Below are 72,089 nucleotides of genomic sequence, written 5' to 3'. Positions count from 1 at the left end.
TCGTATGTACAACACAACACAATACTATACAATTATTTAAACAGCAGTGTCCAATACAATTATAGTGATTTAAAAAAAAAAAAAAAAAAAAAAAAAAATATATATATATATATATATATATTAAATATAATAATATATATTATAATAATATAAAAATATAAAATACAATAACAATATGATCATTTCTGGAGCAGCCTTCAGGATCATTAACATGCTGTTGTTAGACTCGATGGATAACATTAACAATCTGCTAGCTGCAAATAATCATGTGCAGTTCCAAATGATTATTAACAGACAAAAAGAAAACATATTACTGATATGTTAAGATTTGAAAATCTAGTTGGTATTGGGGATGGTGAGTAGCCTTCAGTAACAGTAATAAATCACACAGTAATACTACATTCATGTCATTGTAAAAATCATAACAATATATTTAGTAATCCAAAGTATTCAGAATACATTACTCTCATTGAGTAACGTTTCAGAATATGTTACAAAATACATTTTGGGCCATGTATTCTGTAATCTGTAGTGGGATACATTTTAAAAGTACCCTTCCCAACACGAGCCACAAGGTGTTCAGAATAACCTTTATTGAACATAAATGCAATGACCTCAATAAATTCCCTGAATCAAAGGTCTACGGTGGCTTTGAAAGATTATTTGAGTCACCGGCCATTGTGTGCCTTTTTTTTTTTTAACAAGAAAGCAGACTTCTTTACAGCCTCACAATGTTGTAGCCCTTGAAGAGCTGTGTAATCCTGTTAGACACCACAACAGCCCATCATATGAAATATGAAAAAAGAAACATGTTTTCATATTTTAAGTTAAGGGGTGGATGTATGCACCCTCTTTGCTGGATTACTGTTGTCTACAATGTTTTACATTGCAAATGAGTCATTCATATTAGTGTTGGCTCGCACTCAAAGGGAGGGTGCAATGGTCTTATCCAGCCACTGTAGGGATTGATTAGCATTGCTTAGAGAGTGAGTCTTGGCAGCATCAGACATCACCATGCAAATGTGACTGAATAGCTAATGTATCATGGGGAGGAAGTTTGTTTGTCTCATGTTGAGGATTTCTGAAGGGAATGCATTTCCAGGACAGCAAACACTGATGGCCCTCATCTCTTCTGCTTCAGGAAGAAAGAATACACCTCTCTAGCTGTGTGTGGCAGTGCAACACAAATGAAATATGCATGGCGTTTCAGTGTCTGAGCTGATAGTTTGGCATGTGAGCCAGTCATGTGTGACATCAGCTTCCATGAATGACAGGAGAAGATTTTTTTGTTTGTTTGGTTTTTCCCTTCATTTTCATTTGCTTTTGCTGCATCATTATGATAATGTTGGTGTGCCTCTAGGCACCCATCACAGAGGTTGCTTGTCGTTTTAGTGGAACAGGATTTGCCGTGGAGTCGTGCCAGTTTGTGTCTGAATGCTCACCAGCTGCCGTCACGGTGAGTTAGCAGGGCCTCTAGGGCGAGGGATCTTACAGTTCATGTAAGTAAAAGACACAATGTGTCTGTGAAGGTTCCTCAGTCATCCAGGTCATCGTATTCTGAGGAGCTTGGAAAGAAAAGCATCTGGACTTATTTAAGTTTCACTGCTCATCCGAGAATCACATGATATGGTGGGGCTAGGTTACACAGTGAATTCACCCGAAACCTTGGCTGATTGTGGCCCACACCCGTTTTCACACCTTGACTTGTGTGGTTAGGTAGAGGTCGGGTGGGCTGCCCCGGGCTCTGTGGGGCCGGGCGGCGCTGCTGTTCTGGGCCCCGGTCTGGATGGGCCTGGGCCCCCTTTCCCTGGCGGGTTGCAGAGTATAGGGGTGCCTACTGGGGTCAGCGGGGGAGCTGGCCCCAGGGAGGGGTCACTTGCGCCTCCCTTCCTTCCCTCCCCATCTCCAGCTGCCTCCCTCTTCCCGCTCCACCACAACCACCCACACATGCAGGGCCTTGGGGTAAAGATGTGTCACCAGGGTGCAGGGGAGGCATCCCCCCCCTCTGTCCCCTTCTGGCTGCCTCTGCCTCAATTTTATCCCACAACTTAGACATTCACATTACTCACACTCTCATTACACATACATATAGGATCTTGGGGGTGGGCACGCTACACGGACTCCAAATTACCATCAGGGGGTACACCTCACCCCTGGCGTCGTTGCCCACCTCTCAATTTTAAATACACGTAGACATTGAGGGCTAGCAGGAGGGGCTGTGCGCTTACCTGCTGCTCTCTGGCAGGTAGCTCCATGCCCTCCTGGGTTTTAATTGCACCTTAGAACACACATGCATCAACACTACAATGAGCGGGTGGAGGGAGGTTTGGAGTCTTCTCTCACCCCCGTTCTCTGCGACCTGCTGGAGCGGGGGGGCTAGGAGGAGGAGTTGGCCGTCCGACTGCGGTCTGGAGTGTGGGGCCTCCCTGCTGCTGCGGAGTCGGGGCGGTCTGCCTCTCCCCACCGCAGGGAAAAGGGTAACACCACCTGGGTCTGGGTGCAGTTTCCCCCTCCAGGGGCAAGGGTACCTAGACCCGGTTCGTAGAGTACGCTTGGGGAGTGTGATCGTGTGTACAGCGTCTCTTCATGTCTGTCTCCACGTTGGTTGAGTGTGGAGTAAGTGCATATGAGAGCATGAGGGTGGGAATGGATGTTTGTATATGTGTGTGCCTGTATGTCTGTGTCTATATGTCAGGTTGGTATCAGACGCCACCTCTCTGGGGACATCTCAGGCCCTCCAAGGTTTGGAGGCCTATCTCCCCCCACCACCACTCCCCCTGCCAATGGCGGACTCCCTCAGACATCGGTGCGTTGGTGGTTCTTTGTGTCTGGGGGTGGGCGTCCAGGTACACACCGGCTCACTCCTGGTGGCTACTTGTCGGGGCCTGGGGCTCGCTCGGGCCACTTCGGGCCACTCTCGGCCTGGGGCTCGGTCACTCAGGCACAGCTGGATGCCGGCGGAGCTCACGGGCGCGTCACTGCAACCCCCCCTGGCTTCTGCTCCGCGGCTGCTGAGTGAGCCCTCATCTGGGACTCTCCTCAGCTCTTTCTGGGACAGTGGCGCGGCTGCCCCTCTGTTGGTCTTCCTTGGTCTCTTGTGTTCTGAGGGCCTCTGGATGTCTGGAGTTTTGATCTCCTCCATACCTGCTTCATGCCCTGGAGGACGGGGCTGTGGCCCCCCCACACCCTCTAGCAGATCGTTACATGAAGGAACCTTTTAAAAACAAGCGCTCATGCTCACAGGTGTACACACGGGTGATCACACCCACAAACTACACCCTTTTTCTTCACATCTCAATGACCATAATCTCTATGAACAATTTCAATCTGGTTTCCGCTCCAATCATAGCACAGAAACTGCTCTGTTAAGGATTACCAATGACCTTCTGATGGCAGCTGATTCTGGTCTCCTATCAATTCTCATCCTTCTTGATCTTAGTGCGGCGTTTGATACCATTTCTCACAATATTCTCCTGAACCGGTTAGCTTCCATTGGTATTAGTCATACCCCACTTACCTGGTTTACCTCCTATCTCTCAGACCACACTCAGTTTATCCAACTTAAATCCCATTCTTCAGCTCTCTATCCTGTTTCTGCTGGTGTGCCCCAGGGTTCAGTATTGGGGCCTCTTTTATTCATTATTTATATGCTTCCTCTTGGTTATATATTCCGAAAATATAATATAAATTTTCACTGTTATGCCGATGACACCCAGCTCTACTTTTCTTCTAAACCCAATTCATCCCTCCCACCTACCTCCCTCTCAGACTGTCTTATTGAGATTAGATCCTGGTTCTCCTCCAATTTCCTCAAACTTAACAGTAATAAAACTGAAGTTTTACTTGTTGGTACACCATCTATCTTAACCAAATCCCACAGCTTTTCCATTAACGTTGAAAATTCTCCCACCCTTCCCTCCCCTCAGGTTAAGAGTTTGGGTGTCATACTTGATAATACTCTTTCATTCCAGTCTCACATTAATTACATAACACGGTCTGCTTACTTCCATTTACGTAATATTCACCGACTCCGTCCCTTCCTTACTCCCCATGCTGCTGCCATCCTTGTCCATAGTCTTATTACATCCCGTATTGATTACTAAAATTCCCTCCTATTTGGTCTCCCTAAAAGGTCCCTTCATAAACTCCAACTTCTTCAAAATTCTGCAGCTCGGGTCATAACTTGCACTCCGTTAAGTGCTCATATTACCCCAGTTCTTCAGCAGCTTCACTGGTTGCCCATAGAAGCCAGGATAAATTTTAAAATCTTACTTCTTGCATACAAGTGTATCCATAAATCTGCTCCTTCATATTTGTGTGACCTGCTCCATATCACCACTGTTTCCCGCACTCTCAGATCATCATCTGCTATTCATCTTACTGTTCCGTCCTCACACCTTATCACTGTGGGAACAAGCTTTCAGTCGCTCTGCCCGGCTCTGGAACTCTCCCTCATGCACTAGAATAACTCCCCTCCTTTTAAGAAACGCTCACACATCTGTTTAACGGGCTACGCTTAATGCTGATTTTTCCTGTTGTCACGCTCTGTTTTGTAATTAACTTATTTTATAATGTTGTTCCTTTTAATTATTTTTGTAGGTACCTGGGTTTCTGAAAGGCGCCCTCAAATAAAATGTATTATTATTATTATAATTATTTTTGGCTCCTACCTCAAAGCTCACTGTGTTCTGTCGATCTTACGTGCTGCACAATAATGTTTAATATTTAGTATTTACTGTTATATTCACATATTTCATATGTATATGTATGTACATATATCAAACTACTTCTCCATTCTTCAGGCATCCTCTCACTTTCAAAAGTCCACTGTTCTCTTCTCTCTTCAACATTTCCACACCACCACACATCTGGAAGAGCTGGCTTTCCACTCTTCATGCTCTTCATAGCTGCTCTACCTACTGACTTTGTAATTCATCTGCACTTCCTGATTCGCTAACTTTCCTCCCTCTGTTCTCCTCTCTCTCATTTTTCTATCTCTTTATCCATCAGCTCCTCAAAGTAATGTTTTCATATTTTAAAATGTTTTTTTTTTCAACCATCCATGCATCTATCAAATGGAAGCTATTCCAATAAAAAAGCAGGGTACATCCTGCATAGCTCCTTAGTCTGTCGCAGGGCTAAGATGTACAAACAAGCATTAATGCTCACATTAATACTTAAGGCCAATTGGACAATTTTGAACAGTCTATTAAAAAAAGTCTTATTTTGTATTTCTTATGCAAATGTCCTAAGTCAGGCTAGTCATATCTATATTTAAAACCTTCTTAGTAGAAGAAACAAAGTAATACAATTATGTAATATTGTAGTAATGTAATAAAATGTAAATTAAATTCAAAATATTAAACTGCTGCTTTGAGATGCTAAAAAGAGAAAGAAACAATGAAAATGAGTATATTTAAGGTCTCGCTGCACTACCCATCAGATGGTGGCAAACAAACTATGATACTGATATATGTTTGTATGTTCAGGTTTTTGCCCATTTTCCCTGACCCCTACTGTTTAATCTACAGATCCTGATACACTTCACAGTGTGCAGTCTGGGGAACTATGCAAGCACTTTTTCTTATACAGTAACTTAACTGTGACCTCTGAATCAGCAGTACTGAAAAGTGCTTGTGAACACATTATCACTTCTTTCTAATCCTGCATTATGGCAAACTTCAGTGGAGGACTATATTTGTTATTTAGTCTCACACTTTGTGTTTTATTTACTCCAGTGGACACCACGCTCCTCTGTGACCGGCACTCTTACAAACAGTGTAGTGAATGCATGCATTTTGCTACAACTACAGGTGTGAAATGCCAAATCTTGATTTAGGCACCTTATGAGCTGTCAAAACAACAGCCCCAAAATGTCACAAGTGATCCAACAAAGTGATGCCTTCTCATGCTTAGGGGCTCTGTCACCAGGAGCGGATTCCAACATTCAACACTAGTATGAATTTGAAATTAGCCTATAGATGGAAATAACTGTAATTCATATTCCTTACATCTTTATTTTTTATAATTATTGTCATATTTTTGAAACATGTGAACACTCAACCATCATTTTATCTTGTAAAATTCTTTTAACAGTCAAGCAGTCAACAACAGACTGTTCTCTCTGTTGAGGTCAGGAAAGCGATTCCGCTCCCTGAAGACCAACACAGAGAGACTGAGGAGGAGCTTCTTCCCGCAGGCGATACGGTCTCTCAATCACACCACCACACAGTACTGACCCACACATACAGTTCTTACACACACACGGGACTTTCTGGACATTGTTTTCACTTCATTACTTAAATCACGCTGCTGTTATTGTGTATATGCTGCTGTTATTGTGTATATATTTATTTATATTTCTTCATACATTCTTATATAGTTCTATATTGTGTATTTTGTTGTACAGTTATTTTATTTTCAACTTTAATTTATATATTTTATCTTATTCTCCCAGTTAAATTTACCCTTCATTCTAATTTGTGTTGTACAGTTATTTCATTTTTAACCTTAATTTATATTTTATTCCTTCCTAGTTAAATTTACCCTTTTTAATTTTTCATATTTATTTCCTATCTTATTCATAGCCTTTTCCTTTTTTGTTTTCTTTAGGTCACGAGCAGTTGTCCAAGCATTTCACTACATATCGTACTGTGTATGACTGTGTACGTGACAAATAAAATTTGAATTTGAATTAATTTGAAGCAATCCACAGTCCTATCTTTAATCTTGCAATTGTGATATGCTGACAGAATTACAACTCATTTAAGTGCCATTATAACCAGATATGCTGCGCACATACAAATGGAGTGATGTCTGCAAAAAGGTACTGCTTTAACCAAATATAATAATAATAATAATAATAATAATAAAAGGGCCTACCACAGCTTCATCATCCAGAACTATTTCATTCAGCCCATCTCTCTCTGTATATACAGAGAGAGATAAGAGAGATACTGATAGTGATGTGTGAACTATGACTTGAAGTTAGAGCATCATTCAGCCTGTATAATATATATATTTAATACCAGCACATATATATTTTTAAAAGTAATTTGGCTTGATTTAAATGGCTAAATCACCTCCTCAACATGTCTTGAAGTTCTCAAGAGGCCTGGTAATGAACTAATCAGTTGATTCAGGTGTGTTGACCCAGGGTGAGATCTAAAACCTGCAGGACACCGGCTGGAGTTGGACGCCCCTGCACTAATGCAATACTGGGACAGGATCCAGGTACAAGCACAAACTTAGAAACAATAGAAGTATGTATAAAAAGAATGGAAAAGGCTGTTTTTGGTGAGGAAATGAATTACTGATTTGAGAACTACATTAACACTAGTAAGGATGCACCAAAGCAATCAAAGATTCATGTGCTGCAACACCGTCTAAACTGTCACGCTGCTTCTGCTTTTACCAAAGTGAATAATTGTCTTATGTGACCTCTTAAAGTCTGTGAAATGAACATTTTCAGTTGCTTGTTTACAAATTGGAGCTGCTGGGTATCATAATCATTCAGAGTAAAGGTGCATGTGGCAATTATTTATTCATAGGGACCCAGTGACCTTCCTATAATGTGGTGAGTAAACACTGTTTGGCTGCAGCCTGGTATCTGCACAGTATTTTTATCACGCTCCTGTGATATGGAACACCTGTGGACAACTACTGAAGATAAGACTTGTCAAGCATGCTGAGAAGCAGTGCAGCCTCTGCATACCAATGGCTTGAAGGACAAACAACATGTTGAGGTAATTCTGTTCTGAAGGTGTTGATAGAAAATTGTACTTAGTAGTCAGTATAATCTTTTAATAATATAAGTCTGCAAATGATAGAATACTGCATGATGACCTCTTTATGTGTCAGATCGTTGTTTTTAGTTCACTGCGAAACTAGATCCAGTAAGACTTGTCGAATAATCCCAACTTTCAGTGACAAAAAGCTATTACTGCCAAAAGATGGCAGTAATGTAAAGGGTGGATGCACATATCAATTGATGGGCGAGGAGCTTTCTGAGAGCGCTGTCTGGGACGAAAGAAGAGGGATCGCTTTACTTTGGGGTATTTAAATTTATGTTGTCTTGTCATATAAAACTAAAAACGTGCCATGCTCCCTGTGGGTGGTACAGTCTCAGGCTGCTGGGTGAAATCCTCCATGCATGGTAAAGAGCTTGCTTTAGTGATGGTAAATTTGATTCTTTTTACTGAATCGAGTTTTAATGAATCACTCACCAAAGTGAATCGGATTTTTTGAGTCATTTGATTCATTTTCACTCAAACTTAATTTGTTTCTCTTTTATAGAGCAAAAAAGAGCAAAAACATTTCTAAAATTAAGCAATTTCCTATCAAAATTGCTTAATAAACATTTATTTTAATATATTTTTATTTTTCATTTTATTAGTATTTTCCTTAAATGTGTTAAATATATATTTTCTCATCTAAATGTCCACTGAGCTGTGAGCCAGGGGGCGGTAATGCACCTTAACATTGGTTGCCAACCAAGAAGAAGAAGAAGCTGTGAGCCAGGAGGGAGGGGGTGAGTAGCTCAAATGTGCTGTTAGCATGTTAGCAGAGCGATGCTACTGTGAACTGAGGAGCTATTTTCTTGATGTGAGCTTCTACTCAGGGTTTTTTTTTCCAGTTCAGAGCAGAAATTTTTTGTTACGATACTGGATGTTGTGTTACCATGACAGCTGCATGGTAACCTCCTATTAAAAAAACAAGCACACAAACAAAAAATCATTAATTAGATCAATATGAAAAGTGTGATTTATCTTGTTGAGAATCAAAACTATAATTACACTCATACAAAGCAATATAGTACTGCAAGTACAGTACATGCTATTTAGATGACAGTGAATAAAACCAGTTATGTTTATAATAAAAAGACATTTTAGCTAGCAAGGTGAAAGGGTACACTAAATTCTCAGTTTAATGTGAACACCAGTTCATACCCTGACACAACTTCTAAAAAGTAGATTTTGAACATGCCATAGCAGGAAGAGAAAGTGTTATTTAATTACAACAACCGTTCTCACGGGCAGCTCACTTTCTGGGCAGTATTTACTTTGAAGGGAATAGTATTGTGTGTTGTATATATTCATATTTGTTTTTTGATTTTACATACTTTAAGAACTTTGTAGTGCAGTAACAATAATACAGTTTTGGCGTTAACTTGAAGTTACGGCAGAGGTTACTTTTAAATGTTAAATCTAAAAGTGAAATCAGACGTGAAATGCACCATTTATAAAATATAATGTGCTTTTTTTTCATATACACATGTATCATTTCCTAAATGTTGCCAGAACAAACAACGACAGTGGGATTTTAAGTGTAGTTTTAAGATAAAAAGGCAATTTAAGAAACTTTGACCCCAATGAAAGTTTGACCTTATTTGACCTTGAACAGAACTGAGATTACTCAGATGCTTAATATAACTAGGACAAATCAAAAAGTCTGCTAATAAAACAAAGGATATTGTTGCAGTATTCAAAGATGTTTTCGCTGATGAGCTCTCTAATTCATAGGCATCAGAGTCAGCTGATTCATTTTTACAGTTTAAGTAGAAGTCACTGTCACGATTTTAGAAATACCCAATCACTTACTGTATTACTGACACAATCCCCAAATGTCCACATTCCCTCTTCATTCGTCTCCCCTTGTATGTAAATTTGAAGATATATTCTTCATCATTATAGATAGTGGTAATGAGAAACAGGGAAAATAGCATGTACTTGTCACTATTGACTGGAGTGTGTTGATAAATAGCTCCAATTAGCAGTAACCTTCAAGAAGCCACTTGGGGTTTTACCAGTTTTGTTTATGTGGAACAAACTCTTGTGGTTGAGAAACAGAACATTTCAAAACTGCAAAGAACCTAGCTTATCGACATCAATGCATGGTTTGAGAGTTATGATGAACTTAAGAGATTTCTTGTCCACAGAAAACTGCACCGTTGTGTAGTAACAGGGATGTTGGAAGGTATTAATATGTATATCATTATCATATTATTAAATAGTGTTTTTAAAACAGTTGTAAAGTGCCTTAGATTTGAAGAAAACCACACTAACAATAAGACTGCATGTTCCACCACAAGGTCAAACAAACTGTCTTACATTCTTTCCATCACGTACTCACAGTGATAAACTATGGCCAGAGATAATGGGAGAAAAATTACAAGAAAAATAGCTGATAAAAATTAGTTATCAGCAGTTGTTTAACGGAAACTACTGATTCTGCCAACCAAAGTTTAGGCACTAGAACCTCAAGAGCATGATCACCTGTGGTTTTAAAATCAAGAATCAAAATCTGTGTCAGGTTTACTGTAGTATGTGTACACATACCTGCTTTCAATGTACAGAGCAGACAACAACAAAAATACTGACAATATAACACAGACAGCATGACACAGACAATAACAACACTATAGCATATTTAGGGTGCAATGGCACTGAGAGCAAAAATGTTGGAATAAAGTTCAAGATTCTATAAGGCATGGTAAGCTAGTTACTACAGTATGGTAAATGGACCGGTTCTTATATAGCGCTTTTCTACTCTGAGCACTCAAAGTGCAGTATATATATGATTGATCATGAATATGCACAGCGTGTAAAATAAGTATTGAACAAGTCACCATTTTTCTACGCAAATAAATTTCTAAAGGTGCTACTGACAACGAATTCTCACCAGAAGTTGGTAACAACCCATTAAATCCACACATGCAAAGAAATCAAACCATAGATGCCCATAAATTAAGTTATGAGTAATAATGAGAAATGGCACAGGGAAAAAGTAGCTTACTGAAATTTGATACTTTGTACAAACAGTGCTAAGTTTTAGCTCTTGATGAAGACAGCTTCAAGACGCCTCCAGCACGGAGAAACTAGTTGCGGAGGTGTGATTTTGGCCCATTCCTCCACACACTTTGAGTAAAGTCAGGCCTGAGCTATTCTAGCAGCTTTATTTTATTTATCTGAAACCAGTTAACAGCTTACTTTGTTGTTTTTGGGTTCCTTGTCTTGCTGAAAAGTCCACCTTTGTTTCATCTTCATCATCCTGGTAGATGCTTGCAGATATTTATCAAGAATGTCTCGGTGCTTGTTTCTATTCATTCCTACTTCAATTATATGAAACATGCAAGTGCTGTATGATGATAAACAGCCCCACAACATGATGTTCCCACCTCCAAACCTCATTGTTCATATAGTATTTTCGGGTTGATGTGCAGTACCTTTTGAACCTCCAAGCATGGTCTGTATTATGGCATCCAAGGAGTTCCGTTTTGGTCTTGTCTGACCAGACTAAATTCTCCCAGAATTTGACAGGCTTGTTCAAATGTTATTCAGCAACCTTCAACATGCTTTTTTCTTGAATGAATGAATGCCAACATGTACTGTGACATACTGAAGCAGAGCATGATCCCCTCCCTTCAGAAACTGGGCCACAGGACAGTATTCCAACATGATAACAACCCCAAACACACCTCCAAACAGACCAGTGCCTTGCTAAATAAACTGAGGGTAAAGGTACTTGACTGGCCAACCATGTCTCCAGACTTGAACCCTATTGAGCATCTGTGGGCATCCTCAAATGGAAGGTTGAGGAGTGCAAAGTCTCTAACATCCACCAGCTCCATGATGTCATGATCTAGAACTTATTTCTGTTTCAGAGAATCAAATTTTCCTTCTACAGGCTGTGTTACAGCCAAGTCCACATCTGCACCCCTTATATGCACAACCCAAAGCAGTTAATCTCCCCCTGTCCTGTACCATTTTTTCTAAACATATCCTTGCTTGTTAAAGCCACAAAAACCAAAAAAACCAACCCCCACAACTATTAACATGCAGGTTTGACTGTACAGTAGAACAGAGCAACACTATTCACCATTCCCATTAACTGCCATTTCCAGCTATATGAAAATAATAACAACTAATACTTTCTAATAATTTCTCCTCATAACCTACTCCTAGCTTGGTTATTAGTTATTTTAATTTGACTGCTGGTTTTTGATCATTTGTTTTCAAGATTGCTGTGAAAACTCTAGGTCCACGGACCTTTCATTGTTTTAACTGTTGCTGTACAAACACAAGTAACAGACGGCACACTTTGAAAATAATGCCTTTTGAGCATCATGTGATCTTTTTCTTATGCAAGCATTCACAGGAGAAGCCATGTCATTATATGTATACTATAGGGGTGCAACGATATTCGTATCGATATTGAACCGTTCGATACAGTGCTTTCGGTTCGGTACGCATATGTATCGAACAATACAACATTTGTAATTTATTTTATCAATTTTCCTTCTGACGATGCTGTCTGTGTTGAGCGCTCAGTGAATCTGTGTTCGACTACTCCGCCTAGGCTGCACTGTCGAACGCAGATCCACTGAGCGCTCAACACAGACAGCATAGTCAGAAGGAAGAGCGCAGGGCAAGCTAGCGAGACAGAAGTTAAGCTCTACTTGCAACATTCAGATCTGGCGTTTGGAATTATTTTGGTTTTCATGTGACGTATGACCCTGAAGGTAAGCGAGTCATGGACTAAAGTAAAACAGTATGTTGGATGTGCCATGCAATGCTCAATTACATTGGTGTGAACTAGTGTGTTAGCGCAGTTAGCTCGTTAACGTGTTTGCCGTCTAGCCCCATGCATGGAGCGATCGGCGGTAGCTCGTTAACGGAGATTTGCCGTGTTGTGGCGTTAAGGTCATTTCAACGAGATTAACCTGAAAGCACTAGTGGGAACACAACAAATATGACTGCACATTTACGCCGACATCATCCTAGTGCAAAGACAAAAACAACAAGCATGCTACTAACTTTAGCCGAGTCATTTAGACAGCTGTTAGCACATGATTCTCCTTATGCTGCTGAGAATATAGCCCAGAAGAAGCGGATAGTATAGCTTTTATTTTGGAAAGAGCCATTTCTCTGTAATAAACTCTCTTTTCCAAAGATGAGTGATTCCTCAATCAGATACAGGGCTTGCAATATCGCTAGCCCGACGTCCCGGAGCTAGCGATTTTTTTCAGTCGGGCTACCAAAATCTATCTCTTCCCTGCCCGTCGGGCTATTGTAGGAAAAATATATGTCAATGCTTTTGCATTCTTTCAGAAATGTAGCTGGGTAATTATGTCATTGGCATCGGTGAGCCACTGTCAATATGTGACATATTGAAGTCGCGTTTGAATTTGCGCTTGTTTTTTTGCTTTCACTTTGCAATCGTGCGAACTGTGTATAGAGAGCGACAGCACTGATCTGTGAGTGATGATAATTTGTGCACCAATTCCTCTGACATCGTCTTATTAATCGTTAGCTTACTATGCAAACATGACAAGTGAAATCTCCCGCAGCAAGCTTAAACATGTGAGAGGTTGATCGCGCAGAGAATCGCTGAGCTTATGTGAGTGAGCGTGTAAAAGCATTTCAGTTCTGCTGAGCCAAATAAGACAGGTCAGGGTGAAGAAGTGACAGCCAAAGAAAAGCTTACCACAAAACGGAGAAGTTATGACAAATCAGACTATAAGGCAAAAAGAAAGTGCAGCTTTATGGTTTCATGGACAAAAGAATTTCTGTGGCTGCAATATGATGAGCTAAATAACCAGGGCTGCACATAAGTGGTCCGCAGGTGCGCATTCGCTGTCAAAATAAAAAACACGCACAAGGGTTAGGGTTAAATTTAAAAACTGTACTTTTGAGTTAAAATATATATTTATAATTTTAATAAATGACAAATTAAAAATGCATGAACATTTTTTTTGTATCGAAAAAATATCGAACCGTGACACCAAAGTATCGAACCGAACCGAACCGTGAATTTTGTGTATCGTTGCACCCCTAGTATACTACTATACATTAATGTACAGTGTAACATGTTTTCATCTTGACTGTTGTGATATGTTTCTATTCATCACTGTGCATTTAATCATTAGTTATAAATTTATGGTGTCTTTGACCTGTCTTCCTCCCCTTTCCCCCAGTCGCGGCAAATTGCCCCTCCCTAAGACTGGTCCTGCCTTATGTTTCTTCTTGTTAAAAGGGAGCTTTTCTTTCCTACTGTTGCCAAAGGGCTTGCTCATTGGGGATCATATGACTGTTGGGGTTTCGGCTGTTTCCTCAGTATTATTGTAGGGTGTTAACCTTACAATATAAAACACATTAACCCTCTCAAGCTCAAATTAAGTTTTTTGTTGCTAATGTACAACCAAGTCCTGCAGTGGTACTTCTGAGTAAAAAAAAAACTAATGAAATATGTATGTGGGGTAATCAGGTTGTTAGTTTTTAACTGTTGCAAATCGGCAACGTCTGCCTTGAGAGGGTTAAGACTAGGGATGGGTACCGGTATCCGGTGCTATTATGGCACCGGTTCTGATATAAACGGTAGTAACCAGACTGAAAAGCAGCGCACATTTCGGTGCTTTTTTTTTTTTTTTCCTGAGATGTCATACACTTTAGATTCCAACCAATCATTTTACCTTTGCAAGTGTAGTAGGCGGGCCCAGGTACGTACGTTCTTTTAGAGCTGAACTACAGATTAAAAACGCCCAAGGCGAAGTGGTCAAAGTCTGGCTGTACTTCACAGCAAAAGATGCAAACTCAGCAGCCTGCAACAAGTGCTTTAAGCTGATACTGTCAAAGGAGGTAACTCCTCAAATCCGATGAAACACCTGGCGACGCATAGTGTTTTTTTTAAAAGCCGAGAAATGCGCCGTATTTGATAGCTTGCTGCGAGACCTCACACCGAGCACATCTACTGCGGGTGGGTTGCCAGTTATCGGACCCGGAGTTAGCAACATCCCCCAAGAACCCGAAGAGGAGAGTCCTGGCCCCTAGCCCTGCCAGTGTAGCAGAAATGATGAGGATGATGATGCAGCAGCAGCCGTTCTTCTCTGCGTGAGTAGCTTAATGTTGTTCGTGTGTAATTTACGTTGAGTAGGCTAACCATGCTATTACATTAATGCATGTAAGGTGAACTAGCAAACACCGTCGTAGTTACATGCGGCTGTCTTCTTGTTTGATGGCAGATACTCCCTTCACCCTGGCCAAAAAGGCTAAAATGACCAAAGAAAAAGTGGAAAACAGTTAAACATGAGAGGTTTTTGGACAAAGTTTGTGTTTTTTCCATTGTTTAAGCACTGCTTCCAGCCAAGAGTGATACCATATATGCCCCATAGCTGCAGAAAAGGCTAACATTGTTATCTTTTTACAAAAAAACAGTTAAACATGAGAGGTTTTTGGACAAAGTGTGTGCTCTCCATTCTCTAAGCACCGGTTTGAGCACCGTTTAAGCACCGGCACCGTTTCAAAAGTACCGGTTTGGCACTGGTATCGGATAAAACCTAAACGATACCCATCCCTAGTTAAGACAACTGTTATAGGGATTTGGTGCTATGCAAATAAAATTGAATCGAATAGGAGTTGCTGATCACACTGCAGGTGAAACCATCCATATACCTGTGATTAGAGGCTTGTGCTAGTGACAGTGTTACAGTTAATTAAGTTATTATTTTATTATCTATTGTTGTGAGCCAGCAAAACAACATTTAGTCATTTTGCTCACGCTAACAGGGAGCTCTACAGAAATCTGTGTAGCTTTCCTACCACGCAGGATGCAGCTTCACTGATTTTCTTAACAAGGTCTTAAACTGATATTTGGAATGTTCACACATCTAAAGTAATTAATTCCACTAAAGTTGATAATTGCAGAGTTAATTATACTTGTTTACATCTTTGGTGGTAATATCAGGAGGTCCTATGTGTATTCATGAGTCCTTCATTATGGATAGTTTAACACAGAAGTGTGTTTAGTCCTGAGGCACCTGATGGGGCTAAAAGTAGATGACATTAATGCATAATTAATGCTGTTAACAGGGCAATCGCCAAATTGTCAAAACAGGAAAGGCTGGTTCTGCTGAAAAAAGGACATAAATGCGGCGTTAGATTTACTATGTTTAAAACTCTTCTGGGTTAAATTTGTCATATTTCAAACTGTTTGCTGGAAAAATGGTCATTTTATGAAGATTAAAGTTCAAGTCTCTTACCAGCTATATGTTCTGTAACTATGTCATGTGCACATGTTCCACTGAAATCAAACTGCAACTACACAGCAAACATTGGAGTGTTAAAATGTGCTGGAGTAAATGTCTCAGAGTTGATTTTAAACCTCAAAGTGTGATTTAAACTCTTTCTGATTTAAATTGTACTCAATGTTGGAGTTATTTCACAAAATGTATTCCATCAGTGTTGATTTAACTCTTAAAAGAGAAAATTCTAAATACCTTAACTCTGCACAGAGGTTGGTTAAAAATGTTAACTCTGTCATGAGTTAACTTTATAGCTTTAACTCTGTATAGACTTAATTTTGAAGACACTCCCAGTGCGGGCATTTTTCTTCATCGGTTGGAGCCTCATTGAAGAACAGTACTGATTTTGCACCTGCATGCAGTTCTACAGGGTAAGTAGAATTAAGTCAAACTTACTAAGATAGTCAGAAACTGGTGCTATAAAATGTATTTTGTGCATTTAAACAATTTAAACGAAGAAAATATGCTCGCTTTTTATTATTTTGAACCATAACAGGCGCTAGCAATAAAGAGTAAATGCAAACTGTTAATAGCCTTTAACTATGTCAATGTTACAGATCACATTCAAGCTGTTAGTGATGAAAAATACCCAAAGCAAACTGCTCAGGCTGGCATTAATGCCCCTCTATTGTTTGATTTTTTTATTTTGACATCAAAAGAACTGCAAAAATAAAAAAGGCTTCAAACATGCACTGTTTGGAATGACTCAGGGTAGGCTTTATTTTGTCCTCTTAAACTTTCAGTCTTGCATTTTTCTAAAGAATGTTGGTCCAGGTTAAGTATAATCAACAACTGAAGTATGTGAAGCTAAATGAGGATCAAGGACAGTACGACTTTCTGCAATTTAATGTAAAAGGTGTGCAGGGTATTTCTACTTTATCTTGGATAAACAATATGTTCACAATAATATTTAAATGCATATTGTAAGAGCTACTTGGTTGATGCCAAAATATTCAATGACCTTTTTGGACAAGGCAACGTGCTCTTAACAGTATTCTCCGATGATGGTGAGATGCACTATAAAGTATAATTAAGCACTTTACATTCAATTGAATTCAATTCTGCTTCTGAGTTGTCTGGCTCCAACTCAAGCTTCAGCTCACGTGCCTCAACTATAATCTTAGATGAGGTCCCATGCAAGAAATGAAGAATCAACAATACTGCTGCAGTATCTGCTAAACAGGTTGCTACAAAGCTTGACACTTACGCTTTGTTCTTTTCCTCTCAAGTTTGTAGAAAGATTCCTTATTGCCATGTTTTTGCTCAATGTTAATTTTTTTGTTTGTTTTTTCATTTTTAATAGTTAATTGAGACTGTCTTAAGAAGCAAGTCTGGTGGTGACGAAGTAATATAGGAATACCAAGCAACAAACACCATGAAGGATGCCACAAGACGACAGATGGTTAACACACTTGTGGCTCACATGACTGATAATCACGGGTAAGTATTCAGTGTATGTTGTGTTTGTTATACTTGTGCCAAATAAATGCATACTAATTGTCTAAATTCTTTACGTTGCTTGATGATGTTTCACCTATCATCCGAGAAGCTTCTTCAGTTCTAAGAGCAATTGGTGGAGAGTCCCAGAGTTAAACCCTATGGGAGTGTCCGCAAGAGGGTCATGGACCCCCTATTGATCCTCTACCTCAGACCTTCCCAAAGTGTGGGGCCCGCTCCCTAGGGGGGGCGCAGAGCCATTGGAGGGGGGGGGGCGCGGCATGAAAAGGGGAAAAAAAAAAAAACAATGCTTGGACACTGCTAGCACGGGGCACCCACACAAACGCAAAGCAGGAGATGAAGCATCGAATATGTTTCCAAACCAACTTCATTCTAAGCCAAAGACTAGAAAATGTGGCGAAGCAAATCTTCCCTTTGGCTTCACCTGCACAGGTGCTGAGGTAGGTCTCCCTGCAGGGTTGGTCTCCCTGCAGGATTGGTCTTTCCTTCGTCAGGAGCAGCGCTGGGCTGTTTAAATCACAGACAAACAGGATCCCACAGCTGTTTGTTTTTAAACCCATTTTGCACAGAGAGGCATTTTTTGAAACATGTATTGATGCAATGTTGAACATTATTACACAGGAAAAAACAACTACATGTAAAATAATCACACGGTGACGCCTCTGCCTTTGTAAATGGAGGGACAGTAACTGCGTGTAAACCTGCAGACAGTCAGATTAACAGTATTTCGTCTCTATCTGCCATTCTGCAGTTCATCTCCTGTAAACAATAACGTGGCCACAGCGTGACATGGAAAAAGGCACATACCTTTGACGTTGCGTGACCAACTCTGTATTCCTCGTCCACACGTAAACGCAAAAAAGGAGTTTTAAAAAAATCTCAGTTTTCGGTGATTTGAAACGCCGTTTACGTGGACGACACAGCTGCGTGTTCACCAATGCAGTTCAAAAACACCCGTGTAGGTGCGGACGCAGCGTAAAAGAGTTAGTGGTTTATTTTATTACTGCCTGTAATTTATTGCAGATTACTTGTATTTGCTTAATTGTTTACTAAATGTTTGAGGTGTGAAATAAACCACAATGGAGCAAAATATGGGCGTGTGTGGTTGGAGGATGTGTTTGTGCGTGCGTGTGTGCGCGTGCGTGTGTGCACGCGAGGGGGGGGGGGGCGCGATCATTTTTCTGTAAAACAAAGGGGGCCCAGCGAAAAAAGTTTGGGAACCACTGCTCTGCCTAATCACATGAGCCAAGGTGTGAAAACAGGTGTGGGTCACAATCAGCCAGGGTTTTGGGTGAGCTCATTGTGAAACCTGGCCCCACCCTATCATGTGATTTCCTGAGGCCAGGAATTTTGTGTTATACAATATCAAATTGTTTAATGATAGACATAAAATTATCTGATATTTTGTTATGACCTAAATCTGACAAAATATTTTGTGTTTTCACTTATCCAGGAGCACTTCTATGATGCAGGATATATTTGTCTGAAAACTGTCCAAAGAAAGATTCGTCGTGGATCTCCAACACCGTTTACAGTAGTGATGTGACGTTCTGTATCGAGGCTTCAAAGCTTGTGGCGAGTAATGGAGGGGGCGTTTCCGCGATGCGTGTAACGAGGCTTGCTTCATTTATGGGAGGAGCTTAAAATGATGACGTCCGAAGCCTCGCTGCCTGGCTGTACCACGTGACTGGTTCAGGAAGTGGTTCGAACTTTGCCGCGAGATATGACAGCGATATAAACCCCTCAGACTTCATTCAAAATGTAGGTGTTTGATGGAGAGTTGCAGTTAGTGAGAGTTTGGAGGTTTATGAGAGTGAGGAGAGAAAGTCAGGAGAGAATGGAGCCAGCTAAGAAGAGAAGGATATCCTCCCCTGTGTGGGAACATTTTGATCTTATTCCTCCCAACAAGGTATGCAAATTTCTACAGAAGATTTATTTTCATAATACTGATGGTGCAATAAAACTTATGTTAAGCGGCTTTACTTTTGTACAAGGTGAAGTGTTTGCTATGTGCCAGGGAGCTGGGATATAACAACAACACCTCATCCATGCTTAGGCACTACAGAGCTTTGCATGAGAGTAAGGGGGACACCGATTGTGGAGCAAGACCAGGTGAGCCATCAAATGCCATGATAATATAGCATGCAGTAATGTTACTAAATGATATAACAATATTATACAGCTGTAATAAGTGACGTGTGTGATATTTATATTTGTGCTTTGTCTTTATTGTCTTTCCTCAGCAGAGCAATCTCAAATAGATGAAGACCTGGTTAGCATGGTGATTGAGGACTCCCAGCCATTCAGCATTGTGGAGGACAAAGGATGGAAAAGATTTGTTAAATCATTAAATCCTAGCTATGTTCTCCCCACTAAAAAGGCCATAAAAGCAGTGAAAATTAAGTTTTTACAGAATAAAATGTGGGCAGGACTGAGGCTCAAAGCCTCAGTGTGTAGCTGTCCATACCTCAGCTTTACAAAAACACAACTACTGTCCACACCCCAACCTCACAGTAAAGAAAGTGTACTTTATTGGTCCCCGTGGGGAAAATCCCTCTCTGCATTTAACCCATTCACTCAGTGAAGCAGTGGGCAGCCATTGGGCGCCCGGGGAGCAGTGTGTGGGGCCGGTACCTTGCTCAGGGGTACCTCAGGGTAGCTGTTCAGGGGAATCGAACCCCCGACCTTCCGATCATGGGGCCACCACTCTACCTACTGAGCTATCCCTGCCCAGTAAATGATCATTTCCATTTTAAGTATTTCCAAATAATCATTTTCCATACTGCCAGTATAAATATACACAGTATGCTGCATCACTATAATATACATGTTTTACACACTCCTTTTGTTGTTGACATTTACAGGCTGTGTGCGAAAGGCCACACTCTTCAAATTCATGCCAACTAATATTTTTACGTCCAGTAGGTGTCCTACTAGAGGAAATGAAGCTTCAAGACGCTTTGCTTCATGAAGCTTCATCTGCCCATCACTAGTTTACAGACAGTTCTTCAGGTGACCCAAATCTCCAAAGGACTGTGAGTGTTGTACACCAGCTTGATGGGGATGCTTGCAAGGAGGCCATGTCTTTGCTCAAACATACTACAGACAACTCTGTGATTTTCCAGAAGATGAAAGACACATTTCAGCAGCGTCAGAGGCTTATTAATGACCCAAGCAGAAGTGTTGATATCCTATCCACTTTTCCAAGACTCCTGGATATAAAAGGACTGGTAAGTTAGAATTGATTTGTTTTAAATAGAATTTGGAGCTAGCAGTTGTTTCAAATACAATTTTCTTTCTCAAAGGTGGAGCAAGACTTCACTCTCCTGTTCGATGACGACACATCCTCCAGGTTGCTTCAGAAATGGAAAACATTCTTCAGGCCAAATGTCATAAAAGAGGTTAAGAAGCTCACGTCAACACCAGAGTTGCTTCGCTTGGTGCAGTCAGCAGAAGGTCACCCAGAAAATCATCGAGATGATTCTACAAGTGAGTTGTATTTTTTATATATTAAAGGTTAAAGCTGCATTCAGGGGCAAATATGAATTTGTTTCTGGCAGGTTTCGGCTGTGTGCAGGCAGGAGTTGGACCCAAAATGCAGGCTCTCAGACATGAGGGATGAACTCAAAATCACAGCTTTATTGGCTGGCCAGGAAAACGCATGCGACACATAAACTAAACTCACGGGGAAAACACACAGCAAAATACAGCCATGAGGGACAACGCGACACTGACACAGAGAAACACGGGGCTTAAATACACTGGGGAATAACGGGGGAATGAGACACAGAAGGAGAGCACAGCTGGGGGTTATCAGAACTGATAAGACAAGGAAGCAAAGGAGGATACACTCACATGAGACACAGACCTTCAAAGTAAAACAGGAAGTATAACACTGAGACACAGACTGGACACGGTGGAGACAGAGCAACTAAAAAAAAAACAGGGACATAAACCATAAGGCAGATAACTCTAAGAAGCAAAGGCTAGAGATGAAATAATACACAGAGGGAACACAAGGCAAGTTTATTTATAGTAGTGATGGGATTTCCGGCTCTTTTTAGAGATCCGGCTCTTTCGGTTCGGCTCACTAAAAAGAGCCGGCTCTTTCGGCTCCGAACCGGCTCTTCAGGTTGTTTTGTTGCTTTAATTTATTTATTATTAACAATAATATAAAATTATGCACAAAAGGAATTACTAACGTAAAAAAAGTGGTTTTATTTATATATGTTTATATAAATATATGCGGTGGCCCCTAGAGACAAAACACGTACAAACCCCCAAAACCACATTTCTAGCATGAACTGAACTTCCAAAGCAGAGCTACTAGATCACTTAAATACACAATTGAAGCATGTGTGTATTGTTTGTGTATTTATACACAGGCACTCATATATATTCAAATAATTTAAAAAAAAGTTAATCTACCTGTTACTATCACACACCAAATCCGGTCGTTGGTACTTGCTGGCTTGTGTAGCCACAAGATAACAAAAGCTCAACACTGCGCCCAGCATCCTGGAGCACTTCTGTTGTCTTTTGTATGTGTTTTGAGTTTTTATGTGCTTCTGAGTTTTTATGTGCTTCTGAGTTTTTACATGCTTCGGAGTTTGTACGTGTTTTGGAGTTTTTACGTGTTTTGGAGTTTGTACGTGTTTTTACGTGTTTTGGAGCTTGTACATGCTTCAGAGTTCGTACGTGATTTGAAGTTTGTATGTGCTTTGTCTCTAGGGACCACCGTAAATATACTTTTATTTATTCACTCCACATAAAATGTAATAAATAAATCATATAATACAAAAATCAACTATTCACATTTCAACTTTTAACTATTTAAATTATCAGCTGTTTCCTTTTACAAATTTAAAGTGAAAACAACACAAAACACTGCAAACCACAACACAATTAAATATAAATTATAATATGAAAACAAAAAGAACATGCATATTCTCTGTCATATGGGCCTGCATGAATAAACTTTCTGAATCCCTTATCATCTGCAACCGAAAATAGTTGTGGATGATTACTATACCTTTCTAACGTGATGTTGTTGTCCCTGGCTCTCTCTCTCTCCCTCTAGCTCTGTTCCTGTGCTACTGAGTGTAACTACCGCCCCTCCCCCCTCTGCCCAGCGTAAAGCACAAGGCTCGCGTGCAGAGTGAAGCGGGGAAAAAAGTGCAAGAGAGAGGGTGAGAGAAAGAAAGAAAAAAAAAAACCACGTGACGGCTCGCGATAAGGAGCCGGCTCGCGATAAGGAGCCGGCTCGCGATAAGGAGCCGGCTCGCGATAAGGAGCCGGCTCGCGTCGTTCACGTCAAAGAGTCGGCTCTAAGAGCCATTTCGTTCGCGAACGACCCATCACTAATTTATAGAGCACAATTCAACAACAAGGTGATTCAAGGTGCTTTACAGAGACATTAAAAAACAAAAACAAATAAGAAGCATGATTTAAAATTGATTAAAAAAACAGTAGATAAAATCAGTAGTTAAATGTAAGTTTTGAAATTTAAGCTTAAAAGTGTGGATTTGGTGCTTTATTCAAATGCAGCTGAGAACAGGTGAGTCTTCAACCTGGATTTAAATAAACTGAGTGTTTCAGCTGATCTGAGGCTTTCTGGGAGTTTGTTCCAGATATAAGGAGCATAAAAGCTGAATGCAGCTTCTCCGTGTCTGGTTCTGACTCTGGGAACTGATAAAAGACCAGATCCAGATGACCTGAGGGATCTGGAAGGTTCATACTGGGTCAGGAGGTCACTGATGTATTTTGGTCCTAAACCATTCAGAGCTTTATAGACCAGCATCAGAACTTTAAAGTCTATCCTCTGACGGACAGGCAGCCAGTGTAAAGACCTCAGAGCTGGACTGATGTGGTCCACTTTTCTGGTCTTAGTGAGGACTCGAGCAGCAGAGCTCTGAATGAGCTGTAGTTGTCTGACTGATTTTTTTTAGGTAGACCTGTAAAGATGCTGTTACAGTAATCAAGCCTACTAAAGATGAATGCATGGACTAGTTTTTCCAGGTCCTGTTGAGACATCAGATCTTTTATCCTTGAAATATTCTCAAGAAACTAGACTCAAGGGAGTAACTAGTTTCTTTCTAGTTTTTGCTCTTAGAATATAATACAACAAGGTCAGCAACCATACCTCCTCGCTGTCAGGCATCAGAAGAGCAAGACTGACACCTTCTACATCACCATGGATGAGCATCTCATCCATGCCATGCAAGCCCCTCACGTGGGGCATTTGATGAACTTTTAAAAGCACATTTTGTGTTTAATTTGTCCCAAGATAATATAAAGCTGGAGTTGTTATTTGCAGTGCAGTGGAAGAAGACATGTCTGTCTTTTGCCAAACAAGTGATTTACTTTTGGTTGAAGATGACATTTTGTTTATGGAAAACAAGTTGCTTACAGAGTGTTTTGATAACCATCTATATGCATTCAGAGTTGTACATACCGAGGAGAGATGCATAGTGAAAATGTCACATCTAAAGTTTTATAAACCTTTTGATATGCAAAGGTCATACAGTGTTTCAGATTAGACAGTGTACATTGTACCCTCTTAAAAAATTTTTATGACAAAACAAATGTCCATTTGGGAAAATGTATTGTGTGCAATGTAATTCTTTCTCAGAATTTAATTTATTATTATTCAGTCTCTAAAGTGTTATTTTAACTCTGTTTTGAGAGTTAAAACAGTGTTAAATATTTTAACTATTTCAAAAATAGTTATTTCAAAAACACTCTAAAGAGTGTGGAGCTATATAAACCCTGAAAAAGTGCTGAAAATGACTGTGGGAGTTAATCTAACACTGGTCGTTTTGCTGTGTAGTGAGTGCATTTAGGCATGTAAATGTGGTGGATCAAAATTTGATTAGTTTTGGAGTTGTACATCTCTGTTCCCTATATTTCGTGTCATGTCTTTATTATTGTTTTATTTGTTGTCTTGACTGTTTTGCTTTATGTGATATGCAGTGGAAGGAGTGGGGGGAGGGGGGATAAGTAGTGAAAGTTTTGCCTGGGTTGATTGTGCGTCGATCCATTGGTAATGCCTCGGGGCTGCAGTAGGTGGATTTGTCAGTCTCCTCCTTCACTCAGTACAGACGAGAGCTGTGTGTCTGTGCCATTCTTTCACTCTTCTCACTATTTCCTCTGTTTAAGGTAACTGCCATCCACAGAACTGTATAAATGTTAGTGATGGGAATTCCGGCTCTTTTTAGAGAACCGGCTCTTCAGGTTGTTTTGTTGCTTTAATTAATTTATTATCAAAAACAATATAAAATTATGCACAAAATGAATTACTAATGTAAAAAAAAAAAGTGGTTTATTTATATATGTTTATATATAAATATATGTGGTGGCCCCTAGAGACAAAACACGTACAAACTGCAAAACACATTTCTAGCGTTAACTGAACTTCCAAACAGAGCTACTAGATCACTTAAATTACACAATTGAAAGCATGTGTGTATTGTTTGTGTATTTATACACAAGCACTCATATATATATATATATATATATATATTCAAATAATAAAAAAAAAATTGCATTTACCTGTTACTACCACACACCAAATCCGGTCGTTGGTACTTCCTGGCTTGTTCCTTGTCCATCCTGGAGCACTTCCGTTGTGTTTTGGAGTTTGTACGTGCTTTGTCTCTATGGACCGCCGTAAATATACTTTTATTTATTCACTCCACATAAAATGTAATAAATAAATCATATAATACAAAAACCAACTATTCACATTTCAACTTTTAACTATTTAAATTAAATGTTTACATGGCTAATTGTCTTTTTGGAAAAGTGTTTGAACACCCATGGCAGGTTATGAGCAGGGTGCGTCTTATCAGCACCAGGTATAAAGTGCAGCCAGCTGCAGAATTAAAGCGTTTTGTTTGCTTTTCTGTTGGTAGAGGCTCCACAGAGCTGCAGTGATTAGAGTCTTGTTGCTCAATGGTCATTCATCACCCTATTTGGGATGGGGTGGAACCAACACATTGTTGAATCTAGGCCACAAAGAATCAGGGCGGTTCTTAAGGCAGAAGGGGTTCAACATGGTACCAGCAGAATGTCTCTAACAAAGTGTTCAGTGAGTGCATGTCAAAATGTGGGATTTCTTTTTATTCCACATTATTTACTATAAACACCAGCATCCATCATGCCGGCTTTGACTTCAACATCTCTGCTGTAGAGAGTAGAAAAATTAATTTCATATAGTTTAAAAAAACACGTGCAGCAGGTCTCTACACCCTGACGTAGCACAAAATCTATGTGTGAAATTTGTAGCAGCCAGTTTAGCCCTATGCAACTCCTACAGCTTAGCTGAATTTTGTGTGAGGCTGATTAATTCTGTCCTCAATCTAGCAGAGCACAGAACATGCTAACATATCTGACATGAAGAGAGAAAAATGCGATTAGGGCAGCTTGAAAACATTTAGAGAAGAGCTTCTTTTCAAAGTCTATACTTGATTGTTAAAAGTAACATCAAAAGTTTGACAGTTAAACTAATAATACCGCACTGTGCCATCCATCCACCGACTAATGGAATTGTATTTCAACAGGAAAACTAAGATTTGTACTCTTAAAACATTGGTTTCGAGCCTGCGATGAGTATTTATATGCACTGTGGATATGCTGGAGGAGAAACAGTGTTAAAAGTCAAATTAGGAGTCCAGTAACATTTAGCATCTGCTTCCAGAGCTCCTCATAGCCGCTCACAGCCACATTATGGGAGTGGATATGAGCAATTTCTTTTAACTTTGTTTTAAAATCTATTTATGTTTTGTCCTCACACGCACAAAAGATTGTCAGTGAGACACAAACTGCTGACAGTGACGCCATATCATGCCGCCTCAGCAACTTCCAGCCAAATATTACCCATAATTCTCCTCCAAAGTGACTCCCAAAACAGCTGCATATGAAACTGGAAGGTTCAAATTAAAAGTTCATCATTTGTTTTGAATCCCCCAATATGACCGAGGGAAGAGTGCAAGCCGGTGTGTAGTAGTGCAGGAAACTCCCACTCCAGATGGCTGCTGTGTGTGGAACCCTAATGAACACAGCGCCCACGCATGGACCCTGGTATGTAGTTAATGAACGAGGATGCACATGGCCTGGGCGCAGCTCGTATGCTGTCTGGAGGACAGCCACCTGTAGAATGTGATCTGTGCGAGAGGACAATTATACAACAGCATCTGGTCACTGGGAACCAAAGATGCAGAACAGCTGGGATGCCATGAATGGGTACAGATAGAAGTCCTCCATTCACTTAAATCACTGCAGGTTTTACGTGTTTCTCTGCATAATGTCTCAGTTTGACTCACACGTCTGCAGCTCGCTGTTATTTTCATTACTGCCACTGCTGCACTTGCATAAACAGTAAAGGGTGATTAACTCAAGACCTAGAGCAGAGGCAGTGTTACACTTTATGTTGTTACCCTAACACAGAATGCAGTCATGGCTGGCTGTTTGAAGTATTTCAAAGAAACCTAAAAAGACAACTGAGGTTTCGGGTTTTTATTCTAAATTTGCAGAAAGGGACATATTTAGAATTTTGATAAAAGCATCATAAAACTATTTCTATGCCAACTCTACACCAGTAATGGGATAGACTGTTCCAGTCAAAGTCCCATAAGACATGAAAGTCCAATAAATAATAATAATGTGTTAGTCCCCATAGGGAAATTACTCCTCTGCATTTAACCCATTCACCCAGTGAAGCAGTGGGCAGCCACCAATGCAGCGCCCGGGGAGCAGTGTGTAGGGACGGTACCTCAGGGTAGCTGTTCAGTGGAGTCGAACCCCCGACCTTCCGATCATGAGGCAACCACTCTACCTACTGAGCTATCAGGGGCAAAGCTGCAGCTTGTAGTTTCTTAACTGCATAACTGATTAATGCAGTTAAGAAAAGACATGTTTTTTTTTAACGCATTTAGAATTTGGACAAGTTGGACCGTTAGTTGTGTGACATTACAGGAATCACGTGCCACTTTACAACTGTGAGAAACTGAAAACAACCAGTCCCAGCTAAAGTCTTCAGCTAAGAGAATTTCATAAAAATTTAAGGTAGATTTTAATGAAATTCACTCAGTGATATTAATGCCTCAGGGCCACTTTATCACCAATTTAGCCTAAAACAGTGATAAAAATGGTGTTAAAGGCAAAAACAAACTTAGATTACTAGATTACTGATAGATTACTAACAGATAATAGTTTGGCAACCTGGGTGTGCCCTCCTTCTGTCCATATGATAGTTGGGATACCGTCCAGACCAACCACATACCCTGGATAAGCAGAGGAAGATGGATGAATGGATGGCTATTGATAACTACCATGCAAGGCTAGCTAGAACTAGCTGGAATCAGTCAATCAATAAATAAATACAATAAATTAAAACAAATCGCTGTTGTGTGTGCCGGAAAAGTCTAGGACGAAGCCAGCAGACGTCTTTGTCTCTAACTGCTGCATCTGTAACAAAACACACTCAAAAAGCACGAAACCTGAAAGAAAAAACAAAGGGAGTTACTCAAAGAAGAAGCATATATCTTTTCTGTAGTGTAGTGTGTGTGAGTGTGACAGACGTGACATGAGCAGGTGACGGCTGGTCAACAGTGCTGACGTCAGGTGAGGCGATATCAATAACACAGTATAAACTGGCATGAGTTTAAAGCTGTTTGAAGCCAAGAGGAAAAGGTAAAGCTGATGCTAAGCCTGACAGCAGAAGGCTTGTTCCTCCGTGTACACAGCAGTGCAGATGAGTGACAGAGAGCCCCCTGCTATAGCATGATAAGCTGATCTGAGTGCCAGAATTAGGACACTGAGTGCTGTTGGCATGACATATCAAATTACAGCTACTGAGTGGAAGTACTACTGAAGATGATGATGCTCTCTTTTAATCTGAACAGTGGAAAGGTGCAGTAACAAAAATGTGGTATGATACAATAAAAACTAAAATTGGATATGATATTAGATCTGCATGCTCAGTAAGACTTATCTACCGATATCTTTAGTATGCTGACATTTTCTTCATGGAGGTTCATTCTTGACCTTTAGAATTAGAATGCATAACGAAGCTGAAACGTCTAATCTGTCAGCCTTGATGCATATTCTGTTTTCTTTATCAGATATACAGGGAGTGCAGAATTATTAGGCAAGTTGTATTTTTGAGGAATAATGTTATTATTGAACAACAACCATGTTCTCAATGAACCCAAAAAACTCATTAATATCAAAGCTGAATGTTTTTGGAAGTAGTTTTTAGTTTGTTTTTAGTTTGAGCTATTTTAGGGGGATATCTGTGTGTGCAGGTGACTATTACTGTGCAGAATTATTAGGCAACTTAACAAAAAACAAATATATACCCATTTCAATTATTTATTTTTACCAGTGAAACCAATATAACATTTCCACATTCACAAATATACATTTCTGACATTCAAAAACAAAACAAAAACAAATCAGCGACCAATATAGCCACCTTTCTTTGCAAGGACACTCAAAAGCCTGCCATCCATGGATTCTGTCAGTGTTTTGATCTGTTCACCATCAACATTGCGTGCAGCAGCAACCACAGCCTCCCAGACACTGTTCAGAGAGGTGTACTGTTTTCCCTCCTTGTAAATCTCACATTTGATGATGGACCACAGGTTCTCAATGGGGTTCAGATCAGGTGAACAAGGAGGCCATGTCATTAGTTTTTCTTCTTTTATACCCTTTCTTGCCAGCCACGCTGTGGAGTACTTGGACGCGTGTGGTGGAGCATTGTCCTGCATGAAAATCATGTTTTTCTTGAAGGATGCAGACTTCTTCCTGTACCACTGCTTGAAGAAGGTGTCTTCCAGAAACTGGCAGTAGGACTGGGAGTTGAGCTTGACTCCATCCTCAACCCGAAAAGGCCCCACAAGCTCATCTTTGATGATACCAGCCCAAACCAGTACTCCACCTCCACCTTGCTGGCGTCTGAGTGGGACTGGAGCTCTCTGCCCTTTACCAATCCAGCCACGGGCCCATCCATCTGGCCCATCAAGACTCACTCTCATTTCATCAGTCCATAAAACCTTAGAAAAACCAGTCTTGAGATATTTCTTGGCCCAGTCTTGACGTTTCAGCTTGTGTGTCTTGTTCAGTGGTGGTCGTCTTTCAGCCTTTGTTACCTTGGCCATGTCTCTGAGTATTGCACACCTTGTGCTTTTGGGCACTCCAGTGATGTTGCAGCTCTGAAATATGGCCAAACTGGTGGCAAGTGGCATCTTGGCAGCTGCACGCTTGACTTTTCTCAGTTCATGGGCAGTTATTTGGCGCCTTGGTTTTTCCACACGCTTCTTGCGACCCTGTTGACTATTTTGAATGAAACGCTTGATTGTTCGATGATCACGCTTCAGAAGCTTTGCAATTTTGAGACTGCTGCATCCCTCTGCAAGATATACACTATGCAAAAGCAAAAACACTTGATTCATGCAACTTTATAAAGCCGACTGCTTTATATATAAAGCAGTCTGCCAGTAGGTGGCAGACTGCTTTGCAGTTTTGCATTTTTGCATTTGACAGTTTTGCATTTTGCAGCTGTTTTCTGCTTTTTACACAGAAACTACCAGAGGTAATTGCATGGTAATGACTTAGAAAGTACCACATTACTTTCTAGTTCCAAATGTTTTCCCTACTATCACCCCTTTATTACCAAGCTGTAATAGAAGTGCTGCCCTCTAGAGCACAACACACTTTGACACTGCTTTGACTGTTACTGTCCTTTCTTTTACATTTCTATCCATAGTTTATTTTTTCAGTGGTCCTGTGTTTAAAATACAAAATAAAAAAAAATAATAATAAAAAAAACAATATAAAAAAGAAAACTGTCCAAGTACTTAGTGTTAAAAACTATTTTTACTAGATTGGTTAGTCTTCTAACCATGTTTTCATTTTTTTCCTTTATCTGAAGTCTGCTTGCCTGGGTGCATCTGTTAATCTCTACCAAAGACTGATGGGCTATGAGGCTATGCTGATTTACGTCATTTCTCATGACTTTAGGGTTAGAGATTTTTTTTTTACCAGCTGTTAAAGTAAGAATATGGAATATACTGGAGTAATAATGTAGAGTGAGCCAAGTGTAACGATGGTCTTATGAGGAACATGTAATGCAATTGTGCCAAAAAAATGTTTGGAATGTATTGTGCCTTCTTACAGTGTTTGAGACAATCACTCATCTTATCCGTATCTGTTGTTTGCACGTGTCGTATTATGACAGAACCACTGAAGTACAGAGAAAATCAGTCTTTCTTTAGTATTGTGACAGTTACTAATAAAAAAATCCAAAAGATTCGTATTTAAATGTAACAGGTAGTGCTGTCAGTAAGTTAAAATTAACTGACAAGGCTCAGACACAATTTCAAGGACTCAGCTGTAATGGCAAAATTCTAGTTTTCAAAGCTAACATTCAGACTTAGGTGTTAGAACTTCACTGTATGATTTTTGTGTAACCTGTGCATGCTTAGATGCAGTATGTGTATGTGTCAATATGACCTCGTGAAAACTGCTTAGCTTTGCTTAACGAGGTTTCACTATGTTATCTGCTAACTGTTAGGGCGTAGAAGGACGAAAGTCCAAAGACGACCAGTTCCAGGAGCTTCCTGGGAAAACTTAGCGGGAGTCACTCTCTGCCCAGCAACAGCCCGTGAGTCAAAACCCTGTAGTAACTGAAAAATACAGAGAGTTGTGTGTGAGGGTATAACAGGGACACTGCCCCGTGACTGTGAACTGTGATGTTTAATGTGTGTTGGCTCTCCTGCATGCAGTAATTAAAATAGCTTGACCACAGCTGACTGTGTTGCAGACTTTATTAACAGAAAATCCCACAACACAGCTTAAGATATTCAAAGGCAAAAAGCTAACTAGAAATTCGGGAGTAGCAACACAAAGAACTTTCAGGAAAACATGAAATGACTTGAAAATCTGACCACTGGAAAACAAAGAGGAGTTAGTCTTTGGGTGGGCGATTTACCGATCAGACACAAGCATGGCAAAAGACAAAGGGACCTTAATGTCAAATGTACAGGTAAGTAAAGTAAAAGGAGAAAGGTGATTTAAAAAGGAAGCATATGGTGCCTGAAAGGAAAGCTAAAGTCATGTGATGGCTGCAGTTACAGCCACACATATTAGGTAATATCTACCAAACATCACAGTGCAACAATAGAGACTTATACATAGCACTACACTTACACTAGTGATCAAGTTTTGAACACCCCAATATTTCCAATTATTTATTCCAATTCAAATCATTCAAGTCCAATAAATAGCTTGAATGATACAAAGGTAAGTTGTGAAAAAAAGGTAAGGTTAGCCAAAACTGAAGAATAATGTGCATTTCAGAATTATACAAAAAGGCCTTTTTCAGGGACAACATGGTTAACTGTTTAAAGCAGTTCTGGAGCAATGAGATTGATCAAGCCTTGTAAGCTGCTGCTACTAATTCCTACAGCTGTTCCAACCTTTCTGGATTACTGACAGACCCAAAGACACGACTGACTCAGAGGACAAGTTTCTGAGAGTTAACAGCTGTGTGACGGCGGCTCACAGGACAACAGCTTCAAGCAGCTTCACAGTGGTCGTAGTGAGAAAGTCTCAGTTTCAGCTGTGAAGAGAAAACTTCAAGCTGCAGGTTTGACAGGACGAGTTGCAGCAAGAAAGCCCGAATAAGACAAAGAGGCTCGTCTGGGCCATGAAACACCGACACTGGACTACTGAAGACTGGAAGAAGGTTTTATGGGCTGATGGATCAAAATCTGAAACCTTCGGTTCATCACGCAGGATATTTGTACGCCGTCGAGTGGGTGAAAGGATGGTTCCACAGTGTGTGGCATCAACTGTCAAACATGGAGGAGGAAGTGTGATGGTCACTGCAGTTGTGAGTTCTCAGAATTGGCTGTTTGGGCAAAAGAATGAAAACACCAGCAAGTTTGATACCATCGTGGGGAAGCTCGCGGTTCTCCAACGGGAGATTGAGAGACCAGTGTCGGAGTGTTGAAAACAGCTTGAAATTCTCATGAGTTGTCGCAAAAGAAAAATTACCATCATAATCCAGATACCCCTTGGTGCCAGCTGTGGGCTCAAGGCCGGAGCTGAACAACAACACCCTGATAACGACTGTGTTGAGTCTGTTCTTCCCATTCCATGCAAGGCCACCTGGGTTGGCTGGAAGGTTCAAGGTTCAAGGTTCTTTATTTGTCACATGCATGGTTATACAAGTATAACACACAGTGAAATGTAGCCTGACACGCTCCTCGACATGTGCAAAAATTGGGGGGGGTGTAGAGGAAGAACATTATATATATATATATATATATATATATATATATATATATATATATATACAGACATTTAGTATATACACTGGGTGAATGTGCAGTAGTAGCAGCAAGCAGGTGAATTCTGTACATTAATATGAATAGACATCTGACTATTTTACAGGATAGACAATATAAACATATTTAAAATTAAAGGAATTGAAATGTACATTGTTCCTTGGTTTAGAGTGTCTGGAAGAGTCCTGACTCAGTCAATTATAGATGATGTGAGAGGGCGGGTGTGTGTGTTTAGGGCACGGATGGCTTGGGGATAGAAGCTCCTCTTGAGTCTCTCTGTCCTTGCCCGGAAGATGCGGAACCTTCTACCAGATTGCAGAAGTTGGAACAGTTTGTTGCCAGGATGGGACGGGTCCTTCAGTATCTGCGCTGCTCTAGTCCGGCATCTCCTGGTGTAGGTGTCCTGAAGCGGGGGGAGAGCAATCCTGCAGCAGCGTTCTGCTGTACGGATCACTCTCTGGAGAGCTTTTTGGTCCTTCACACAGCTGTTCCCAAACCACAATGTCATGTTCTGTGTGAGGATGCTCTCCACAGCGCCTGTATAGAAAATCCTGAGGATCTTTGGAGAGACCCTGAACTTCCTCAGTTGTCGTAGGTGATACAGGCGCTGCCTAGCCTTTTTGGTCTGGACCTGAATGTGGGCAGCCCATGTCAGGTCTGAGGAGATGTGGACACCAAGATACTTGAAGGACTGCACCCTCTCCACTGGAGCTCCATTGATGATGATGGGCTTGTAGTCTCTGTGCTGACCCCTTCTGAAGTCCACCACCAGCTCCTTGGTCTTGCTGACGTTCAGCTGGAGGTGGTTGTCCTGGCACCACGATGCCAGATTCTTCACTTCATCCATGTAGGCCGCCTCATCGTTGTTGGAGATGGCACCCAACACCACTGTGTCGTCAGCAAACTTCACAATGGTGTTGGAGCCATGGGTGGCCACACAGTCCGAAGTGTAGAGGGAGTAGAGCAGTGGCGAGAGGACACATCCCTGAGGTGCTCCTGTGTTGATGGTGATGCTGTTGGAGAAGCACCTGCCCACCCTCACCACCTGAGTTCTGCCAGTGAGGAAGTCCAACACCCACTCACACAGACGGCTGTTAAGTCCCAGATCCCTCAGCTTTGTGAACAGTCTGCAGGGCACTATTGTGTTAAACGCTGAACTGTAATCAACAAACAGCATTCGCACATAGTTACCCTGTTTCTTGTCCACGTGGCTGAGAGTGGTGTGTAGGACGTGGGCGATGGCATCCTCTGTGGATCTGTTGGATCTGTAGGCGAACTGCAGTGGATCTGTGGTGTCTGGGATGGAGGAGGAGATGATGTTCTTCAGCAGCCTCTCAAACACCTTCATTACTACCGAGGTCAGTGCAACTGGCCGGTAATCGTTCAGGGATGAGGGTTTGCTGTTCTTGGGCACAGGGATGATGGTGGATCTTTTGAAGCATGTGGGGACCACAGACTTCGCCAGGGACTCGTTGAAGATGTAAGTGAACACACCTGCTAGCTGGTCAGCACAGCAGCGCAGCAGACGGCCGGTGATGCCGTCTGGCCCCGCCGCTTTCCTTGTGTTCACTCTCCTCAGTGCCGCTCGGACGTCATGCTCCGCGATGCTGGTCACCGGGCTCTCGCTGATGACGTCACTGTCCTCGGTAGTCAGGCAGTAGATAGCATTAGCTGCCTGGCTAACCTCGAAACGGGCGTAGAACTGATTCAGCTCGTTGGTGAATGCAGAGTCGGCGTTGATCGGCGCAGTGTCCCTGGCTTTGTAGTCCGTAATGGTGCGTAGTCCGTGCCACATACTCTGTGTGTCGCCCTGGTGGAAGCGGGACTCCACACGTTCCCGGTACCTGCGTTTGGCATCTCTCACCGCGCGCCGCACGCCGTATGAGGCCGCTTTGTAGGCGCTCATATCGCCAGTGGCGAGACCCGTGTTGTAGGAGGCGGTCCTGGCGTTTACTGCAGTGCGGATCGATCTGTCCATCCACGGTTTCTGGTTTGGGAATGTGGTGACTCTCGCAGTGGGGATAATCTCCTCTGCTAGCATTTTGACGAAGCATACTGCTACTTCCGTAAACTCGTTGATGTCGACTGCGCATGCTCTGAACATGTCCCAGTCTACGTCGTTGAGTGCGTCCTGTAGCGTAGCTTCTGATTGGGCAGTCCACCGTTTTACCTCCCTCGTGGTTACTTCTTCCCTCCGTATGCTTTGTTTATACTGGGGAATGAGGAAGATGGCGTTGTGGTCAGACTTCCCAAAAGCCGGGTGTGAGACAGCTTTGTAGCCCTGCTTGTATGGCGTGTAGCAGTGATCCAAAATCCGATCCCCTCTCGTTGGACACGAGACATGCTGGTAAAAGTTTGGCATGACTTGTCTGAGATTCGCTTTGTTAAAGTCTCCTGCTACAATGAGGGCTGCTACAATGAGGGAAGACTGTTTACTTAGCCTGGCAGGGCGAAGGACACTGTCTCAGCTGAACTATGAACACGCACACACACACATATATTGATACTGATAAGCACTCACTGACGCATCACCCTCATCACATTGCAGATATTTTTATCATAACTCTGGTTTTACGTGGCCGATCAACACAATTTAAAAACTGGTATAAAGTCCACACTTTGTCCGTCAGTTGTTCCGTCTGTCCTGCTCACGTCTCCAATGGTTGTACACGTTGTCATTAACGTGGCTTCACTCCACATCAGCCGCTTTGCTCGCTAAAGCACCGGTGTCGGCACATAAGGACGCTGTCAGTCAACGACGTTGATTAGCTGCGTATATACGAATGTGAATCGCATCATTGGCTGGACTGTGGTGGCATCGTTCTGGCATCGTTCTGATCCCATACGGGAGCAGCCAGTCACTCACTGACTAACACTGCAGAACTGAATTGTTAAAGTATTTATTTTAATTTCAATTCAGGTTCGATTTTTTTTTTGGGCGCAACGCAGATTTTCTGTGTGCAGAGACGTGCCAGCAGTGCGCAACTGCTCACGCGCAGCTTAGAGGGATCATTGCTTCCTGAAACAAAACAGCTACCACAGCATTCTGCATGCAGCACCCTCTGGTATGAGGCTAGTTATTCTTGGTTCCTACAGCACGATAATGACCCAAAACATCAAGCTGTGCCAGAACTACCTCAGGAAAAAGAACAAGATGGTGAGCTTGAAAACATGGAGTCCAGCACAGCCTCCAGACTGAAACCCCATCGAGCTGGTTTGGGATGAACTGGACAGAAGAGTGAAAGCAACCTACAAGGTCCACATTTATGGGAACTTCTGCTACAGATTTGATTTCTATTGTAGAAAGAAGCCACGGCTGTGTTCAGCTGTTATATCTGTCAGAGGTGGCTCCTGACGAGTCAAAGTTTTGGTTCATTTTGGTCCATAAATTGATTCCATGATTTATTTTTAACTCCAATTGCTTTTTTGTACAATGAGACATTAAACTGCATCATTTTCAATAAAAAAAACTGGACAAATTGCGGTGTTCTAAAACTGTATATTTAGCTTTCTTTAAATAAAGGATTTAATTTACACAGTAATAGAGAATTATTTTTGGTGTAGAATTAATTTATTTATACAATCACATAATACTGTATTCTAAAATAATTGCATTTTAGTTAACACTGTTATATGTATAACTTGAGTTAATCTTTTTCTTTGTTTTCTGAGTTACCTCAATGGCAGATGCTTCTTGGCTGATGAGCTAAGACGGGGGAAAAGGGTGGAGCAAGCCTACATGGAGACCTGTTGTCATACCACAACTCTGGATCATGGGGGAAAATGAGATTTGCTATGTTAGTGTCTTTGTGGGCTGATCAGCCAGTATTTAAGTTTCCCCTTTGTCTCATTTTGAAAGGTCAGCTTGTTTGAGTCAGTGTTGTTTTGGTGCCAGTTTTTGAGTAGAACTCTGTTACTCTGACCTCTTTTATTGGCCAAGATTTAGAGCCTTATTGCCTGACTGTCCTTTACTGCTCAGTCCATCACAAACCATAACAACTACAAGAAAAGATCAGTCGGGAACATTTATTTTTCAGTATGTGCAGTTGCAAAAAACACCAGTCCATTGAGCCAAAGAGATTTTTGGTATTAGCTGTCTTTAACAGAGAATTTATGGAAATGATTTCCACGTAGTTTCCACTGTGAAGCATGGAGTAGGAACTGTGATGTGTGTAGGGCTTTGGCTGATGAGACCAAAGACTATTTCTTTGCTTACTAAGCATGGCCACCAGAACACAGAAGTGCTATTTAAATGTTCAGTGTTGTACTAGAAAACCGTAATAATAAACACTTTTGTCCAATGCTTTATACATTATTGCTTTAAGAGAAAACCAAAAGTGAAAAACATGCTGACTTGTATTGCTACTGGTCAGTGCAGTGACCAGCCTCCGTTTTGTGGAAAAAAATCCCCATAATTTACATCTTTGAAGAACTGGTTCAATTTTAGGGTAAGATTAGATTTAGGTTGTGGTTGATGATTATGGTCAAGATTAATCAGGAATTCTAAATTAGTCATTGGAATATTTTAAGGGAATGGGTACACTTTTTCTGATGTTTGTATAGGACTATTACCTGGGAACTGCTAGGGACATAATGTCCCTGTATGTGGACTCATCCTTACTGTTACTGTTTGCTTAAATGTTGAGGGTCAACAGTGTCTGGGTCAACAAAGCCCTTCACGGCCCGTCATTGCAGGGTGGATGAGTCTGTTTGTTTTTGGGAACGATGACAAAGGAGTGATGATGGATTCTTTTAATGCGTGTGGGACTTCTGCGACTCTTAGAGACTGATTGAAGTTGTCTATGTATACACATCCTAACTGTTCAGCTCAGGCCTTTAGAATATTGGTGACACTTTGTCAGAACCTTATGGGGGTCACCTGCTGTGCTCCCCATGGTGTTGAGCTGGAAACTTGCATAGAAACTGTTCGGGGCAGCATCTCTGAGCTGTCAGTGTTCTTCTTGTAGTTTGTGACAGACTGGACAACCTGCCACGTACTCCATATGTCAAAATTTGTTGCCATATAAATGTTGGTTATCTATCACAGGGAAAACACAGAGAGACAGTAAGGTCTCTTTACAGTATATAAATGTGAATACATTACATTACAACCACAGTCTAACATTTATCGTCGATTTAGAATCCCCAGCTGACCTAACATGCTTACTCCCACACCTGTAAGAGGTGTGGGAGTAAGCCAGAGTACCTGCAGGAAACCCACACAGGGATAAGGAGAACTTGCAAACTCCAAATATAAAGGCCTGAGATGGCCAGCAGGTTTAAACCTAAAACCTTTGCTGTGAGATGACGTTACATTGCTGGAAAATTGGTGTGAGGTTCCTGGTTATACTCATGCAAGTCTATGATGAAAATACAGAGTCTGGCTTTTAGTGTGTTTTACATCGGACACAAAGTACATTTTGTAACAAAGTGCTTAAAGCACTTTAGTTGTGAGTCCATATTGAATTATCTACTGTTGAAATTAAGGCTAACGTGCTGGAGATCCTGGTACTGGGTTCTGGTACTGTATGTTGGCACCTATTTCTGTTCGCACATGTTTATTTTCCTCCTTTTATTTTATCATAACATGACAGCCTTTCAATTTTTTGAAAGTTGCACAATAGATATTACTTGTGCATGGAAAAAAAACATTCTTCCAAGCTACTGAGTTACATTTAAGCAAAGCATGCTTTCAGATAGTTCTGAAAGGTGAAGCCTGGATAATTGTACTTAGTGCAGTTAATGAAAAGCTGCCTGTGAGGAGAACTACAGTCCACTTGTGTTTCAAGACATGTTAATGTTATATCTACAGCATAGAAAAAATGAATGGGTGATGGAAAAAGATGGAAAACAAAGAAAACAGTAGGTAGGTGGGGCATCTCTGTAATAGACTAGAATAGAATAGCTCTTCATTGTCATTGTACATATACAACAAAATTGTGGGTGTTCTTACTGTGCAAGAAATATAAATAACAAAACAGATAAAAAGCACACAGTTAAATTAGGTAGAAAATAAATATACAGTATTTGTTATAATCATAATGAAGTTAAATAACAAAAAATAACAAAGATGTTTGTCACATTACATAATTTGAGGCTTTTTATAAACAATGAAGAATATTTGCATGCATAACAACATTGAAATGTCCTATAAATTGTGCCAAACAGTGCAATAACAAAAATTAAAATGTAGTTAAAACTTTACTAGTAGTGTTATGGTCGCTGTCTTTCTCTCCTTTTGTTTTTTTCCTTGCTCTCTCTCTTTGTTGTTGTGCCTTCCTGTTGGCTAGTCAGCGGTTCTGACTCACCTGCTGTTCATCAGTAATTAGGTTGTCTACTTAAAGCTGGAACTGTCATGGGGACCTGGAGGCTGGTGCAAGGATTTGGACCCAAGAGCATATTCAAACAGGGAAGGCAAACGTTTCAGAGAATTTATTTTACTGCTACATGGAGAACTAGATGACGACACTATGGAGAAGTTCTTGACGAATGGGTCCAAACTGTGGGCAGAGGAAGAGAGAGAGATTAGAAGGCTTTCAGAGGAAACTGGGTGGATGATAAGAGGTGAGTAGTGAAGTGACCTTACTTGCGGGTGAAGCAAAACACAGCTCAGTGGGGGTGGATGGCAAGGTGAGGTCCAGAGTGTGGATGAGAGGAATGATTCCAACTTTTCTCTTTCCGGTGATCTGCGAGAGACGATGGCAGGAGGGTAGGCAGGTAGAGATGGCGAATGGTGCAAAACCGGAGAGGCCTGAATTGCCATCAAATAATAACTGCAGTGGAGATCAGCATCCAGGATCCTAAGCTGTAGGTAGGCGAGGTATGAAGAGAAACGTAGGCAACTAGAAGCACAGAGAAACAAGGTGTATGCTCAAATTTTTTACAGCAAATGAGAGACAAGGAGGCCGTTTACCAACATGTGATTATCATCTGCTTGCGGAGGGGAAAAATGTTAGTTCCACGTACAAACTTTTTCAGCCCCAAAACCGGAAGGAGCTCCAGAGGTTCCTGGGGTTCATCAATTTCTATCCCCTTTACCAAAGATATTTCGGTAAGGGGGTACCCCCCTCAATCAACTCACCTCCCCAAAACTATTTTTCCACTGGTCTCCCTCTGCCCAACAGGCTTTTGATTGGCTCAAGCAGCGTTCTGGTCCAGCTGGACCAGAGTTGACCGTTTAGTGGAGGTCGATGCCTTGGACTCGGGCATGGTAGCTGTTCTCTCGCAACAAGTAGAAGGTAAATTACACCCCTGTGCTTTCTTCTCCCAGCATCTCTCACAGGCAGAATAGATGGTATGTGGAGCCGGACAGGCTACTCGCCTTTCCTTTTCTCTCTCTCTCTACTGCGCTCGCTCTCTACTGCTCTCGCTCTTGGCTGCGCAACTAGGTTAATTGGGAACCCACCTGGATCTTGATTGCAGGGTGGTGTCAGTCCATATAAAGTTAAGCCGGTGTTCTCCTGGTTTATGCCTCCCATCTGTTTGGCAAAAAGCAGCAGTCAATGCAGGCACACTGTAACGGATTGATCAGCAAGCGAGTAGATCCTATGACAGCTACAGGTAGGCTCTTGCTTAACCTCCGATTCCCTCCGAGTACTAGAATCTGTAGTAATATAGTTTTTGTGGCTTGTTGTAGCGCGGGAGTTTCTGTTTTATTCCGGCGTTGCGGAGAGAGGTGCCCGAGTTATCTCCACCAGTGAGAGTCCTGGGGTAAGTCGTTAAAACGACTTTTATTAGTATTCCCAATTACCGGAGGCTACGGTTATATTTATCTGTTGTTTTAGGGTTTGATTGCTGCCTTCACATTGCCGTGGCAAACTGCCCGACCTTAATCGGAAGAGTGAAACGCCTTCCCAGCTGCTGTTGTGAGGGCTCCTCCTCGGTGGAGCCTGCTGTCTTGTCTTGTCTTGTCGTGAAACTTTTTATTAAGTAGGCTTACCTTTTCTGGTTCGCCTGGTTTTATTTTATTTTTATTCTGGATTGTTGCTTGTGCCCACGCCTCTGTGATCGGGCTGGAGCGATCCTCTGCTGGGAACCTTAAACTGCCTCAGTTGCCGATCTCAGCCTGTGGGGAGCCAGACCGGCTTGTGATCGAGGCCTGGACAATTACTACCAGCACGAGTTGTAGTTGACTCGTGGGGCGTCAGCCTTCGTGTGTGTGTGTGATTTTTTTTTTTATTAAAGTTATTAAAGTTGGTTTTATATATTTTTTTTTATGATCTGTAGCGAGCCTGACGCTCAGTGTCCTTTTATTCTTTTAACGTATTTCTCTGTGTTTTACTTCAGTGAACGGAAGACGTGGCAGTGGCCCTGGGACCTCAGGTGGTTCAGGTCATTTTCGCACTTTTGTACAGCACCGGGTGGCCTGTAGTGATTTTCTTCTTGTTAAATTTTCTTTTGGGTCCACGGCTGCTGGTAAGTCCAAGTTCCATGATTGTTTTATTTTTACTTTAGGACACTGTCAACAACGACGCTACATTTTGGTTTCTAATATTTTATTTATTTTTACTATAAATAAAACTGTTTTAATATTGGAGCCAACCTGCCTCAGTGTGCATCCTTGAATCTGTGCGGCCTCTTTTTATTCCTTTTATCTATTTTTCTTAAATATATATTTCCTGGGGGTGAAATTCCCCTAGGTGGCGTTGTCATTTTATTATTTCTTTTATAACCCCGCCGACCACTTGGTCACATATGGGTAAAAATAACGCCATAGATTGGGAGCTTCTGGCCATACATTTGGCTGTGGAGGAGTGGCGACATTGGCTAGAGGGGAGCACCCGGTGCTGGTCTAGACCGACCACAAAATGTTGGCATACCTTCATGCGCCCAAGCGCCTAAATGCCCGGCAAGTCAGGTGGGCCTTATTCTTAACCCGATTTTACCTCACCGTAACTTACAGGCTGGGATCGCGGAATATGAAGCCGGATGCTCTCTCTTGCCAGTTTGTACCAGATGTGGAAGCTGAAGAAAAGAAGAAGCCCATTCTCCCTGCTACATCCATTGTAGGCTTGCTGACATGGGAGATAGAAAGGCTGATCAGGGAAGCCCAACAAGAACCTGACCCCGGTTCGGGGCCTACCGGTCAACTGTACATCTCCACAACAGTTCGAGAAAAAGTCATCCACTTGGCTCACACAGTCAAGTTCAATTATAAACTTAAAGTTTTGGTGGCCGTCTCTTGTTAAGGGTGTTCAGGAGTATGTCACGGCCTGCCCTGTGCGTGCACAGAATAAAGTACCAAGTTCCCCGCCTGCAGGCCTGCTTCAACCACTGCCCATCCCCAAGCGACCATGGTTGCATATCACATTGGATTTTGTCACGGGACTCCCTCCATGATCAGATAACACCACCATCCTCACTATCACTGATGGTTTTTCCAAGGCAGCCCACCTTGTGGCGCTGCCTAAACTGCCCTCTGCGTTGGAAACCACTATGCTCCTCACCCAGCATGTTTTCCGCCTTAATGGAATTTCTCAGGGGGTCCCTGGTTCACGTCTCAGGTGTGGAAGAAGTTGTGTTCTGAACTGGGGGCCAAGTGAGTTTGTCGTCTGGCTTCCATCCCCAGACTAACGGTCAAGTGGAGAGGGCAAATCAGGAGCTGGAAGCCATGCTGCGCTGTGTCGCCTCCTCCAACCAGTCCACCTGGAGTGACAGGCATGGCAGTCCACAAAGGCGGCCCTCCTCAGAACTGCAGAGCAAAATAAGAGACTGGATGATCGCTGCTACGCTCCAGCCCCGGCCTACCACGTCAGCCAAAAGGTGTGGCTCTCCTCCAGGTACATTCCACTGAGAACTGAATCTAAGAAATGAGCTCCCCGGTTCATTGGTCCATTTGCTATTCAATCAATTATTAACCCTGTGACTGTTCGGTTGGCTCTTCCCCGCAACAGTTCAGAATGTGTCCCAGGTAAAACCAGTCCGGACCAGCCTGTTGTTACACCATTATTACACTGTAAATAAATTCACTGTTCTTTATCTGAGGAGTTTTGCATTTGGGTCCACTCATTATTTATGCCTGGACAATTGTAGGTGGCAGGCATTCTGTATATTCTGTAAGTACAGTTACTAGTCTTGAAAAATACTCCAGTAAAAAAATGAAGTACTGATTCAAATTCTTCACTCAAGTAAAATTGAAAAAGTACTGGCTCTGAAATGTACTTGGTGTAAGACAGTAAAGACACTATTTCTGTGCAAAGCTAGCTGAACCGTGTGCTATATTAATTTAATAATAAAATAATATCAGTAGATGGGAATAATTACTTTATTTCATTCTAAACTTTAATAAATATATTCAGCTTGAATCAGTTATGTAGAACATGGACAGAAAATAAAATCAGGATTTTTCTTTTTAAAAAAGGCTCTACTCTCTGTTGCCTACATTGTATAGGGCGACGTTGTCTCTAAACAGGATAATGAGTACGACGGTTTCAGTAGGTGGGAGAACCCTAAAATCTGTTTTAATGGCTCAGCATAGGGAAAAGAAGCAGAACCCACTATAATTTCTTTTGAGAGCTCCAGCAGACTTTCTTAATGTACAGGGTGATTTATACACCTGTTGTTGTCCTGACTGATTTCTATTCTCTACACTGACAGTATACGCTTTATACTTACTTTATACTAGACGGCCACTGTCCACCAGTCACACACACTGTTCTCTACTTAAAATCCATCACAGTACAGCAAACTACCCTGTTTATCCTGCACTAACCTGCAGAACATTTTCATGCAAACTTTAAATAACACAGTTAGTCTGCCTTAGTTTGTTTGGTAACATGTTTCAAAATATGAAAAAACATAATGTGACATGTACAGACCCAATGCCTGATTTAGAAAAGTAATTTATTGTCATAAATATACAACGAAATTATGGAAATTATTGTTTAACAACACAGGGTCATACATGTAAAAGCTTTAAATTTTCAGCTTATCAAATTCCGCTGAATAGTGCTGATCTTAAAATATAACTTTGTTCCTTACCTTCTTCCTCTCCTGTCCTTGTCTTTCTTCATCTCTGAGTAAAGTTAGCTCTCATTCTCTCCCTGTGAAATACAGGACCTCTAGCTAGAAACACACTGTGTGACAAACTGCACACAGACTATTAGTTTTCTGATGTTGTTGAGCAGATAGAAATGCTGCATTTAGAATTAGCTGCCACTTAAAAGTCTCTCCGCTGTTACGTTCGCTGCTCTTGGTGCAGAAGCTGGGCCAGTATTCTTCATTTCTAACCTTCCATTGTGTAACCTTTGCCTCTGCCGCTACTCATTTCTGCTTCTTGATTTCCAAAGTCAAGCACTCAAGCTGGAGAAGTAATTATTTTTCATTGGGAGATATTAAAGGACATTAGCCCAGACCAGGCTTTGTGGTCTGAGACTTTTTAATCTTGCTGTGCAAGTAACCCTTTATTGTAAATGAACTACTAATTACATAACACGTTTCTATTTGAACACTCAGAGTGCTTTCTTACTTAAGCCTCATTTGCAAAAGCACTTAAGAGCTTTTAATCTAACATTCACACAAACCAGTGGTAAACCCTCAAAAGAAACACAAGGTCCTACCTACCTCAACCACTACATCATGTAGACTAGGAGAGGCAGAGATTGAACCATTAATCTTCCGATTACTAGACAACCCATTCTACTTCCTGACACACCTGTTACCTGTGAAGGCAGTAACTGCTTCAGTAGTAGCTTTTGCACAATGTATGATGGCTAACCATCTGCCCTGTTTCACCGTCCCTGGGCTCCTGTCCTATTTTGTCACTGGCCATCTCTAGTCCTCCAAATCTAAAAGAAACAGTTGGTGATGCTACCATTCTTGTTAAAAGTTCATTTCGAAACTATTTGAGCAACATCCTTCTGTTGTCAGTAAGATTATTTAGCTGTGAAAAACATTCAAGACGATTGCCAAACTTCCTAGGAGTGTGAGTTTTCCACCACATCAGCATTGTGGAAAAAAAACAAGAGCTACAGCTCAGACTACAGTCCTCCACGGGCATGTTAAATGTTAGCTTGTGACAAAACAATAGAGAAATAGAAAAGAACAAGAAAGAATAGGTATGGCTTGTTTGAAGGGTTGTCAGAAGGAAGCCTGTTGTCTCTAAAAATAACATGACAGCAAAGCTTACGATCTAAAACTTGCATTTAAATAAATCACAAGACTTACTGAGCAAATGATTTGGACAGATGAGACCAAAGTGAAGATGTCGGGCTGTGATGTACAACAACATGTATGGAGCACACTAAATACAGCATATCAGCACAAACACCTCATACCTGATTATTTGCTTTGAAGCCACAGGACCTGGGCACCTTGCTTTCATTGAGTTGACTATAAACTCTGTATAGTGAAGAATTCTAGAGTCAGGTGTAAGGATATCTGTCCACGAGCTAAATCCTGGCCAAAACTGTGCCATTTAACAGGCAGTGATCCTAAGAATTGCAGAAAATCTAGTTGTTACAATGTGTAATAGCTCATGTTTTTAGTTAATCTAATGTTGCATTTAAAGGGTTGTAAAAGCCAAGTGTAACCCATATTTAAGGATGGCTTGGATAAAATATACCAAAATGACAAAAGGACCATTAATCTTAGCAGTACACTCTGTTTATAGTGAATAAGCCATACGTGCGGCAGTTAAAGAGTTAACTGCTCTGGTGTAGGCGTGAGTTGCTCTAAGCCAATGAGCTGCTGAAACGTGGTGCAGGCCCCGCCTGCCATCTCCGTCTGAGAGAGCACAGGCTTTTCCTCCTCTCTCTCTCGCGCGCGAACTCTCCATGAGCAAGCTAGTGAGGAAAAAAGACACTGCGATTTACTGAAACGAGGTATGGAAAAAAGTAATATAAACGGAGAGTTAGCACTCGCTGCTTATGAAAGATTGTTTTATTGTATGTGTACTGCTAAGACGAGTAACTAGCTGGTTCCTTTTACATTGTTTGGTCGACGAAGGTCGGGAGTTAGAGACGACGCCATTTCATCATTCCTGCGCCATCTCGCGCTGCTCCGCCTTTCTTTTCTGAGATCGGTGAGCAAAGTATTTTAATAGTTCATTGTTTATCTGTGCTTTTCATGAGTTCTTTGCAAGTAAAATGTTCCAGTGTTTATTGGATAATTGTTTAATAATATTTTGTGGAAAACTTTATGCAATCTACTGAAAAAACAGCATTTGAAGCAAATGCACAGATTGTGTGTTTTACTGTTTATTTTCAATTTGTAACATGGGTAACGTTGCAAATAATACATTGTAGGTGATAGGACTGTGAACTGTGATTATATAAGGAACTTAATATGTCCTATGACACTGTCGTTGACAGGTCAGGTTTTTTTTTGTTTCCCTTTGTATCTTCCTTTTGATGCATTGCAACGGATCCTATAATCGATGGCGAGCCAACCCCGTTGAAGGACCAACTGACTTTGTTCTGTGCTGCACAGCAGAGTGTGGTAGGCCAGCTGCAACAAAACAGAAACACACCACGCCACTTTGATATTACTGTTCCCCTTCTTCACACACATCCCCCTGGACTTACGGACGGTTTATTTTAAGGACTTTTTACGGACTCTATACATCCCACAAACAGGAAGGGAAGTGGGTGTGGGCGGTTGGATCTATTTTTCCAGCTGAATAATTGTTGCAATTTGTTAACAAAGTCTATGAAGATACAAACAAGTGTTGTCATTTGGATCTTGGTAATTGAGATTGTGGTTCATTTTGAATGTGAACTTTGTACATCTAGAAGGGTGCACCCAGGTAAGGTTTCTTTTTTTAAAGTGATTACTGTGATTGTGCCACAGGGTTGTCACTGAGGAAAATACTGGTACCAAAAAGAGACACTTTTATTTGTAATGTTTTGTATGTTTGTCATATTTTCTTTTATTTTGTTTTCTGGGTGAAAAGAAAAATACAAAGCCGGCAATTTTTCAAAACTCACAGTTGCCTGAGTCTCATTCAGTTTGCCTCTCCTGTACGTAGCCAAACCTACTGGTCCAAATCATTGAGCTCTTTTGCATCAAATTTGGGTGAAGCACCTTTTGATCTTGGAGTATTTGAAACACATCAGTGTTACACAAGGACACTGAAGAACTGAAAGAGAGTGTTCTTTCTTTTTACCATGACTGTACTAACTGGCCAGGACTCATTTGAATATAATGAGTACCAATTACATTTTTGAATGGATAAGTTAGTGATTCAGAATCATCAGCATCTTATCAAGTAAGGTCGTATATGAAGTCCACCCAAGAATGCTGACTCGAGTCACATGACTTGGACTCGAGTCAGACTCGAGTCATTAATTTTATGACTTTAGACTTGACTTGAAAAAATGTTCTAAGACTTGTGACTTGACTTGGACTTTTACACCAATGACCTGGGACTTGAATTGGACTTGAACCGGTTTACTTGAAAAGACTTGATATTTTACCCCAAATATAAAATTTAACATGCATATTATATAGAGATTGAAAATGTGACGTCATTCATGGGTAGAACCGCAAAGGATTCTGGGAACTCGTGGCAAGCGGTACTAGCGCACGCAGGCTTTCAATTAAAATCAGCCACACAGCGATAAAAAGAAACACAAAAATGTCAAGAAGCCGTTGTATTATTAACTGCAATAGCCGGTCGCATGACAGCCACGGGAAGCCGACGGGTAAAGAGATAGGTTGTTATCGGATTACGTCGTTGAAGAGAAATTGTTCAGCCATGTTTCCGAAGTAACAAAGACGCGACGGATGGCCTGGATTGCAGCCATTCAAAGACCAAATATAACGTCCCAGAACACTCCAGCTCACAGGTTAGTCTGCTCCAAGCATTTACACGAAGGTCAGTGTTTTTTAGTAGTTAATACGTCATTTTTCTTAACATAATTGGTGATATGGGTTACAAGCAAGTCTGGCGCTGAACAGAAATTGTCGCGCTATGCTCCTTTATTTATTGTGCATAAATAGTGAATTGTCCTGACACAATATTGCGTTTCGCTTCTGTTATTATGGTACATTGACAAAAACATATACTTTTATTCACAGGGTAAAACAGTTGTTTTGTATCACCAATTGCCCAGTACGATTACAGCATACAGTATTATTGTCACTGCTACATTTCTGTGATGCTACCAGAAATTATTTCCACTGCTAATTAATTACCGTTGAGCTCAAAGGTCCTAAACGGTTAACGAATGTGTATTTATGACGACGATTTGTGAGACTGGTAAACTTATGATACATACGATGGTCTTTACTTTCTACACGGTGCATTTCAAGGTCCTGCACCCATCCGTCGGTAAACTGTACCTGGGCTTGTTGCAGTGACCTGAAGTACTAAACTTCACGAGTGTATGCACTCACAAGAACCGTATAATTATAAATATGCATATAAATATGCTACGATGAGATAGCTGACTTCATCTAACTAGCAAATGTTTTCCAGGCTACGTTGGTGATGCAGTTTTTTTTTTAAATGATATTTAAAATTTAAAAAAAAAATCATTTATTTATGTATGATATTTTTGTCATGCGATTTTAAAGCCGGTCCTACAACCGCATCCAAGAATAACATGCAGCTTATCTCAGAACTGTCGGTGAAAATTATTCTTGGAGCTAAGTTTAATTGAGCTGCATTTTAAAGAGGTGCAATTTCACAATTTGTGTATATTTTCTAAGTTCACTATTTTGTCATGTGTTGAGAAAAACACAGATTTAAAAATTACATGGTCTAATATTTACATTTAGCATATAACTGCAACATGCTTGTTTTCGTTTTTTTTTTTAAAGACTCGAAAGGACTTGAAATTCAAAATTTCAGACTTGTGACTTTACTCGGACTTTTACACCAGTGACTTGAGACTCGACTCTGACTTGCCTGACATTACTTGAGACTTGACTTGAGACTTGAGGATAAAGACTTGAGACTTACTTGAGACTTGCAAAACAATGACTTGGTCCCACCTCTGAAAATCAAAAACACAAAAACAGGAGAAGAGCAGAGCTCTATGCCAGTTGTTTTATTGAACAATCACGTTTAGCAAAACAAAGGAAAAAGCAAAAGCTGCCCCGCGGCGTTCGCCGTGAGCACATGCAGATCAGAAACCAACACAAAACAAACAACAGCAGACAAAAGCATATCTGTATCCCAATGCATATCTGTCTCGTCTTATATAGGGACTGTGATCCCTCCTCCTGCCGTTGGGTACCCTTTCATCCTTTGTTCTTTCGTTTCATCTTCCACCTATAATACATACTTTTTGAACTACCCCATAACTTCTCGAGAACCAGTCTTACATCCATCATTGAATTGGGTCCCTTTTGTCAGTTTTATGGCCAAAGTGAGTCAGAAAGTCTGCAAAACGGCAGTTAACAGTTAATCAATTTGACAATTTTGTTGGGTGCGCATGCCAGACATAAACGGCTATCTATGCTAAGTAAGGGTTTTTCTCTCCTTCAGGTGACTGAGGCAAGGAGCAGAATCTCAGGGGCATGCCCAGCGGGGCCAGGTTTGTTTACCGTACAGGCATTGAAAGGGCTGTGCACACCGTGGGATGTACAGATAAACACAGATGAACGCTGAGAAAGGATCCTATGTGCAAACTTTAGCAGTGCCAAGCTGCATTATCCCTATATTGGACTAGTCACCGTCGGCTATAACACAATCAAAGGTTACTTATTGATCCTAATTACTGCAATTTCCAACAGTATTGATCAACAAGTGGCTCAAACTTTTTCATAAATATGATGGTACATATATTTGACCTAAATATATGGGTCGTGTGATTCGAACATGCAGGTTAAATGCTTAACACAGTGACTCCACCATATAAAATACTCCACTGTGAGTGGGCATAGCACATATCAGTATATATGATTACACATGTCTAGTGTATACAGGTATATATGTCATAATAAAATCCACAACAGTACAAGGGGTCCCACAGCAGATCCACAGGATTGATTTGGCAGATTTTTTTTTCTTCTACTCCTCTTCCTCTTCCGTTATATGTCCTCCTGGCCTTTAATCAGGTATGTTCACGTTAAACCGCCACTAAACTATGAAGACACTGAAAAATGACAACCCAAGGAGTTGTGAACATGTGAACACTAGTCTGATAGTTGGTATGATGTGAGCTGAGAGCAAACTGGCTGGCTGAGCAGGTGATATAAGAGATTTCCAGGAATGCTGTTTGTTTTCATTAGTTAGAAACCAGGTCTTTACGATCATGCTAGTCCCTGCTAGAAAATACCACTAACTCATATTTGAATAGGCATGCCTTTACAAATTTCGAGAGTGCCTGCTTCAGTATCAGTTTTTACTCGATAGTGAAGCGCTACAAAACTGCCTACGAAAGCCAGAGAAAAGAAGATAAGGAAAAAAAGCCCTGCCCAACACTGTCAGCACAGTGCATCACCATACAAAATGTAACAACTACGGCTGAATTTGACTTAATACGTATCTCACAACACAGCAAAGGTAGAAAAAAAGCCAAAGAAAAATGATCATTGGACATTCAGAGAAAGAACTGGGTAAAAGACAAAAATAAAAACAGTGTGAAGTATCGGAGCTGGAGTGGAAGTCATTTTCAGCCTGTGGGTCTTTTGCTCAACTTCAACACATCAAAATTGCTTTTTAAGAGCGAATGCAGAGGAGAGAGAACAAATGTATCAACAGTTTCTACCAAATGTTCAAAAGCAATAGCAGTCACAGTATTTATGTGGGTGTGTGATAGTAAACAGAAGAACACAAGCAGCACGTCCCAGTTACATTTGCCATGCCTCTGATCTGCACACGGCATGTTTTCTTACGTAACTCCACTTCAGAATGGAAGTCTGATTTTGCTAGATATAGGGGGAAACATTTCAAAGTAAAAAACACCAGAAACGACAAAACTAAAAATCCTATATAATTGAATTAAAATGAACGCAGAACATTATGGTTTGGTAACTTAAAGATGAATTTTATTATTTTTTTCCTTGCTTTATTTTTTTTAATACTTGGAAAAAAAAAAAAAATAAACAACCCACACATTTTTGGGCCCAAATTGGCCAGAACTTTTCTTTTTTTACCCTAACATATATATCAAGTCTTTAAGTGATGACGCATGAACCCTTCTTCCGGGCCCAAACTACTCTGTGTTTATTAAGGCTGTTGTGTATTTAACATGCTTTAGTGCTTTGTATCTTGTTCTATTTAATCTGAACAAGCCCCTAAAAACAGGCAGCGATCACTGTCGGCTTCTCTCACTTTTTAAACCCTTACAGTGTAACTACAGACCAGCCCATGCAGCAGTATATTAATGACTAACCTCGTATTGTGGATGGATTATCTCAGCAGGGTTCGTACGGGTGCTTGAAATCCTTGAAAATGCTTGAATTTTAATGTTGTCTTTTCAAGGTTTGAAAAGTGCTTGAATTTCAGATGTGGTGCTTAAAAGTGCTTGAAAGTGTAGCTGTATTTCATTCACCACAAATAACTGTTTGAATCGTTTTCTTATCAGATAGAGAAATAAAATGAGTCGCAAAATGTAAAAGCAAAATTTCCCCACCTGGCTGCCTTGTGTCTGTTTCACCGTGTGACCCCGCCCCTCCCTTGGACAGTCGGGGATGAGTGCGCTAACATACCTGTAGGTCGCTGTTTTAATGAGTGTTTGATGGAAAACAACAATGGTGGAGTTTGCGCTCTCCAGTCATGATAGGCGAGTCCTAGTAAATATTTTCCAGTACGTGTACGTTACACATGCTATTTTTTAAAATTATGATTATTATTTTGCTAACTGTCAAACTCGCTGGAGAAATGATTGAGATGCACTGAGTGTGATGCAGTATGGCAGCGCTGTTATGGAATATGCTGTGAACTCAGCTGACATTACTTAGCAGTGATATGAGTTAATTTACTCCAGTGAAAGCTTTAAACATTAGCTCGATATATAACTAGCCAACTTAAGGCTTTCTGGTTAACCCTCTGGGGTCGACAGACCCAGAGTCTCCATTTCAACTTGGGTCGAACGAGCAGACTTCAAACTATGTACCAGTGTTTAAATTGTGTTGATAGGCAACGTAAAACCGATGTTTTTTTCTGAATACAACTGTGGCGTTTACTCCGGGAAGAAACGGTAAAAACTGTTTTCTAAGGAGAGCGCCAGCAAACATGCTTTGATTGTGAGTGAAAAAAGAAAAAGCACTCCTTCCCTATTGGTGGAAAAATGTACCGTGTCGACCAATCAAAATATGATATGGCAACATGTGGCATCTGGTCGTTTGTGAAGAGGCGGAAGTTTTAGGAGTGAGCGAAAGAGAGAGAGAGAGTTTTGATACGTGAGAGGTTTGTGACGTTTCCCTGTTTGGAGTCTCAAGTTAGTGTGTTGTCTTGTGTAGTTAGTGTGTTGTCTTGTGTAGTTAGTGTGTTGTCTTGTGTAGTTAGTGTGTTGTCATTGTTTTGTTTTGTGTGTCAGTTCTACTAGTGAACGTCACAGTTGCTGCCTTAAAGCCACCAAAGGCAGATTGCAGTGTAAACGCTGACACAGCTGCTGTCAGACCTGCAGGTTTATCCCTGTGCTGTTCTCATCTGTATGGAAGCCCGTTTCCGCCACTAAAAAAAAAAAAAAAGGATCCATAACTCAAAATTCCGAGTTATTTTCTCGAAATTTCGACATATTAACTCGAAATTTCGATTTATTAACTCAAAATTTTGAGAAAAGTAACTCGAAATTTCGAGTTAGCGCTGCCAATCAGTAATCTATGTGAATGACGTCATTTCCTTGTTACCCGGAAGCTGAAGCCTCAGCTACAAATGCTACAGCTAAGTTACCGGTATTACATCCAGTCGTGAATGCACAGATTGTTGAGTGTTTTCAGCCTGGCTTCACAAATGATGAAATCCCTGTGTTATTAGCTGAATCACATGGTGTTACTATCAGCAAACGTACTCGCGAAAGCGCCAATTTGTTGGGATCCATTTTTGAGTGCGCGGTCCTCTGCGCCATATGCTTCCGGGTAACAAGAAAGCGACCTCATTCACGTATATTTTTGATTGGCAGAGCTAACTCGAAATTTTGAGAAAAGTAACTCGAAATTTCGAGTTATATTTCTCGAAATTTCGAGTTAATAAGTCGAAATTTCGAGAAAATAACTCAAAATTTCGAGTTATGGATACTAGCTTTTTTGTTTTTATTTAGTGGCGGAAACGGGCTTCCATACATCTGTATTAGAGTGACACAAACTATTTTTTGGAGTTGCATAAATAATTTTTGTGCCTTCTTATTTGACGCAGAGCACCTGATTGTTCTGTTTAAATGGTTATATAAAAACGTCTGAGCCTTGGCTGCATTTTTAGGTAAATAGTACCAAATAACTTTGTTGTTTGCAAAACTTGTGCATATTTTTAAAAAGTGTACAATTTCTATTTGCATTTCAAGTTATGAAAATGATTCGTTAAACGTGCCTGTGGTTTGTACAGTCAAAAATATCACTTTCTACTGATATTTTAAATTTTGTCTGAATTTAGATAAATTGTGCTGATACAGTTTGTCACAATGAGAAAATAACAGATTGGCAAGATAAACAGTTTTTAAAGGTGAGATATAGAGGCCAGTAGTCAAAAACGGCCAGTTATACCCTGGACCCCAGAGGGTTAAAGGCTAAAAGTACTGTTTATATTTGTGTGTATTGCTGCAGCTTTTTTGAGTATTAACTTGGTGCCTTTGGGTGAAATAATGGTAATATGACTGATCCATATGGTCACAAAGAATAGCCACTTGTTTCTGTGCTACCAAAGTTCCCCGGCTTTCATTCAAACTGTGTTTATCGTCAGCACCGACACATTAAACTACTTAAACATTATAAATGTCTTCAAGCTCACACTGAGGCCTGTGCTGGAAAAGTTTGAAAAAGGACCTTGAAAGTGCTTAAAAAATGCTTGAATTTGACCCTGAAAAAGGCGTATGAACCCTGTCTCAGTTGTTCTCCTGACTGAAGTTTGGTCCGTTTACAGCATCCTGCCATGCGATTGCATTTGTCCCTAACCATCAGGAACCCTCACGTTAACTTTTATCAAGTGGAAAAACAAACAGGCACACACAGACACAAACATGCATTCCCACCCTCATGCACACATATGCAAATACTCAGCACTCACTCAACATGGAAACACACAATACTGAGCACATTACACAAACTCACACTCCTCAAACAAACTCTACAGCAGCCCTTGAAGGGGAATCTACCCCCAGGCCCAGGAGATGGTCCCCTTTACTCTGAGGTGGAAAAAGCAGACCCATAGCAGCGGGGAGGCCCACCAGCCCAGACCCTGACAAGATGGCCAGCTCCTCCTCCTGGCCCCCCGCCCCAGACAGCGAACAGAGAACGGAGGTGTAAGAGCCTCCTCCATGCCTCACTCTGTCCACTAATATGTGGTGTTGATGCATGCTGTTCTAAAGTGCATTTAAAACAGGGTGAGGGACACGGTGCTGATGACCTTCTGTCAGAACCCTACATGTATTTAAATTTGAGGAGTGGGCATCGACACCTGTCTGTCTGTGTGCTGTTTAGTGTAGAGCATGTGCACTTTATGACAACCTTTTCACAAAAAACTGCTGTTGAAACGAGGTTCATAACTACAAAGTATTAGCTAATGCCATTTTAATGCAATTTTTTGTGTTGTCGGGTGCAGCAGTTTAATTTTTTGCTTCCCAACAGGACAAGGTTACTGAGGAGAAAGCACATTTTTCATTTTCCTGTGGAAGAAAAAGTTAAAAAGTCCATTTAGACACAAATAATGTTTCCTATCTGGGAAAATGGAGCAGCAAGGAGCTTTATCACTTCAACCAAGTGCGTGTTGTAGATAGTGCCTATCTAAAGGGCTACTTTGCACTGACATGATGTGCAGTGCAGCAGATAACAGACAGTCAGCTACGGGGCTGTGGCAGCACTCCAGAAGACATATCCAAGTCCAAGCCTGGTCCTCTGCTTTCTTGTTGTGAAATTTTTTGTAAATGAACTGATCAGTTTTAAAACAAGATCTTGAAATTATATGAAAGCTCTTTAACAATGTGGGTCAATTCTCCCTGCTGTGAAGCAGGTGCTATTGTCTCACACAATTCGTATGTGTGTTCAAGATTAAAGATTAACATAGATTTCCCCAACCTTGTACTGTTTATAAGATTGGGGAAACCTGCAGTCAGCTGAGACTGAAGAAGTCACTTGGATGAGGGACAAAACGTTTCTCCCACTACATTCATCTATACAGAATCAATTTTGGGGCATAGATAACGGGTTACTATTTTATTTACTTGAGTGCTGTCTAAGGAACTTGGAAAGAAAAGTGTCTGGATTTCTTTAAGTGTTCATCCGAGAAGCTTCTTCAGTTCTAAGAGCAATTGGTGGAGAGTACCAGATTTTAAGCCCTGTGGGAGTGCCCCCCCAAGAGGGTTCATCCTCTACCTAATCACACGAGCCAAGGTGTGAAAACGGGTGTAGGTCACAATCAGCCAGGGTTTCAGGTGAGCTCATTGTGAAACCTGGCCCCACCCTATCATGTGATTTCCTGAGGTCAGATGGCCCAGGATGTGAGTCAGCGTTAAGGCGTCTGGGAAGGATCTCAAAACTGGATTATAGATGGCAGACAGTTGGTGTCGTAAGCCCCGCCCTCTGTTCAAAGATGGTCGCTCACAGTGGAGATGCTTCTTTCACTCCTCTTTCAGACCATCTGTCCTCTCTGTCCAAAATTTGAACATCGGCATCCTCAAAGAGTGACCTTTGTCCTTTAGAAGCAGATGGACCGCCGAGTCTTGTCCTGTGGAGGTGGCTCTTCTATGTTGTGCCATGCGCTTATGAAGTGACTGTTTGTTCTCTCCAATGTAGAGGTCTGAGCACTCCTCGTTACACTGTACAGCAAACACTACGTTGTTGAGTTTTCTTCGACACTCCCATAGGGTTTAAAATCAGGGACTTTCCACCAGTTGCTCTTAGAACTGAAGAAGCTTCTCGGATGAAACGTCTTCAAGGAAACTTAAAGAAGTCCAGACGCTTTTCTTTCCAAGCTCCTTAGACTTCGATGACCTGGATGACTGAGAACCTTTACAGACACTTCAGTACTGTGGCTTGTATATCTACAATGACCAATGTGCGGAAAGAATTATGACAATATTTCTTGACATGCTTTTGCTTCAGGAATGATGGTGTGTATATAGGCCATGACAGCTGAGTGCATTATGTCGTGACTTTTTGCACCACCACCTTTTTACATGTCTTGAATAGTTTTTCTCTGGGTCATTTCTCATTATCATACATAACATAATTTCAGTGGGTTGATTTCTTCGCATGGATGGATTATTATGAATATCTTGTGAGAATTTCGTGCCAGTAGCACCTTGAGAAATAATTGGTGATGTGTTCAATACTTATTTAAAACTATATACCATGTGTGTGTGTGTGTGTGTGTGTGTGTATATATATATATATATATATATATATATATATATATATATATATATATATATATATATATATATATAGCTTTACTGATGTGTTCTGCTGGTAAACCTGCGATCCATCCATCCATTCCCTGCTACTTATCCAATTCAGGGTTGTGTGACAAGAGGTGGGGCACACTGTGGACATCTTCCACAGGGCCAACATAAAACAATCAGAAAATCATCTTTCACTCTCCACACTGAGTGTGTGACAACGAGGATGTTTACTTCAACTCACTTCACTACTCCCAACAGGGCTTCCAGGAATGATTATATTTTCTTTTTTGTTTGTTTGTTTTTCCCAGAACCCAGAGCAGTCTTTGCACACAACCAAAAATGTGCAAAGACTGCTGAAAGATTCATCAATAAGAAAAACTGAGACTGGAGAACATTATTTAAAAAATCACTGGCATACTATAAGAGACAAAGTTAAACATAGGCCAAACAAATATTTCGTGTCTATTGTAGGACCTACATGAAGCTGTTAATCAATTTCCTTGTTAACAAAACTATTTCACTAAAATGAGGGTTGGGCCCTCTCCCAGTTCAGATTCATGTATATGTTAAAAACAACATCCTCTGATATTATAGGCACTGATCCATTAAGGTCAAACACTTGACTGACTTCTATGAACAGCCATTTTTCTTGAAATACTAACCTTTTTCAATAATGGGACGTTTAATAGTGTCTCCGTTTTTCAAAGAGTCCTCAGAGGGGTACACTATCAGTGAACGAAGCCCAGTGTTCCAGTCTAAATCATCCGAACTTTAAACCACAGCTAGAGAATGCAAATCACAATAGTCTTATCAACTTTCACTGTAAAGACCAGCGTTCTGCCTTAGACTCTGTGCGCATTCACAAAAAAGAGGCCTTCATGGGTCAAGAGACATTTATTCTGTACAAAATGAGACTGCTGCCTCCTCAGATGACAACAATGACGATTGTTACGGTTTCAGATATTGAGGAGGGATACAAAGCAACACTGGTCCAGAGGGGTTGGGTCAAACAATGATTTTAATGAACACACGCGTGGGGAGATGAACGCTGTCAAACAATCAGCTTCGATCTCCTCCTAACAATACACAAGCAGTTGTTTTATAGCATCAGGGTATTATTACGCCCCCTCTTGCGTCAAGCAGATACAATACATGCATAAGTTTCAAAACCACAAACGTTCTGTTAACGACTTCTGACACATTTGAAAAGAACATTTTCTCCGTCTCCACGCCAGCTGCTTCCTGTAGCTCGTCTTGCTCTCGCTTATCTCTGGAACATCAGACGCACGTCCTGCAACAAACTGTCACTTATGCAGGCACAAAATGCAGCTACAAGCTTGCAAAATGTGTCTGAACTCTTACGAGTCTTATGAGTCTACCTATTGTGTGTGTGTCTCGACCTCAAATGCACTCTGTCTCACCTCGCCAACTAAACTCATAACCTCTTACCAGACAGAAGCCACTCTCATATGTGTAACAATCTAACTGAAACTATATACGGAATATATTGAATAAATGCTTTAATCAAATGCCACTACTCAAAGCTTAATAAAAAGGATATAAACGAATAAAAGATAATAATGAATAACATGGCATGTATGTTTTGTAAGCGTGTAGGCAATCCTTCCATAGCTCTAAGTCACTTACATAATAGATCGTCTGGACATAGCGCCGGACGAAGCTTCTGACCTTCAATTAACTGACTGAGCTTCAACTCTTTAAAAGGCACAAACTGCAGGGTGTGTATAAAAATAGTTATAACTGCACCTGGAATAAAGGTTAATATGGTGCCTGTATGTTTAAACATCTTAATGCTATCTGTTATATTGTTAATGCAATGTCAATGCTGGAGATTATATTGTAGTAATAAAATTTTTATTCCATTCCACACGATCAAATTGTGATTAGACATCATCCCTATGTCTGGGGTGTGTGACAATTTTTTATGTGAGATAAAAAAATAAATGTCCACTGCCCCTTCATTCAGTCTTTGTCATTCAAGCTTTGGTCCAGGGAGCTTGCTAATACTAGGACTGTGCTGTTTGGAGCAGAGATGTCTGATGCCATTAATGGGATCTGCTGGAACCAGTCGCACAGTCTGGGGGTCACTGCTCTGAATGCTTAGATTACTACGAGGACCATTATCTTCACCTTTCACATCTTCTCCAGGTCCTCAGATCTTGGTACTTCTTAACTTCTTGTGTTATTGATGTTGCTATCACTGTGTATAGCTACATCTACCCCTATGGCCGTCTTGCAGCTTTTGGCTGGAGTTCAGCCAGATGACAGTCAGCCGCTGAGCTCCTCATAGCTTCCTCATAGATCCCAAACCTGACCGCTGGAGCTTTAATTTTTTATTTAGCCTATTGTTTGCTGGATTGTTCAGACCTCTGTTTGAATTATCAGCATGTCCTTCATTTTTCTACTTTCTATAATCAAAATATTGAGGTTGCAACATAATATTCTGATTTATTCTTTAGATTTCTTTAAACTCTTATACTGTGCAAAAGTCTTGAGCAACTCATAATTTGTCTATATTTTGCATAAAAGAGGCTCTGCAGGTTTTATGAAGGTGTCTCTTTGGACACCAGCAGTTTTTTAAATTATTTTCAGTCCTGTCCTTGTACTTTAGAGGTACTTTTTTCAAGCTAAATTAAAATGTATTAGACCAGTTTGAACTTGATGGATGTGCATGGGTCTGTAACTTATTAGCTGTTTGAACTGCATTTTATGGGGGCTGAGATGGGTCTTGGGAAACAAGCAACCCCGTCGTGCCTTCCCAAAAACGGCACATTAGAACACTACCTAAAAATGCAGCCGATTTAACATTTAAGGTTTTCCAACTTGATATTCAATTTTTTTTTTCTGTTGAAACCTACAGTTTGTTTCAAGGGGACAGAACACGCTCTCACAGTTGCCCCAAGATGGATGATCTGATGTCTGAGTTTTCTGTTCTGAAAACTGTTTGTGGACTGAGCGGACATAAATAAATTAAACTGGCATGTTCTGTCTTGTTAGATCATTCCATCAAGTAAAAATTACCTCTACATAAGTTACACTCTGCTCTAAATTCAACATGATGTCACAAAGTTTGCAGATTTATTAACACCAGTTTGAGTAACATGTGGTGGTGCATATTTTCACAGTAATGTAAAAATCTAAAAATCTTTTGTGATAAATTTTCTGAAAGGACAAAACGCATCACTGACTTTCACTAAGATAGTTTCCCAGACAGAGATGGGGGTCTGCTCTGTAGAGGCCTCTTATTTCACATCATTAAGAGGTGATGATACGCAGCTGAACAACAAGCACTAAACTGAGAAAAGCGATTTGAACGGTCAGCTAGTAAGTCTAATCCAGTCCGGGCTCTCTTATCTGTCTGTAAAATGACTGCAGTGATTTATCTGAGATGTGCAGAGCGCAGAAGGAGAGTTAAAATACACGTGGCTCACAGCGGCCAATTCACTGCCTGGCTCTGGCTCTGCTTCAGTAGATGTCTCTTCATCACAACACACACATTTTGGACATCAAGTCCAGGATCCTCCAGCAGCCACCAGCAGCCACCAGGCCCAGGCTCCTCCAGCAGCCACCAGGCCCAGGCTCCACCAGCAGCCACCAGGCCCAGGCTACTCCAGCAGCCACCAGGCCCAGGCTCCACCAGCAGCCACCAGGCCCAGGCTACTCCAGCAGCCACCAGGCCCAGGCTCCACCAGCAGCCACCAGGCCCAGGATCCACCAGCAGGCATCAACAACTAAACAGGTGTGTTTGCATCTTATTTGAGCCGCCTACAAAATGCCACCAAAAAAGGCGCAGTCTCTGAGGATGAGATGGAGGAGATTAAGAAATCTCTAAATTACATGTCAGGAGAGCTTTTTAATATCTCCAAACAACAGAAATTACTTTTGGATATGATGGGACAGATTAAAGACCTGCAAAAACTAAATGAAGAAAAGGTAAAAAAAAAAATAGCCCTACTTGAGTCCTGAGTGGCAGATCTAGAGCAGTACACCCGTATGAATGACTTAATAGTAAGTGGATTGGAGACCAAACACAGAACGTATGCCAGAGCTGTAGTGGCAGAGGAAGCCAGTGAGCCCACTTTGGAGCAACAAATTGTCCATTTCTTTAGTGGCAAGGGAATTACCATTAATAGTAAAGATACTGAAGCTTGCCATCCTCTGCCTCGAAAAAAATAATAGTGGAAAACCATCTATAAAAATACGCTTCGTGAATAGAAAATCAAAAAAGGAGCTGCTAAGACAAGCTGAGAGGAACCAATATCTACATAAACGAGCATTTGACAAAGAAAAATGCTGACATAGCACAACAAGCACGGATACTAAGAAGACAAAACGAGATTCAATCTCCTAAACGGCAAAGTCTTCATCAAGCTCAAAGGAACACCAGAAGAACAAAAAGTTGTGGTCATTAAAGAACTTTCAGAACTGGATATATAGTAATTAATTAAATGTTAAAAACCGAGACACTAACTATAGGAATAAATCATATGACATGACAAAACTGTGATAATAATCACTTTTCTTAGTAAGGTGAAAATGAATGTTGTATATAAGGATTTGGGACTGAAACTCTTTGAGTATACTGATATAGACCATGAAAACAATTTCTATACCCATAAGCATGATCAGAAATGTGAGTATTATACAAATGAGCAGTTTGTATAATGTATAGAAATATAATAATGGATATTGTAATAGCAATCATACATTTTAATAGTAGAAGCCTCAATTCAAATCATTCAAAAATCCTGGACTGTCTGGCACAGTTTTCTAGGAAATTCACTGTCATTGCAGTTTGAGAGACTTGGTTAGATGGGGATCAAAACTTAGTGAAGCTTGGTGGCTATGACATGTATTACATCAATAGAATTTAAAAAAAAAGGGGGAGGGAGTGTTGCCTTGTATACTGATAATAATTACAAATGTAGAATCATCAGTGAACTGTCACTGGCACTGGATAACATAATGGAGTGCATAACTATCGAAATAGAAGCTGAAAAGTCAAAGAATCTGCAAATCAGCAGTATCTACAGGACCCCTGGATAAAAATGTTCACAGAGGAAATGCTGAAGATCTACAATCCTGTTAACAACAAGAAAATGACATTTATTTGTGGTGATTTCAATATAGATTTGTTGAATCCAACTGTGAACAGTGCCATCACTGATTTCATCCATACAATCTACAGCATTAGTCTTTATCCCTTAATCTGCCGTCCAACAAGAATAACCTCACATAGTGTTACACTTATCCATAATATTTTCACTAATGTTGTTGACAGGAATGTTAACTCCTCTCCTGACCTGGGAGGAATCCTTATGTTCAGCAGGACAAATGTAAAATATCAGAGTCAGAGGAGTTCGTGTGTGCAACACCTGTACAGATGAAATCAAGAAAAGTACATCGATACAAAAATTCACACGATTGTTCAAAAATAATAAATTGCATGAATATTGGAAATCTTCCTCTTAGTGACTGAGTTGTCTCATTGTGTCCTCATTTTTATAGATCAAAGCCAGAGTAACCCAAGCTTTAGTGTTCATTAAGGTGTTTGTCACATAGATAGAAAATAAGCTCAGAGATTACGCGGGTGTTAAAAACAGCGGGATTAGTTTATGTAAAAATGTAGCTTGTTGTTGTTTTGGTTTACGTGCTGAAAATTGTTTTATTTGTGCATGTTCAGCGTGTTAGACTTGTACATAGTTAAACATATATGGATGAAATAATGTTGAATTGTAGATATGGATTTGTAAGCAATGAAATTTGAAATAAGGGGGAAGGAACAGGAAAAGTGTAAACTTCATCCTATAGTCCTGTTCCATCCTTCTTAGTTCTGTAGACATAGATATGTACATGAAAACTTGATGATTTTTAAGTTTTGTTTTTCTTTTTTCTTTTTTTCTCTTGTTATTTTAATTATATTTGCATGTTCGAAATAAAATTCTATCTCTCAATCTATCTAAAAAACCATGTTACATTAGTAACATAAATAATGTTATAATTTAACTAATGTAATTACATTACATTCGTAAAACTACTGTTAAGACAGCTAAGTAATATATATATATTTTTAAAAATTGTGTTATTAAAGTGTTTATTCTTTCATTGTCAAGGTTCAGACTGTTCTTTCCTGGTTTATCCTGTCTCTACATTCAGGTGGGGTCATATGATGATGATGAAGCTTTGATTGCACAATCCCAAGAAACAATGTGAAAAATGTATAAAACAGGTATCAGTTGTTTAGATTCTCCCGACTGCAGAGTTGAAACCAAGGTTATTATCGTTAACGAAAACTAACGAAATAACGAAAACTAGAAGTGCTGGATTTGGGATCTCCCTTTCACAGAGTCACGTTTTTGAACCAGAGTATTAAAATAAATCACAAAGACGATAGACTAAGATTAGCAGCAGACACCTTGAGTAAGCAGGCATGACTGTGATGGTCAAAACTATCACTGTTAATTTATTTGGAAAACGTAAATGGAGGGATTTAACAATAATTGGCACACTTGGATTGCCCATACAAGTGCATTTTGACCTCAGGACTTCCAGGCTATACTGCTATGGTGTTCCATGTACGCCCTGCCTGCTAGCATCTTGCACCCTGCTATTATGTGCTGGATTATCTGAGAGGCATCTTTACACAGCCTGCACCTGGGGTCTTGCCTGGTGTGATAGACCCCAGCCTCTATGAGTCTTGAGCTTGTTCCTGTGCTGCCATGATTAGTGCCTCTGTGCTGTGTTTTGGTCCAGCTTTGTCCAGCCACTGGTAGGATTTCTGTATGTCAGCCACTTCCTCTCTGCTGGTGATACATACTGTGCAGGAGCCTGTCCTTCCATGATGGCTCCTCCTCTTGCTCTTCTTTCTTGGGGTTCTTTCTTGTGCTAAGAGCTTGTGCTCCTCTGTCCTGTCTTTCAGTCCAGCTTTGTCCAGCCACTGGTATCTTTGCTGTATCTCAGCCACTTCTATGTGCCGGTGGTACATACTGTGCAGGGGCCTGTCAGTGGCTTCATTCTCTTCTTTTGGCCAACTCATTATCCCAGCGGGGTATCTGATTACCAGCAGGTTGTAGGTATTGTTTGCTTGGATCTTTTTCTTGCCATTAAGTTGATTCCTTAGGACTTGCCTTACTCTCTGCAGGTATTTGGTGGTTGTACCTTTGCTAATGCCCTCTTCATTGTTCCTATTTACCTATGGGATTCTCAGGTACTTGCAGCTTTCCCTTAACTTGTAGCTGTCTGCAAAAACACCCCACTTTGCAGTTATTTATTTGTAAAAAATGTTTGGAATCATGTATGATTTTCGTTCCACTTCTCATGTGTGCACCACTTTGTGTTGGTCTTTCACATGTGACAAATGTGACTAATGTGACAAAATGTGGGAAAGTTCAAGGGAGCCGAATACTTTTGCAAGCCACTGTATCCATAGCCAGTCTTGTTGATGATCTCACTGAGGGGATGCAGGCATATGCAGAACAGCAATTGGGACAGAGCATCTCCTTGGTAAACGTAGCACTTGATGGCAACTTGTGCAATTGGCTTGAAGTTGGCCTCTAGTGTTGTTTGCCACATCCCCATTGAATTCCTGATGAAGGATCTTGTATGCATGCCAGGATCCACGTGTGGGACACTGAGTCACAGGCTATAGTCAATCCAGGCGATCTTGCAGTCTTGGGTGATGGCTCTGTCTACCAGTAGCTGGTGTTTCGTCCCCTCTGGTGTTCTTTCAAATTCCTTTCTGTGCCCAAATCTGATGCCTGGCAGCAGCTTCTATGTGGTACTGAGGCAGATAGTTGTATAGGACCGATCCTTGGGGATCAGGAGTGTGTGGATTTTAGCCATTCTGGGTGTGTCCGGTCCATTATTGGTCCTGGTCCATGGTTCATTTGCAGTGCCAGATGCTCATGGAGCGCAGTTAGCTTCTTCAGCCAGTATGGGCTGTGTTGTCATTCTATTTGCTCTTCCAGTATAGGACAACTGGACAACAACTGATGACACAATGCTGATGTTAAACAATTTTTGCCTTCCATAATGGTTATATTTCTGGTGTTAATTATTGGTACGTTATGATTATGTAAAGGTAACAATTTTGGGTTTAAATACCATTTAATTTAGCAGCAGTATTGACCACTGCGCCACTGTGCTCACCTGTTAGAGCAGTTTCATATTATTTAATTTTGTCTTTTAAATTTCTTTGCAAAAGTAAATAAAAACATATGAAAATAAATGACACCCTGCGACAGACTGGCGACCTGTCCAGGGTGTACCCCGCCTCTCGCCCTATGACAGCTGGGATAGGCTCCAGCGCCCCCGGCGACCCTGAAAAGGAGAAGTGGAAGCGAATGGATGGATGGATGAAAATAAAGTATAGAATATGAACCTCTGAATTACTAGTTGTAAAAAATAAAGTCCTTCATGCAAGAGTCATTGGCTGGAAAGTAACACAACTGGTGGCATTGTACTGATTCTGTAATAATTAATAAAGTAATTAAGATCCTTTATTGGTTCTGAAAGGCTCTTCATAGGTGGACATTTGGACACCTAGTTGTGCCTGTCTCAATATGAGAATGACTTTAAATGCATTTACGTGTTATGAATTCATTTACAAGTAATTGTTTTTTGCACTGTGAAAATAATTAGGTACATTTCATATTCCTCTGTGAGCAGGATGGGACATAAATAGCTTTTATTCCATGTTAAAGTTCACACAAGTGACATCCCATCAATCAAATCCTCAGTTTGTTCACTTGTCTGATGTTAGAAAGAAGGATTTCATTGTCAAATGGACTAAATTAAACAGCCCAGCAGTCACTGGCAATGATGGGCTGTGTGTTAGAAAGTATCACAAATTTTTATGTACGATATTGAATGGACTAGAACAGAGGAAATGAGTGGAACAAGCAAAGTGTAGCAATTACACATTAGCCTTTGATAGCAAAATGAAAATCCATGTAAAGTCAGCGAGGAAGAACTGAGCACAATATGTGTTTATGTCGCCAAACATTTGTCTTGGAAGACAACGTCCATTCAAATGGGCAACAATAGCGAGGAAGTGACATAAGCGACACCTTTCCTCCCTTTTCAAAATGCATAACTGATTATGACATGTGCGATATTATTGTAGCACTATCCATTTGCATTTCACTTTGGTGAAATGAACTCATTTCATGGTCTGCTGGGCGGTTCAGGCAGTCCACAAATGAGTTAGAATTTCCACTGGCCCAGTATTTGCATGGTTGGGGCACTGAACAGTGAAGGGGGTGTATGGAGAAATGTGAAAAACAAGTCTATAATGCCTGGTTGCAGTTCACATTAGTGCCAAGAGATTTGCATATCACTTTGCTTAACGTGCAGTAGAAAGAGATGGATTATTCTGCAAGCTTTTGAGCAAAGACAGACAAATATTGGAAGTTCTTCTGTCATCGATGTCAATCTCACCCTCCTGTAATGAGCTCAGATTTCCATATCAATTCTGTGATATTGGTAATAGGCAAACAAGGCCACCAGTGAGGGGACTGCCAAGCACTACTACAACCTAAAGTCCATTTTAAAGCTTAAATAACATCTGGGTTGCTTCACAACAGTGTAGAGAAACCCTGAAAGTATAGTTTTTGTCAAATTACACAGGGGCTCTAGCTTTCACCTTCACATCTTTATTTACAACCATCTTAAAATCACAAACTGATCTAATGAACGTGGCTTGGATACTTGGATAGAACACAGCATCAGAAAACACAGTGAGAACAAGCTGTACACAAAAAGAATCCAGACAGGCGCTAACAGCTACACCGTCTTGCATCCTTAAAAAACGTTGTAATTCAGGTACTTAACTACCTTAAAATATATATTGTTTTTTCTATTTATCTTGTTTCTAGTGTGTTAATGCATCAAATATCATTTTGTATGAGTTCACGGAGGCCATATAAAGCAAACAATCATGGAAGTATTCATATTTTTCATATTTCTAAGTAAACATCACTCATATTACATAACCCGAACCCCGGTAACAAAAACTGGCTATATAAACATGTAATGTATTCAGTCTGTTGGGGAAGAAGTCTAAGTTGGAGGGTAAAAAGTACTGACTAGATGTACATCGAATCTGTGCCTCTCTGCAGTTGCACTTGCAGTGAAAGACGGTGGATGGGGGTGAGTTTACTTGTATGCCCCCAGTATGCTGCCTGTAACTATGGGTTTTTCCCCCAGTGGACAAGAGGGTCGTTTTCCCTGCAAAGTGAAAGGGGCCTGACTGTTGTTTGTGTTCATCTGAGGAACAAACCTCCTAGATTCTCTGTTGGGATAGGTTACCGGAAGGAGCCTCTGCTGGGAAGTCCACTGTATTCATATGGACCTTCTATACTTACAGTATGTGGGCAATCAATATTATTTCATGCTAACATGATGTATTTTTATGTGTTGAGTTAAAAATGTGGACCTCCACATTTGGAGTTTACCAGATCTAAGTTTGCAGGGCGATCGTGGCTCAAGAGTTCTCCTTGAAGTCTCGGTCATTGTGTCCTTGGGCAAGACACTTCACCCGTTGCCTACTGGTGGTGGTCAGAGGGCCCGGTGGCGCCAGTGTCCGGCAGCCTCGCCTCTGTCAGTGCGCCCCAGGGCGGCTGTGGCTACAATGTAGCTGCCATCACCAGTGTGTGAATGTGTGTGTGAATGGGTGGATGACTGGATATGTAAAGCGCTTTGGGGTCCTAGTAAAGCGCTATACAAATACAGGCCATTTACCATTTACCATCTAAGTAGACAGTCACGGAGCTGGAACTACTATAATAACAGGGAACTGTGTCTGTGAAGGTTTTCTCTGGCTCGGGAGGAGCAAAACAGTATTTTTCAGTCTTCCCACAAAGCCCCGGTCCAGAGTACACAGAATTGACCATAAGAGGAACAGCAAACGTGTCTTTACCGCTCACCACAGCCGGCTGCTTTGAGGTTCCGGTATTCGACTGTGGAGAAGGGTGTCGGCGGCGTGAACGCCGTTTTCTTTCGGAAGACAGGGTCGCGAATCCTTCAGCGGGCCAGGCTGAAGTGGCGATAGAGAGGATTTCCCTCAAAGATCGCCTGGATGGCATTTATTCCAATGGTCATCACCCTGGTATCCACTGTGCGTTTAGTCCGTTCTATCAAACGGAGGATGCGGGAGAAGTCACTCTCCAGGGCGGAGTCTGCTGAGCCCATGTTATGGTCGCGTCGTTCTGTCAGGAAGCGGCTGTGTGTAGGCAGGACCCAAACGCACGACTCACGACACACGGGGATAAACTCAAAAGGCACGGCTTTATTTAGCAGGAACACAAGGAGCGATACAAAACGACACTGGGAGAAACTAAAGCTGAGGCACAGGGAAGACACGAGGAAATGCACACGACCATGAGGGAGGACGCGACACGGAACAGAGGGAGATTCCGACATAAATACACAGAAGGCAATGAGGGACGTGGGAACACATGGGAAGCACAGCTGAGGACAATTACGCCTAACAAGACAGGGAGGAACTGAAAATACTGACCCAAAACGCAGACCTTAAACGTAATACAGGAAGAACACAGAGACGCAGAGAGGAGGAGGAGAGAGCACGGAGGGAGTGCAGAAATAACGGACTGAGGAAAACATCGAATAAAACATGAGGGGAAACAGAGGGAGGCACAGGAGCAAAGACACGGGGAGGATCTAACAACCAAAAGCTAAACATAAAAACCTGGGGACTAGGACTAAACTTGAAACGATCAAAGTGGAATCAAACCATAATACAAAATGACAAAACACAAGAAACTGAAACCGCTGGGTCATAAGACCCAGGGCCGTGACATAAGGGTAAATTGAACGTAACAAGAAATGTGAAATGTGGGTGGTGGCCAGGAGAGAGGGGCGAAGTGGCTGTCATCTGGTGGTAGAACTTGCTGTTCAACCAGTTATCCAATCCTGGAACACGAATGAATTCAATCCAACCACTCAGCAGGCACTGGTCTCCATTAAGACACACCCACACACCTCACACATGAGAGGGAGGAGAGAGAGAAACCCACAAGCATCCTCTGGTGGTAGGAGTCAAACACACACACACACACACACACACACACACACACACACACACACACACGATCATGGTCATGACATCATTTAAATGGAAAAGTATTTTGGTGTGGCAATTGTAATGCATATAACTCATTATGGGGTATTAATAATGATCGCAGTGGAACAGTAATTGAAGAATTAATGGACAATAAAAACCGTATAGGTCTAAATGATGGGACAAGTACAAGGACTGAGTACATGGCAGGTAGTTAAAGATACAGCACTAGGCAGGGATCACTATCCTATAATAATAGGATAATATTGGGCGGTCGACTCTCTTCGTTATTACCTTTTGGGTGCCCTTTCACCCTGGTCATGGCTGATTTCCTCTCCCACTTGCAGGAGCGTGGGGAGGCTACGGTGGACAGCTCCCTGGCCTAAGTTAGGTGAAGGAGGTATGTGGCAGGGTGAGGTTTTTATGCTGTAGATAAAAAAACACTTAACAAACTGCAATCATGTGGTCATTGAGTCATTCATTATTACAAGCGTACTTCAGGAACGAGCCAGACACCTCTAGCTAGGCCTGGGTATCATCACTGATTTCTATAATCGATTGATGCTGATTTTCAATTCAGTCCCAGATTCAGTTTGAAATCAGACAGTCAGAGACATTATAATTGTGATCATCAGTACATATCCACATTTTTATATCTGTGTATGAAACAAAGCTGACACTGTGAGACTTCATCAGAGGTGTGAGCATCACAGCAGATGTCTTTGTGTCAAAGTAACTGAGGATAAAACAGAAAAACATGAAGCAGATTTTCCTGTCCTGGCTTTTTATAGCAGATAACCTTAAAATATTCTGCAGTAGAACAAGAACTGAAGAAAACCATGACACCATGTGAACATTACCTGATGCTGCTGAAGTGAAGCTGAGCAAAGTTATTAAGGTTTTGTTAGAAACACAGAGATATTGAAGAGGAAGACTGATTATGAAAAGGACTGCCGAGGTGGTTATTTTACCACACACGTTGAGAAAACGAACCTCAAAACGTTTAACTATGCAGAGCCCAACATGCATGACCCTGAAAGTAACACTGACCCAGATAACCACTTCTACAATAACAACAATAACACTTGTGAGTACTATACAGACGACCAACTCAATATGAATATTAAAATGGAAAATGCATTGTCAGTCATACATTTCAATAGTAGAAGCCTGTATAAAAATGTTTCTAAAATTACAGAATGCTTAAGGAAGTTAAAAAAGTTTAATATAATTGCAATATCAGAAACATGGCTTGATAATGAGAAAGTTAGTGAAATGGGACTGGAAGGATACGAATTATTTACAATGAACAGGGTGAATAAAAAAGGAGGCGGTGTTGCTTTATATGTAGATAAAGTTGTTGGAGTCAAATTGTTAAATGTTGCCATTATTGTACTTAAATTTGTAAGTCTTGGTTCAAACTGTATGATCAAAGACATTCCTTTGTTTCTGACCCCCTCCCCAGCCTGTTGAATGGTGGGGGAGGCTGTAGTGTTTTATTATAGGCACATCCTATGTGAAGGTTCTGTTTTCTTGTGTAGTAACGTCCTGCATTTATGACCCTTTGGTGAGCAGGAGGTCACACAAATGCACCCCCAAACACAAACACACACACTCACAGGCACCTACACACACACATACATTCTCGCACATGCATACACACACATACAAGGGCCCGACACACCACAGGGGGTGTTACAGTGGGTGGTGCGCGTGTAAACTGTAACTGTATTCAATAAAAAGGCTGTGAGGAAGGCTGTTTATTTGAAGTTGGCTTGGAAACAGGTGAGGAGCGTTCAGCTCCAAGAGCCTGGCTCCAACCAGCCTCCCTTGCTAGCAAGTAAAATCGATCGATTGCTGTTCGTCTTGCTTCGTCAACGGGAATAAGTCTCTAAACCAGCGGGGCCTGTGGAAGCGCAGACCCAACAAAAGTTTTGAAATGTAGTGTGATTGAATGTATGTCAAGCAGTGTTGGTCAAGTTACTTGAAAAATATAATCAGTAACTAATTACTGATTACTTCCCCAAAAAAGTAATCCCGTTACTTTACTAATTACTTATTTTCAAAAGTAATTAATTACTTAGTTACTTAGTTACTTTTTAAAAACACGATTTACAACCTGAAGAGGTGATAAAGCGATAGATCTTTCAGCCCAATTCTACCAAGTCTCTTTTTAAAACTTGTTTTATCAGTTTTAATCTTTTAACTTTATGCATCAAGCAAAAATTTTATTATATGCAACATTCTCTGACTTGAATAAATTTGTTTAACATTTAAACCTATTTTCTGCACATTCCAGCACATAAAATAAAATATTTTTTGTGTTTACACTCAGTCTTTCAAATAGATGCAAGTAAAACACAGCAGAAAATAAATAAAGTCACAGACTCAGCGGTCCTGTTGCTCTATTTTCACCTGTAAAGCAGGAGTGGGGTAGGCGGAGGTTTACCCTGGTGCAGGTGTGCCGCGGTCAGTGGAAGAATCCGCGAGTTTCTCTGTGAGTTTCCCATTACGTCGTAGCTACTCGGTGCTTGCTCGGAAGTTTAGGGGTTTTTTCGCTGTAAAAAGAAGTTTTCTTCCCACGCACAGCGGACACTAATGTTTTTGTCACTTTTTATGGAATCAAACTCAAAGTAAGGTCAGTACTTCCACGCTTTAAACGCTGCACGCTCATACTCTCTCTGCACTCGATATGTGATCCATTGTTGATCTGCACACAGCTGTTGCCACTGACGGCACACTTGCTTAGTCCCTTAGTCACTTGCTTAGCGTGAGACATTCTCGCAAAAAATCACGGTTTTAGTGACGCAGTAACGCAGCGTTCCCACGGGAAAGTAACGGTAATCTAATTACCGTTTTTGCAATAGTAATCCCTTACTTTACTCGTTACTTGATACAAGTAACGCGTTACTGCCCATCTCTGATGTCAAGCACCATAGATCATGTATTGGAATGTGTTACTATTGAAATTCATGTTGAAAAAGCTAGCAATATAATTATAAGTTGCATCTATAGGACACCAGGATCATGCCTTGATACATTCAATGAAAAACTTGCTGCTATGTTTAGCAACCTAAATGATAAAAAAAAAGTGCAAATAATTTGTGGTGATTTTAATATAGATTTGCTAAACCCAAATGGACATCAGAAAAACAGATTTTATCCATACAATGTAGAGTAACTGCCTTTTCGCTGTAATTACAAAACCAAGTAGAATAACAATTGATACAGCTACATTGATAGATAATATATTCACAAATAAAATTGACTATGAAATAGTACGTGGACTCCTGATAACTGAAATAAGCGATCATCTTCCTGTTTTTGCAATTTTTCAAAATTATTTGACATAATGCAGCAAGAGCCTTTGCTGCCCTCCAGGTGGACTGTGGCGTGAGTGAGACACAGCGGGTCCAGGTGATGAATTGTGAAGTTACAATTCTACAATTCTTTTCTGTAAAAAAGCATTTTTATTTTTGTATATAAATAAATGTTGATGTTGTGCGACGGGATTGTGTGCTTCAATTTTACTTATAATGTGCCAAATCACTACAACAGGCGGCTCAAGGCAATGCCGTCCAGAGTAAGGATCTTAGCCACAGTGTTTCTAAGATTTTACGCCCGTTACAATAATCTCAGTTTTATCTGAACTTAGG

General features: G+C 40.9%; 3 long non-coding RNA genes across 7 annotated transcripts; 1 reads left to right on the top strand and 2 right to left on the bottom strand.

Annotated features, from left to right (window-relative positions):
* Positions 1-39,288: 39,288 nt before the first annotated feature.
* Positions 39,289-40,199, bottom strand: LOC120723345. The gene is made up of 3 exons (XR_005693722.1): positions 39,971-40,199; positions 39,476-39,731; positions 39,289-39,389 (listed from the first exon to the last, which is right to left on the bottom strand). It is a non-coding gene; the product is annotated as an uncharacterized LOC120723345 (long non-coding RNA).
* LOC120723344 lies at positions 39,336-42,084 on the top strand. Of its 5 annotated transcripts, none has more exons than XR_005693721.1 (4): positions 39,336-39,453; positions 39,585-39,700; positions 41,176-41,211; positions 41,792-42,084. It is a non-coding gene; the product is annotated as an uncharacterized LOC120723344 (long non-coding RNA). The 5 variants fall into 5 exon arrangements; XR_005693720.1 differs by having other exon boundaries at positions 41,176-41,220; XR_005693719.1 differs by lacking the exons at positions 39,336-39,453; positions 39,585-39,700 and adding exons at positions 40,362-40,449; positions 40,526-40,599 and having other exon boundaries at positions 41,176-41,220.
* A 7,338-nt stretch (positions 42,085-49,422) lies between these two features.
* LOC120723438 lies at positions 49,423-60,102 on the bottom strand. The gene is made up of 3 exons (XR_005693751.1): positions 60,092-60,102; positions 50,321-50,324; positions 49,423-49,703 (listed from the first exon to the last, which is right to left on the bottom strand). It is a non-coding gene; the product is annotated as an uncharacterized LOC120723438 (long non-coding RNA).
* Positions 60,103-72,089: the final 11,987 nt, after the last annotated feature.

This window comes from Simochromis diagramma, unplaced genomic scaffold (genome assembly GCF_900408965.1).
Source record: "Simochromis diagramma unplaced genomic scaffold, fSimDia1.1 OVJJ01000165.1, whole genome shotgun sequence".
NCBI classification, from domain to species: domain Eukaryota; kingdom Metazoa; phylum Chordata; class Actinopteri; order Cichliformes; family Cichlidae; genus Simochromis; species Simochromis diagramma.
This window is presented reverse-complemented; position numbering and strand designations above follow the sequence as displayed.